Raw genomic sequence first — 72,089 nt, 5'->3', positions numbered from 1 at the left:
CTGTTAGACGGTAATCAATGCTCCTGGTTGTGTAAAAGGCAATGTACAATATGTGTGGTGTATTCTCAATGAATAAACACCATTTCTACTGCTCTTTGTATGTGTTTGCATCGATCTGGAGCTTATTCATTAGTGACCCTCTTATGCTGAGGTGGAACGGACAATTTACGAATAAATATCGGTGTCAATGTTCGCAGCTCAAATACAGAGAGAAGCTAAAACTGTTAACCAAAATTCACATGCTCTCACGCCACTGAGAACTCGCAGCAGGTGGAAACTTTGCAAGACAGGGCTAGGGCTTTCTTTCCGCTTCGCGCTTTCGACGATTTCTTCGCTTCATCAATCAGAATGAAAAATGGAACATCATATTGCTCCACTGCTTTCATTTTTGCTTTCTTTTCGGTGATCAATCTGTGTAATGGGCCCCTTACATTAATTGTCGTTTCGGCTGCGAGGAGTTAGGCGATCGTTACCCGGTTCTCAGGAAATGAATCCACGCTAAATGTGAGGAGAACGTTTGGAGCTGGTACCTCCTACAGCAGCCTCGCCCCTGCACATAATTGGCGAAAATTGCAGTTAAGATTTAAGCCCAAACGCAATTGCTTTAAGTGATACAGTTAAGAACAGACGAACCACAAAGGCAAACAGTGATGTACTAAGCCAGAAAGATACTTAGGGACAAGTATGAGTTGAAGAGCTATTTATTGATTCGCTTGTTAATACCAGGCTTCAGATGTTCTTTTAAATCAGACACCTTACACACTACACGCTGTGCGTACGTACAGGGGTAGGAAAAAACAGCTTTCGGTCATCCCAGAATGGATAAATATAGGTCCTGTATGGTTTTCAAGGGAATCTTACACTACTCTTCCAGAGAAATAGTGGCAAACTCAGATAACAATGATGGAGGTGGATAACGAACACGGACCCTTCTCTCCAAAGTAGACCATGAAGACTCAATAGCATTAATATTTGATGACTGTTGCGGCTTGGACACATGCCACAATTCATCCTCGGCTTGGACAGATGCCACAATTCATCCTTGTGCTCATATAACCAGTGCTGGACGTTGTGGGCTGTAGGAATAGGTGGCCTATCGTCTCGGAGCGCAGCGTCACCATTGGGGAACAATCACTGCACCACTGGATGGATCCGATCAGCCAATGGCGCCCGCACAGGGCTGCTGGAGTGCAAGAACTCAGTCCAGTTTGAGGATACACAGAATTAATATTTATTTATAAAAATGGATTAATCCACCACTGATAACAAAATAGACACACTCTGATTTCCAACAGCAGGAATAACTTCAAAATGCTCTGGCCTCATTGTTATTAAAAATTAAAGAACAGATACAGCCAAAGAGAGTCAAAACAACCAACCTTACAACAAAAGCAACAAAGCTAATTTAAATTTGGTTACAAAAAGCCGTTAAAAACTGACAGTAATCAAACTTGAATAGCATGAAAATTTGACTTCAACTATTTGGTTTTAAGTTATTTAACAAGTTAGCTAAAAACGTTTAAATCTTCATTCAGACTTACTGAAATCACCAAGGCTTACTGGCAACATTTTAGTTAATTAATTTTCAAATAATCAAAATGGATTACAGAGTTGTTGTGCTTGTCAGGCCACAAACAGCATAGGGTGTTTAGTTAACTCGGGCACTCGACCCGACGCAACGCCATAAGCAATGCAGCAAGGCTAACAACAGCTTGACCTAAAACACAGGAGAATGACATCAACACAAGGCTCACTTTTAGAAGTTACCACGGCGGGCATGCTTTACCGTATAAGAGGAGTAACTAACGTTTGGACAAAAGCTTTACAAACTGTCACTGAGAGAGTTCAAATGGTTCAAATGGCTCTAAGAACTATGGGACTTAACATCTGAGGTCATCAGTCCCCTAGACTTAGAACTACTTAAACGTAACTAACCTAAGGACATCACAAACATCCATGCCCGAGGCAGGATTCGAACCTGCGACCGTAGCAGCAGCGCGGTTCCGGACTGAAGCGCCTAGAACCGCTCAGTCACACCGGCCGGCTCACTGAGAGTGTCTATAAACAAATTACACTGATGACGCATCCACGAAAATGTACTGAGCAATATATCTTTCAGACTCTCCATTAAGTGAACAGAGAACCTCTTACTTTAGACATGATTTCAAAATTATAATTACTAAACATACACAAAATTACGAAGGGTTCTATATTCTCACGAGAGTGCTTTTCACCTGACTTGAAACCCACTAGTAATATTAATAGTCAAAAACAACTCTGAATCTTGATTTAAAATCAGAACTTTTTTTCCTTTGAGATATTTAACTCAGATACTTACACTATAAGTGCTTCTAAGGAATCGACTGAACTAACTTCATGGAGATCTCGTAGCCAAAGGAGTACGCGCCTTTAGTACATTATTAAAAGCCCTTAAGATGACTGAGAGATTTCTACCAAATGCTCTATGCCCCACAAATCATAACACAGTCAAAAATTTTAAGCCATAAAAGCACAAAGTTCAAATAACAATCATGGCACTGCCAGAGCACGAAGGTCAGATCTGCAGCAGCAAGGCAGTTGACAATTTAAAACAATCTGCAGTCGGCAGGAGCAGAGGCAGAAGTAGGTAGCAAGCACCGCACCATCTCCAGCACAGGCTATGGCGGACGCGGTCAGGCACAAACAGCCCACGAACAGCGACTGTGTCTGCTTCGTGACCGCTGCCAAACTCCAGTTCCGCTAAGAGGAAGACCCCGCGCAGCGCCGCACAGTACAGCCACACTGCCACTGCTCTTCCACTATGCCAACTCCTTTCAGTGATGCTCCGTACTAACTCACCCCCGTGGCCCGTCACGTCCTCTCTTCAAGCCGCGGCTAACCAAACTCAGCGCTCCTACCAATCCTCGGTGCTCGGAGACGTAAATCCAAGACGAGAGAAGAACACCGCAGGGTGTAACGGATAAGACGTAGCTGCCCAAATAATCACCGACTCCTGCCTTGTTTCTCTTTTAGGACGTCAACGCGGCTAGAAGTTGGAAAGACTGCTGTCAAAGGCAGCAAAGGAGTTGGAAGAGTAGTTGAACGGGATGGACAATGTCTTGAAAGTATGATATAAAACAAACATCAACAAAAGCAAACAGAGGATAATGGAATGCAGTCGAATTGCGCAATCCGATGCAGAGGGAACTGGATTAGCAAATGAAACACTTAAAGTAGTAGATGAGTTACGCTATTTGGGCAGCAAAATAACTGATGAAGGTAGAAGTAGAGAGGATATAAAATTCAAGCTAGCAATGGCAAGAAAAGATTTCCTGTATAAGAGAAATTTGTTAACATTGAGTATAGATTTAAGCGTCAGGAAGTCTTTTCTGAAAGTATTTGTATGGAGTGTTGCCATGTATGGTAGTGAAACATGGACGATAAACAGTTTAGACAAGAAGAGAATATAAGCGTAGGCTTCCGCGGCCGTTGTCTTCTTCAATAAAATTCTTCAGGGTATCAGACCGCATCGTCAGGCACCAAGGATATATGGTGTACCGAAGGTAAACAAAACCGACTTCCCCTTAAGGCCCATAGTAAACAGTATAAATTCGCCGACCTACTACCTAGCGAAAGAACTGGCACCTATGCTCCGACACTTAATGCATCAAATCGAGTCCTACGTTAAGGATTCCACCCACTTCGTGTCTCTCCTAAAGGAAATGCGTGTTACGGACCAAGATCTGATGGTTAGTTTCGACGTCAAATCCCTATTCACGAATGTCCCAGTGTCAGATACTGTGAACATCCTAGAAGAACGCGTGGCACCTGATATATGTGAGCTTGTGCGCCACTGTCTGACGACCACCTATTTCAAGTGGAGAGGTCAATTTTATGAACAAACTGACGGTGTAGCTATGGGCTCACCCCTATCGCCTATCGCAGCAGAAATTTTCATGGAGGCATTTGAGGAAACAGCCCTCCAGTCCGCACCATTACGTCCAAATTGTTGGCTTCGCTATGTCGATGATACTTTCGTCATCTGGCCCCACGGAGAAGAGGAGTTACAGAACTTCCACAAGCACCTTAACCAACAGCATAGGAAAATTCAGTTTACAATGGAAACAGAGAAGAATGGGGTGCTGCCTTTTCTCGACGTGGAAGTTTATCGAAAACCTGATGGTAAACTTGGCCACAAAGTGTACAGGAAACCAACCAATACGGACAGGTACCTTCACGCCTCCTCCCACCATCACCCCACGCAGAAGAAGTCCGCCCTGCACACGCTAACGAAGAGAGCGTACAGGATAAGCGACGAAGAACATCTGAAGACAGAACTTGAACGCCTCAGGTCCATCTTCGGAACTAATGGCTATGGGAAGCAGATGATAGACAGCACCATGTCGACAAGGGAGAAGACTAATAGGGAAGAGGAGAAGGAGGCACAGAGCATTGCTGTGTTACCATATGTACAAGGGGTCACCGAACGTATTGACAAAATTCTACGAAAAGCCGACATCAAACCAATTTTCCGAAGCAGAAACAAAATATCAGACATGCTCGGTTCTACCAAGGATGCAGTTGACAAACTACACACAGCTGGCGTGTATGAAATTGGTTGTGCGTGTGGATTAGTCTACATAGGTGAGACGGGACGTCCGATTAGCACAAGGCTCTCGGAACATGAAAGATATATCCGCCTGAAACAACACACTAAGTCAGCAGTGGCGGAACACCGAGACGAGTGCGGGAAACCAATATTTTTTCAAGAAGCCCGCGTTCTGGCGAAACAGCCTCTCACTTTCAAAAGAAAGATTAGAGAGGCGATAGAAATAGCCAAAAGACCCGCCAACATGAATAGAGAGGAAGGGTACAAGCTTCCGAGGTCTTGGCTGCCTGCAATAGCAGGGCTACGGAGCGGCGGCAGAGCCGTGGCGGCCCATGCAGACACGCGGAGAGCCGCAGTAGAGGTCGCGAGCACACAAAGCAATGGCACGCCGCAGCCGGCTTCTGGACAGCATGGAAACAGTGTGACGTCACAGCCATCACCTGTTCGCTATTCGTCCGTCTCCTCCAATGGGGTGGATTAATATGAAGACCAATAGAAAACAGCTATTTCAGCCAATGACAGATAATAAAAGAAACACCAATAAAGCATACCTTTCACCCCTCCTCCTCCTCCTTTTACAACCAATCAAGTAACGACACGGTTTTCTCGTGCAGCTATTTAAGGAACCAAGTGTGTTCATTTAGCAGTTAACGTAAGGCCCTGATGAAGGCTAGCTGCAACGCTGGCCGAAACGTTGGCGCATTTTAAATTATGACGATGCGGTCTGATACCCTGAAGAATTTTATTGAAGAAGAAGAGAATAGTAGCTTTTGAGATGTAGTGCTACTGAGAAATGCTGGTAATTATATTGGTAGATCACGGAACTAATGAGGAGGTACTGAACAGAATTTGGGAGAAGAGAAGTTTGTGGCACAATCTGAGTAGAAGGAGGAATCGGTTGGGAGGACACATTATGAGAAATCCAGTGATCATCAGTTTAGCACTAGAGTGAAGTATGTGTTTGTGGGGGGAGGGGGGAGGGAGGAGGGGTGGGGGGAAGGGTAAAAATCGTTGAGGGATACCAGGAGATGAATACAGTAAGCAGATTCAGAGAGATGTAAGTTACTGTAAGTTGCAGTAGTTACTCGGATATGAAGAAGCCTGCACAAATAAAATATCGTGAAGAGCTGCATCAGACCAGACTTTGGACTGAAGACCACAACAACAACAACGACAAGACTAACAGTACTGAGTATATAGGTTGGGGTGTGCCTAATGTGAGAAGCGCAGAGAGATTCAAACAGTAGGATGTCTTTTTTAACCAAAGCCAGTGGGAGCTCTTGATTCTATAAATATTTCTAACAGCTAGTGTCTTTACTAGTTAGTTATATACACTCCTGGAAATTGAAATAAGAACACCGTGAATTCATTGTCCCAGGAAGGGGAAACTTTATTGACACATTCCTGGGATCAGATACATCACATGATCACACTGACAGAACCACAGGCACATAGACACAGGCAACAGAGCATGCACAATGTCGGCACTAGTACAGTGTATATCCACCTTTCGCAGCAATGCAGGCTGCTATTCTCCCATGGAGACGATCGTAGAGATGCTGGATGTAGTCCTGTGGAACGGCTTGCCATGCCATTTCCACCTGGCGCCTCAGTTGGACCAGCGTTCGTGCTGGACGTGCAGACCGCGTGAGACGACGCTTCATCCAGTCCCAAACATGCTCAATGGGGGACAGATCCGGAGATCTTGCTGGCCAGAGTAGTTGACTTACACCTTCTAGAGCACGTTGGGTGGCACGGGATACATGCGGACGTGCATTGTCCTGTTGGAACAGCAAGTTCCCTTGCCGGTCTAGGAATGGTAGAACGATGGGTTCGATGACGGTTTGGATGTACCGTGCACTATTCAGTGTCCCCTCGACGATCACCAGTGGTGGGACGGCCAGTGTAGGAGATCGCTCCCCACACCATGATGGCGGGTGTTGGCCCTGTGTGCCTCGGTCGTATGCAGTCCTGATTGTGGCGCTCACCTGCACGGCGCCAAACACGCATACGACCATCATTGGCACCAAGGCAGAAGCGACTCTCATCGCTGAAGACGACACGTCTCCATTCGTCCCTCCATTCACGCCTGTCGCGACACCACTGGAGGCGGGCTGCACGATGTTGGGGCGTGAGCGGAAGACGGCCTAACGGTGTGCGGGACCGTAGCCCAGCTTCATGGAGACGGTTGCGAATGGTCCTCGCCGATACCGCAGGAGCAACAGTGTCCCTAATTTGCTGGGAAGTGGCGGTGCGGTCCCCTACGGCACTGCGTAGGATCCTACGGTCTTGGCGTGCATCCGTGCGTCGCTGCGGTCCGGTCCCAGGTCGACGGGCACGTGCACCTTCCGCCGACCACTGGCGACAACATCGATGTACTGTGGAGACCTCACGCCCCACGTGTTGAGCAATTCGGCGGTACGTCCACCCGGCCTCCCGCATGCCCACTATACGCCCTCGCTCAAAGTCCGTCAACTGCACATACGGTTCACGTCCACGCTGTCGCGGCATGCTACCAGTGTTAAAGACTGCGATGGAGCTCCGTATGCCACGGCAAACTGGCTGACACTGACGGCGGCGGTGCACAAATGCTGCGCAGCTAGCGCCATTCGACAGCCAACACCGCGGTTCCTGGTGTGTCCGCTGTGCCGTGCGTGTGATCATTGCTTGTACAGGCCTCTCGCAGTGTCCGGAGCAAGTATGGTGGATCTGACACACCGGAGTCAATGTGTTCTTTTTTCCATTTCCAGGAGTGTATAACAGGAGCAGTTTCCGTGCTCCAATGTCAAAGGTTTTCGTGGTGGTGTTCAGTCTACTTGTTAGTCATTCGATAACTGTAGGAAGATGATACTCGATGAATGTCGGCAGAGCTACCTACAAGCAGAGTTGGCTTGTGCTCATGGTCGTCCACGCCAGTGACATCATGTTTTGTCGGCGATTCAACTAGAGTGGCCAGGTGTGTCCATTGCATTATTGTAACAAATAAGTCAGCAGAAGGGACGACAGAGCCTCCGGGATTAGGGGAGGCCCACCCGCCCCGGATCGAATGCGCCCGGCGGTTTAACGACGAGGGTCTGTGTGCCGTCCAGCCTGGATGTTGTGTCTCTACGGGTTACCACATCTGCCCACGTGAATACTGAGCTGGTACCCATTTCGTGACTCACTTACACGAACATTTCGAAAACATTAACAAACTTTCACATGGGTCACCTACAGACAGGATGCTCAAATACCGCTCAGGGGGAGAGGGCGACAGGTAAGGTATCAGGCCAACTTCTACCACAAGCATTGCAAAATACTGATACACTTACCGACCTAGTGAAGATACAGGTTGAGACCAGGAAAAATAAGAAGGAATAAGATGTGTTAGACATGATTGAAATCCAGATATTATTGCCGCAACTGATCTCCACCCACGTCTTTCTACACTCCTGGAAATTGAAATAAGAACACCGTGAATTCATTGTCCCAGGAAGGGGAAACTTTATTGACACATTCCTGGGGTCAGATACATCACATGATCACACTGACAGAACCACAGGCACATAGACACAGGCAACAGAGCATGCACAATGTCGGCACTAGTACAGTGTATATCCACCTTTCGCAGCAATGCAGGCTGCTATTCTCCCATGGAGACGATCGTAGAGATGCTGGATGTAGTCCTGTGGAACGGCTTGCCATGCCATTTCCACCTGGCGCCTCAGTTGGACCAGCATTCGTGCTGGACGTGCAGACCGCGTGAGACGACGCTTCATCCAATCCCAAACATGCTCAATGGGGGACAGATCCGAAGATCTTGCTGGCCAGGGTAGTTGACTTACACCTTCTAGAGCACGTTGGGTGGCACGGGATACATGCGGACGTGCATTGTCCTGTTGGAACAGCAAGTTCCCTTGCCGGTCTAGGAATGGTAGAACGATGGGTTCGATGACGGTTTGGATGTACCGTGCACTATTCAGTGTCCCCTCGACGATCACCAGTGGTGTACGGCCAGTGTAGGAGATCGCTCCCCACACCATGATGCCGGGTGTTGGCCCTGTGTGCCTCGGTCGTATGCAGTCCTGATTGTGGCGCTCACCTGCACGGCGCCAAACACGCATACGACCATCACTGGGACCAAGGCAGAAGCGACTCTCATCGCTGAAGACGACACGTCTCCATTCGTCCCTCCATTCACGCCTGTCGCGACACCACTGGAGGCAGGCTGCACGATGTTGGAGCGTGAGCGGAAGACGGCCTAACGGTGTGCGGGACCGTAGCCCAGCTTCATGGAGACGGTTGCGAATGGTCCTCGCCGATACCCCAGGAGCAACAGTGTCCCTACTTTGCTGGAAAGTGGCGGTGCGGTCCCCTACGGCACTGCGTAGGATCCTACGGTCTTGGCGTGCATCCGTGCGTCGCTGCGGTCCGGTCCCAGGTCGACGGGCACGTGCACCTTCCGCCGACCACTGGCGACAACATCGATGTACTGTGGAGACCTCACGCCCCACGTGTTGAGCAATTCGGCGGTACGTCCACCCGGCCTCCGGCATGCCCACTATATGCCCTCGCTCAAAGTCCGTCAACTGCACATACGGTTCACGTCCACGCTGTCGCGGCATGCTACCGGTGTTAAAGACTGCGATGGAGCTCCGTATGCCACGGCAAACTGGCTGACACTGACGGCGGCGGTGCACAAATGCTGCGCAGCTAGCGCCATTCGACGGCCAACACCGCGGTTCCTGGTGTGTCCGCTGTGCCGTGCGTGTGATCATTGCTTGTACAGCCCTCTTGCAGTGTCCGGAGCAAGTATGGTGGGTCTGACACACCGGTGTCAATGTGTTCTTTTTTCCATTTCCAGGAGTGTATATCAAGAAATGCACGTGCTTCCGTGTGGGCAGAAATAACGAGACTCTTTATGATAACTGTTTTCTCTAAGTCACATCCATGTTTGTTAGACATTAAAAAAAAGATGATTTTGACATAAGAAATGCTTCCTGCATTTAATTTCTAAACCAAAATGTGGGCTTCACGATTCTCACAGTCAATGATGGCGACCTGACGCTCACTACTGGTGACAAGAAAACCTTCACATATTGCGTCAGCAAGACAACTAGAAGGTCAGCATCATAATTACATGGTGCCGTCTCATTGATGATAAATTTATCGGATATTTTATGTTTCTCTTCTGGGTTAAGACACGCCAGTGAGCTGTACGTTTTCTTTCTGCTCCTATACTGTAAGAAGACGATTGGACTGTCGACTTGGATTTCAGGTCTGAATATACAAACATGCATGGACAACACACACCAAGTCGTTATAAATAAAAAGCTATACAACGCATTTTTGATTACTTACGGCTCGCTATCATTATCCGTTGTCGAAATAATTTATATCTGTTATAGTTAATGAAGTGGCATCAAGTCAATAATCTAAAGACGATCGCTGCTGCTGTATTACAGATGTTGCATGGTAATCCTCAAATGTCAGCAGAATTAAATCGAACGGACTTGCTGAATTGCTCTTGGAGTTAAAGTTACGATAGTATCGCCAAATTTAGGTCGTCGTGCGAGAAGAAAAAGAGTTTTTTCCTAAATATAACTTTAAATTAATATATTGTTTAATATAATAAGTATAAAAATTTGAAATACATATGGGACTCAGTGAGTCTGATTATTTCTTTTAGGTCACGCGGGGTAGCCGTACGGTCTGGGGCGGCTCTCCCCATCGGGTTCGAGTCTTCCCTCGGGCATGGGTGTGTGTGTTGTCCTTAGCGTTAAGTTAGTTAGATTAAGTAGTGCGTAAGCCTAGGGACCGGTGACCTCAGCAGTTTGGTCCCATAGTCCTTACTAAAAATTTCCAAAAATTTTTTATCTCTTTTGGGGACCTATTAGAAACATGGTTTGTCAGCAGTGTGCTAAACCGCAAGACGATTTGAGAGAATCCGTGAAAACTTCCACTGGATCCAGATGCAGAGATTCGTCGGAAAACTTCACGATTGTGCTTATAACAAGGCGGAAAACATTTTGAACACCTTACAGTACACCGGAACAAGATGAGTCTTCCAATAATTTGTTACATATGTTAAAATTGAAAATAGATTTTATTGAAAGTTTTCCTTAATGCAACATTGTAAAAAGCACATTCATTATCCTTTCAACTTCCCTTTTCTTTTCTTGAGTATTGTTCGAAAATCAGTTTCAGGATGTTTAAATAAATAACAGAAATTGAGGAAAATACAAAGAACTTATCGACAAAAACGGTTTAGAGAGCTCTTTCCAAAGATGCTATTTTTCCCCATGTTCCCATTTGAAATTCTGTAGTTGGGATACGTTTCTTCATTTATCATTAACTTACACCCAAGGTAAGGTTCACCATTCTGTTCGGCTAAACTTCGTGTTACCATATGAAGTTCGGACGCACCGTTTGCTAGAGAAAGTACTGTTATGGTACGTCTGAAGCAAGATTAAACTGAGGACGGGCTACAGATGCGTATAATGTGGTGTAGGACATTATCTTAGGAGTACATTGATTAGATATGACGGTTACTTCCATGTTTATTCTTTCGGACGATTCTCTTAAATGTCATTCTACACTTCATTATTACAAAATTGTGATCGGAGTCTGCATCCGCACCTAGGTGTGCCTTGCGCATTATCTGGTGTCGGAATCTCTGTCTGACCATGATGTAATCCAGCCGGATGTTTCCCATGTTTCCCGGTCTTTCCAAAGTAATTGCTTTCATTGTAATATCTGAAAACAATAACTGCTGAATACGTTTTGCAATCTACATGAAAATCTGTAAAATGTACGATCTGTTTTAAAATGTAAGGCAACAGGTCTCTAAATGAGCAACAAATCAAATCAAATAAATCTTTCCAAAGTATACCTTCTCCTCCTGTGATTCCTGAACAGGGTATTCACTATTGCCATCAGAAATTTATTGCAGAACTCCATTAGTCTTTCTCCTCTCTCGTTCCTACTGCGAAGCATATATCCTTCCGTAAGTCTTTCTTCTATTTCTTCCCCTACAACCGCATTCAAATCTCCCATGACTAATAGATTATCATCACTATTTACATACTGAGTTACCCATTCAATATCCACATATACTGTCCCTACCTCTTTACCCGCCAGGTTAGCCAGGAGGGCTAATGCACTGCTTCCTGGACTTGGGTAGGCGCACTGGCCTTGAATCGAATCCGCCCGGCGGATTAAAGACTCGAGCCCGTGTTCCGGCTGGCCTGGATGTGGTTTTTAGGCGGTTTTCCACGTCCCTCTAGGTGAATACCGGGCTGATACCCACGTCCCGCCTCAGTTACACGACTCGCAGACATCTGAACACGTTCACACTATTCCATGGATTGCAATAGACGCAGACAGCTGGTGTACACTAATTCCGTCCCAGGGGGATACGGGGTGGCAGCATGAAGGGCTTCCAGCCACTCCTTAACTTTAACATTGCCAAATCCGTACCTAACCATGCCGACTCTGCGATACCGCGGGATAACGGCACAAGCAAAAGGAAGAAAGAAAGACTTTCTCTACCTCTTCTCTGCTGCTTGCGACGTTGGCGGCGTTAGTTTGCTGTCGAAACTGATGAGAACAAGTCTACCACTGACCTGTTCAGAGTAGCTCATTCTCAGCCCTACATTTCTATTCATAACGAATTCTATCCCCATTATTCCATTGTCTGCTGATGTTGATATTATCCTATATTCATCTGACCAGAAATCCTTATCTTCTTTCCATTTCATTTCACTGATCCCCACTGCATCTCGATTGAGCCTTTGCACTTCCCATTTCTGATTTCCTAGCTTTCTTAGTACGTCCAAACTTGTGATATTCCTTGCTCCGACTCTGGAACGTAATACCGTCGTTCGTTATTCCATCTTTTTCTCGTGACAACCTTCCCCTCCCGGAGATCTGAGTGGTGGCCGGTCGGGAATATTTTGCCATTGCAATCATGTCACATTTTTCAGTTACAAGCCACATGTGCTGTGGATACAGATTATGAGTCTTTAATGCAGTCTTTTCCATTGCCTTCTGCACCCTCATGCCTTTGCTGATTCTTCGCCTTTTAGGGGAAGTTCCCACTCGCAGGGCAATACAGTGCCCTGGAGTCTTGTCCGCCTCCCCATTCTCTTTGACGTGGCCGTTGGTAGAATGATGATGACTTCTTATGAAGAAAGCCTTCGGAAACCATTGTTGACGATTTGTATTCGAAATTCAAGCAGTGGCTGGGTTTGAGCCCGGGTCTCAGGACGTTTTGATTGTACTCAAAGACGGTACCCCTAGACCAGGGGTGACCTCTGCTCTATGTGAACAAAAGTGTAATTCATTCAGGATATCTTACTTATGGGTGGGCGCTCGATTACAATCGCCACGACCACTCTTAACTCACGTCCACACGATGGGAGCGATACTTCATCCTGACCTCCGTACATCCGTTTCCTCCGTTTCTGTTGGGGTCACCTCCCGGCCCCAGTGACATTCACGGTGTTCTGTGTTTTATAATCATCGTTTTTAACTATCATCATATTTTATATTCGTTTGATGTATACATGCACAGTACGTAAGAAAGCTCATGTTTCAACTTTAGTATATACAATATGTTCTATATTATAAACATCGATACGATTTGTTCGCTTGCACTCTGTATCCGTTGCCTCAGATGAAAGGCAAAATTCCCGAATACCAATCTAATAAGTAAATACTTACGTAGTTAACAACAAGATGTCATGTAACAATGTATCATGGATTGGTGCCGGAAGCGGTACAAGGTTAGAGCCATTTTCTTCCAACAGACTGGCCTGAAACCAATATGTCGTTGCGGCTCTTGGACATTTTACGGAGGACTGATATTAAATATGTTTTCGATCGTGCAGCGGGTCGTCTAAGGAATAACGATAATCCGTGCACACTACGGAAGACACGTGGAACAAATTGGTCGTTACCTTCATCGATCTCAATTTACTAACTCTAGTCGTTCACGCTGAAGCGCATTCAATGATATAGATAAAGTTATAGTTTTGGCACTTGGGAGTAGTTTGTCTCAGTTACATTCATGTTGTAGTCGTTATACAATGAAATCATCTGGTGGACGGACTCTGAGGAAACAATGCGAAAGATAGGTTTCTGAGAAAGTGTCTCTTTTTGCTGAGACTCAGTTGTCTACATGACAACGAGATTGTGATGTTGCATTGAAATGAAGTTAGAAATCGTTATAACATCATTGTTTAGCGTATGTTGTTTCTCGTTCCCTGTTGTGCCTAAGGTCACCCGGGTATCCTGAGCTGCCAGCGATGTGACCTGCAGAAACCGATGTTCCTGTGGGATACGTCTAGTTGAGGAAGGCATTATTTTGGTAAAAACTGCTAAGAGCATTTTTGATTTTGGCCGAACATTAAAACTTGTCAAATGATGCTACATATATTGTAACAAAGTCACGCAAGAAGAAGAATTTTGAAATTTCGAAGTTCCGTGAGGCCTACTGACCAGAATAACGCCGCCATAACAGGCAATAGTCTTACCTGTATATGTTTCCCATTTATAAATACAGCAAGTATAGGTACCGCGCAAATGTCTCATCGGTACGCATGCGACAGCCTACGTATTTAATACACTGAAGTGGCAAGGAAACTGGTATAGCCATGCGTATTCAAATACAGAGATATGTAAACAGGCAGAATACGGCGCTGCGGTCGGCAACGCCTATATAACACAGCAAGTGTGTAGCGCAGTTGTAAGATCGGTTACTGCTGCTACAACGGCAGGTCATCAAGATTTAAGTGAGTTTGAACGTGGTGTTGTAGTCGGCGCGCGAGCGATGGGACACAGCATCTCCGAGGTAGCGATGAAATGGGGATTTTCCTGTATGACCATTTCACGAGTGTACCATGAATATCAGGAAACTGGTAGTAAAACATCAAATCTCCGACATCGTTCAACGTAAGTGCAACCCTTCCGCGAACTGCTGCAGATTTCAGTGCTGGGCCATCAACAAGTGTCAGCGTGTGAACCATTCAACGAAACATCATCGATATGGGCTTTCGGAGCCGAAGGCCCACTCCTGTTCCCTTGATGAATACACGACACCAAGCCTTACACCTGGCCTCGGCCCGTCAATACCGACGTTGGACTGTTGATGACTGGAAACGTGTTGCCTAGTCGAACGAGTCTCGTTTCAGATTGTATCGAGCGGATGGACGTGTACGGGTACGGAGACTACCTCATGAATCCATGGGCCCTGCGTGTCAGCAGTTGACTTTTAAGGGCGGTGGAGACTCTGTAGTGGTGTGGGGCGTGTGCAGTTGGAGTGATATGGGACCCCTGATACGTTTAAATAAGGCTCTGACAGGTGACGCATACGTTAGCGTCCGGTCTGATCACCGGCAGCCATTTAAGTCCGTTGTACATTCCGACGGATTCCAGCAGGACAATGCGACACACCACACGTCCAGAATTCGTACAGAGTGACTCCAGGAACACTCTTCTGAGTTTAAACACTTCCGCTGGCCACCAAACTCCCCAGTCATGAGCATTATTGAGCATATCTGGGATGCCTTGCAACGCGCTGTTCAGAAGAGATCTCCACTCTGTCGTACTCTTACGGATTTATGGACAACCCTACAGGATTCATGGTGTCAGTTCCCTCCAGCACTACTTCAGACATTAGTCGAGTCTATGCAACGTCGTGTAGCGGCACTTCTGCGTGCTCGCGGAGCCCTATACGACATTAGGCAGGTGTACCAGTTTCTTTGGCTCTTCAGTGTACGTTCCAAAACACCGCGCATAGAAACGAGATTTTCCGATGCTCATCCCTCGGGTGCTATTAGTGGTAAAAGGTACGGTCAAGTGTTGCGGATTGTCCTTGGGCTAGCGACCATACGTAAGCCCAATAGAAGGATTGTCTTTGTATGACTAAGCTACATTACAGTGTCAAAGTGTGGATACTACACATTTCCTCCTGCTTAGGCAAATGGAGCAAATCGTACGGTTCCATTTGCATTTGATGTGGTCTACGGTGGGGTCGATGGGACTTACACGGAGGCATTCATGTGCGTTTCCTCGGAAAACAGCAAAGAAAGGTTTTTTTTAGTATAGTTTCGCTGTCACCAGCGAACTAAAACACAGCCATAGATTCCGAGACGGTTATGCGCAGCAAATGGGTGTAGTTCTTGCGATGTAGTCTCAAGATCCCGATCTCGAATAGCCTTGAAAATTTTCTTCACATCTTTATCCATTTCAGAGATACAGCGGTTCAAAGTTACCCTGCAAATACACGTAAAATACGCACTTAAAAGTCCGGTGTGTGACGAAAACGTACTCCATAAGTGATGTAGCACGGAGAAATATGCTGCAAACCTCTCCATTATCATCCAGGAACCCCAGGTTGTGGTACAGATACACATGCAAATTGTTTTGGCGCGTAAAATAGGTCTGAGGTGAAAATTAGTTTTGCACAATTTTAGTTTCGCATGAGTAATACATTTTACTGACCAATACAGTTTTTTCATACGAGTTCCACGCCCTGCTGCAGCAGGGAAAAGAAGGTAACCAGTGGAAGAATGCTTCCCTCTTAGCACGAAATATGAGAAAATGTTCCCGTTTATTTAAAAAAACTGACTGAAATATGGGAAACCAGCCGCCTCATTCTATCTTCCTCAACACCTTTAGATCGTTTGCCAAACATTTTGCATGCAAACTTATTCGCCCTTTTTTATACTGAGAGAGAAAAAGATAGTGGCAGTGCCAAAGAGATGGTAGGCAGTGATTGTTTTATAGAAAGAGCAATGGAGGCAATGGCAGTGTGTGAGAAAGAGCAACCGGCCTCTGTGGCCGAGCGGTTCTAGGCGCTTCAGTCCAGAACCGCGCTGCTGCTACGGTCACAGTTTCGAATCCTGCCCCGGGCATGGATGTGTGTGATGTCCTTAGGTTAGTTAGGTTTAAGTAGTTCTATGTCTAGGGGACTGATGACCTCAGATGTTAAGTCCCATAGTGCTTAGAGCCATTTGAACCATTTTTTTTTGAGAAAGAGCGGGACGCATTGGCAGCGGAACGAAGTTGACTGTGACGGAACAGTGACAGGAAAAGAGAAAGAGGAACTGTTTGAGAGCCAGTGATAATGAGAGACATAGTATATGACAACGACGACAAGGAAGGGAGAAATAGTGACACTGAGAAGCAGCGTTAGGAAGGGAGGAATGAGATATTAGCAGTAAGAGAGAGCAAGGAGGAGACAGTGTGAGAGGAGACTGTAGTTGGAGGACAGAGTGAAGGGGTCTGTGGTTGTGACACAGGAGGCAATGACGGAGAGACATAAAGAGATAATGACAAACAGTTGGGCTGAATGAGTGAGTGAGAAAGAGCAACCGGAAGTGGATGGGTATGAGCGACTTAAAGCTATGGACTAGTGTGTGTGAGTATTACAGCTAGGGGAGCTTACACCAGTTTAAGGCGAGTTGCATGTTAAAAAAAGGGGCGAATATGTTCGCATGTCAAAATTTCTGGGAAACAGCTTGACACTCCATATCCGACCGGCGGAAGAAAACAGCAAATGAGCTACGTCGAAACTTTGTCCAGGAGAGATTCACTCATTATTTCTTGCTTTACATGGACGTACAAGTGATTCGATTCAATTTTTCTGATATCAGGGGCCCGTAGCGTCAAATCGAACATGTTAAACTGCTTTACAATTACTAGAAAGTGAGTGGTCGAAAAGGACGACGAAGAGAACTGTCTACAGGCTGTCCTCGTTTATTCTATTTTGCAGTGTCATCATTTAATGTGCAATGGACATTGTATTTAGTAAGAACAGAGGGGCTTTTTCATTTGAATAAAGTGAAAATCGTTAGTGGAAGTTTTAAAGGAACTGTTTTCAGAATTTACCTGATGCTACATCGACGTAAAAAAAAGCAATACCAAAAAATAATTAATGTTGAGTTATGAAATTTCGGAAATGCACTTGTCTATCTAATGTATTTAAGTGATTAACATTGGGAGATCGAAGGTTAATGTACGCGTGAGATAGTCATTGCAAATGTTACTACTGAATAAGTTTTCAAATGCCAAGATCGCTAAAATCATTTATTCTTATATATGACCGGTTTGACAATTCTCCGTTGCCATCTTCGGATCTATGTTTACGTCATTACACAATCTTCTCTTTCAGTAGAGCAAGTGGTGCTATAAAAATGGTGTACTCTGAAAAGTCGACTTATAGTATAGCTACGATGCCAATGTGGACGCGCGTTGTATAATATTACTTACTGTACTGAAGGTGAAGATTGTGTAATGATGTCAACAGAAACGAAGATGCTAACAGGGAACTGCCGAAATCGATCATATATATGAATAAATGATTTAAGCGATATTGACATTTGAAAATTTATTTAGTATTCATAATACTACAGACCGCCCCCACGGTGACGATGTCAGAAGTGTATACATTGCAAATGTGAAATGCTGATACATTAATAACCAGTGTAATCGCCAGAATGTTGCGTACTAGAATGTAAACATGCATCAACCGTGTTTCACCGGAGCCGGATGGCAGTTTGTGGGATAAGGTCCCATACCTTTTGCACTTTGTCGGTCAATAGAGGGACGGTTAATGTTGTTTGTGGATGACACTAGACTTGCTGCTCAATTATGTCCCATGTGTTCTCGATTGGAGGCAGATCTGGTGATCGAGCAGGCCAAGGGAACATGTCGGTAATCTGTAGAGCATGTTGGTTTACAACAGTGGTATGAGGGCGAGTTACACAGTTGGAAAACACACCTTGGAATGTTGTTCATGAATGACAGGACAACAGGTCGAATCACCAGACTGACAAACAAATTTGCACTTAGGGTACTTCGGATAATCACGTGATTGTCACACTCCAGACTCCCAACTGAGGATGTCTTGGAAATATTCTCACACTTGATCAAATTGATTGGCTAATTAATTATATCGATATCCTTTGTCTAGGACATTTTCTCCCTGCTTCCTATTGGTGGATACAAGGACCGGAATATTTGGCGGGGTTCGATCCTGCAGCCACACAGTTTCCGAACTCTACTGGATTTGTTTTCGCATGCCTCCCATCGGTGGTTGCTGACAACGTTAGATCACTTGGCAGGAAGTCTACTGCGTTGGAGGTAGCCGAAAATTTGAAATTAAAGATCAGTTGCATATGATGGGCTTAAACAATCTGTGGCGTGTGTGCTCACGATACCACTATCAGAAACAATAAATTGGGGCAATCTGATGTTGCGATTGGGTTTTTAATGCAGATTAGATCTCTCTGCTGCATTCGGAAGGAGGAGGAAGGGCCTACTGCGTGATAGGATAGAGACAACAACAACAACAAATACCTGTGCAAGACAGAGTCCACTGCGATGTTGAGCCGTGCTGCGGATCGCATTGGTGCTGTTGTAGGTTTCCGTCCTCTGTTGGAGGCCAGACTGAATCGTTTAGTTGACATGGTTGCAGTTGTTTGTATTCTTCTTACGTTGACTGGCACCACTTGGTTTTGCAAGCATTGCCTGTCCGCTAGTGGCAGCAGCGACGTTATCGATATGTAGTAACTGTGGCCCTGTCTTTGAGGTGACGTCGTTGTTCTTCCGGATCGTGTGAGTGAGCAGTTCGGTTTGGGACTCCAGAGGAGCCAAGAGGGCAGTGCGGGAACACACCGGGACCGCTGGCGGCACACATGCACTGCCGGATGGAAGGGCTGTGGTTGCTAGGGTACACGACCTAGTCGTCAACTGGATCCAACAGGCTTTAAGTTGAGTGGATTTTAATCCTAGCAGTGAAATCTCCACCATTGTGATATCTCGCGATTCTCCAGTGACTTGGGTTCGTGTTGGTGCCTGCAGTGTCGCCAAGACGAAGAGCAGCGAGTGGAGTGCTTGGGGGGGGGGGGGGAAATTCTAATTAGCTTCCCTCGACTTCTTGTTACGAATTGCTGCATTCTATATGTTTATGTATTACTATTTGTTAAGTTCAACCAGCGGTATTTTTCCTGCCTGGTGGCCGCTAATCCCTCCATTGACCTGCCCTGGAGGTTAGTGTATGTAACGGCAGTGTACGTTACCTCACCTTGCCGCTGCTTTCCGGTAAGGCGTGTAGTTTTGACAGTTTCCTTGATCTGTAGGTCGGTTGGTGTTTCTTCTACTCTGGTAGTAGCGGTGCCTTTCTCCTTTCGGACGTAGTGCTGACCGCCGGTTACGGCTTTGGCGTGGTGTTCCATTGTTGCATTGGTTATAGGACGTTAGGTAGCTACAGCAGATTATCATTAGTCGTTCGTTAGACTGCTGCTACTCTGAGTTACCATCTTGTGAAGTGAATGCAACTCTTGGCTGCCTTTCTCATCGTTTGCGAAAGTGTTTTCGGTCTGAACTACTTAGGGGCCGATTCCTGGACCACAGCCTGTGACTGGCCCTTGTGTTTTATTGTGTTTTTATTTTATTATTGTATTACCAAGTTACCATCATACCTGTAGTGTCGGCAGACTTGCCAACACTACGTACACTAATAGAAAGAGGCGGCCAAGATGCACGCGCTAACTCACGCAGGGTGGCGTGAGGTCTGAAACAGGATACGTAATGAATGCTATAAAGAAAAGTACGTAGCTTCTGGAATACTTAACTTTAATCCATCATTTGTATACAGCGTTCTTGACGATACAAGTGAGACTCTCTCTAGATAAATGCAATGTAATGCTAATGGCGCCTTGCTAGGTCGTAGCCATGGACTTAGCTGAAGGCTATTCTAACTAGCTGCTCTTCAAATGAGCGAGTCTTCGTCCGTGTAGTCGCTAGCAAAGCCGTCCGTACAACTGGGGCGAGTGCTAGTCCGTCTCTCAAGACCTGCCGTGTGGTGGCGCTCGGTCTGCGATCACTGACAGTGGCGACACGCGGGTCCGACATGTACTAATGGACCGCGGCCGATTTAAAGCTACCACCTAGCAAGTGTGGTGGCTTGCGGTGACACCACAATACCATCATTTTTCTCACCTGTTTGGTGATCAGTTGCTTGTCCTTCTGAATTTACCTTGTTATTATATTTGCTGCTTTATTGTATGTCTCTAAATTTTTTAAATATAATTGCCATTCTTGGCGTTACAGCAAGTTTAAACGGTTGTGCTACCAAGTTTACTATCATTTTGTCTCACCTGTTTGGTGATCAGTTGCCTGTCTTTTAAATTAGCTTTTTCTCTTGCCTTGCTGTTGACAGTATGTTTGTTAAATTTTTTTAATAAGTGCCATTCTTGGCGTTAAAGGCCTTCAGCCGTGGCTGTCACTACTTGTCTTAAAATCTAATGGGGCAATTGTATTTTAGCAGTTAACCTTTAAGACCTTGGTGATTTGTTTTCAATATTTTAATAACTGTAGTTCGTAAGTTACAACAAGTTAAACAGTTCTTAATTTATTGCCATTAAGGCCTTCAGCCGTGAAACAATTCTTAAATTATTGCCATTATTTTAATTTTTTGTTGATTTTAAATATATTGTGTGTGATTAAAGAAAACCACGATCCAGTCCGTAATTAGTTGCCATGACTAGAGTCGGAGTTCGCGGAAACACTCGCACGTCCCGCGCGCTGTGTCCCGACGTCCATATGCAGCATGACAGTCCCCTCATATGCCAACGGTGCCAATGCCCAGAGCTTAGTGAAGACTACCACCACAGTTGTGGCCGCAGCCACAATCGTGGATGCTCGAGTATGCCAGAATGCACCATCCCCCGCCATCTAGGGCATCAGGGGATGATTGTACTGGTAGGAATTCAGACGCTATCAATGCTTCCAGCACAAACATCTATTATTTTGAACCTCCTCTCAAGCAACACACACGTCCTCTTCTAACCTCGCTCATCCAGTACACTGGTCACGTCGTTAGGCCCGCTACTGCAGACACGGGTAGACAGACCGGCACATTCTTTGTACCAAACCGCCCTTCACAGGCTGAGCGTTACTTCCGGTTGCCTACTCCTCGTGACCACCCTTGCAGCCAGCCACGATGCACTGTGAAACAAAGAGCTGTGGCTTGGATGTGTACGGTAGTTCTAGCCAGTTCCACCCTGACATCCCCCTCCCCTCTCAGTTTAAAAAATCCACTTTACCCAATTCGAGATAGCGATGTTATTGACCATACACCTCATATTTCTCACACAAAATTCAGATTTCTCGCTCTTATACGAGGGTCGGTCAAAAAGTAATGCCTCCCATTTTTTTTCTACTTAAAGAAATTAAGTTAAGTGAAAAATTTGAATTTGGCGCCATTCCTCAAACCTTCTTCTGCAATCCACTGCAGTAGTAACTTTCTGTGTCAACAGGTGGCAGCACAGCAGAAGTTTGTAAGATGGCCGACATCGATGTTCGTTTGAGACAGCGTTGTGTGATTGAATTCTTGAATGCAGAAGGTGAAACGCCCATACGCATTCATGAAAGACTGAAGAAGGTGTATGGTGTTGTGACAGTGGATGTCAGCACTGTTAGACGATGGGTTCGTCGTTGTAAGGAAGCTGAAGGGCAAACACCGTTGACTGACGAAAAGCGGAGCGGCAGGCCGGTGAGTGCAGTGACTCCACACAACATTCAGCAAGTTGATGACATCATTCGTGGTGACCGTCGGGTGACTGCAGATGAAGTGTGTCGCATTATTTCTCTTAGTAAAGGCAGTGTGATCACGATTATTAAACAATTGGGGTACTCAAAAGTTTGTGCAAGGTGGGTTCCAAGAATGTTAACCGATCAGAATAAAGAGGCAAGGAAAACAATAGCCTCCCAACACTTGCAGCGCTTCCGTTTGGAGGGAGATGAGTTTCTGAAAAAAATTGTGACCGGGGACGAAACATGGGTGCATTTTTTTGAACCCGAATCAAAGAGGCAGTCAATGGAGTGGCGTCACACAAGCTCGCCGAGGAAGAAAAAATTCAAAACTGTGCGATCGGCAGGGAAAGTTATGGCAACAGTTTTCTGGGATACAGAGGGTGTGATTCTGGTTGATTTTTTGGAGCAGGGATGCACAATAAATTCTGTTCAATACGTCACAACCCTCAACAAACTTAAAGCACGTCTTCAGCGAGTTCGCCCAACAAAATCAATGGCAGATGTTCTTCTTTTGCATGACAATGCAAGACCACACACCAGTCGTCACACCTCTGACGAGATTGTCAAAATTGGATGGGAAGTTTTGCCTCATCCCCCATACAGCCCTGACCTGGCACCATCAGACTTCCATCTGTTCAGGCCACTAAAAGAAGCTCATCGTGGGATTCATTTTGAAGATGAGGAGGCCGTCAAAACATCCGTGCGTCAATGGCTTAGGAAGCAGAGCTGTGATTTTTACCGTGCTGGGATACATGCCCTTGTTCAAAGATGGACCAAAACTGTAGAGATGGGCGGAGATTACATTGAAAAATGACAAAATGATCCTCAATGTTGTGGTTTTCAACCTATGTAATTGCATTTAAATTTCCTGACAATTAAACGTAGAAAAAAAAATAGGAGGCATTACTTTTTGACTGACCCTCGTACAAGTTATTTTCGAAGACAGAAGAAATCAGTGCATATACGCTTGTTCACATCGCTAAAGTATCGTTACTTGTTGTGAAAATCCTGCAACAGTTTGGTATAGGGTACATTTCCTCTAAGTATTTTGTGATTAGGTAGAAAATAGAAAAAAATTTCTTGTAATCAGTTTAATATCCGTTACATCATGTACTGCAGGACTAGAATATTTAACCCAGTTTTGGCCCATGACAGAATGCTAAGATCTACTTCCTCTCAGGATGAAAGTAATCAAATGCCTCGCCACATTCGAAGTCTCTGAAGGTAACAGCGCAGAGAAGTTGTAAATATCACGTTTATCCTGCGTATCACTTACTAAATTCCGTACTACATTTGATTTTATTACGATACTCATCTCTCCCTTTGTAAGTGGGAGATTGAAATTTCGTTAAAAGATACCGCCGCAACGAAGAAAACGCCTGATTACCGCTCGAGCTCAAGAAACACATCCATGGTACCCTAGCCGTCACTTCCACTCACCAGGCGGCACGTCATTGGTATCAAATTCATAGGCTATTTGATTAAATTGATCTTGAGAGACTGCTACGGTCGCAGGTTCGAATCCTGCCTCGGGCATGGATGTGTGTGATGTCCTTAGGTTAGTTAGGTTTAAGTAGTTCTGTCCCTTAACTTAGACAAATGTAATGTATTGCGAATACATAGAAAGATGGATCCTTTATTGTATGATTATATGATAGCGGAACAAACACTGGTAGCAGTTACTTCTGTAAAATATCTGGGAGTATGCATGTGGAACCATTTGAAGTGGAATGATCATATAAAATTAATTGTTGGTAAGGCGGGTACCAGGTTGAGATTCATTGGGAGAGTGCTTAGAAAATGTAGTCCATCAACAAAGGAGGTGGCTTACAAAACACTCGTTCGACCTATACTTGAGTATTGCTCATCAGTGTGGGATCCGTACCAGATCGGTTTGATGGAGGAGATAGAGAAGATCCAAAGAAGAGCGGCGCGTTTCGTCACAGGGTTGTTTGGTAACCGTGATAGCGTTACGGAGATGTTTATTAAACTCAAGTGGCAGACTCTGCAAGAGAGGCGCTCTGCATCGCGGTGCAGATTGCTCGCCAGGTTTCGAGAGGGTGCGTTTCTGGATGAGGTATCGAATATATTGCTTCCCCCTACTTATACCTCCCGAGGAGATCACGAATGTAAAATTAGAGAGATTAGAGCGCGCACGGAGGCTTTCAGACAGTCGTTCTTCCCGCGAACCATACGCGACTGGAACAGGAAAGGGAGGTAATGACAGTGGCACGTAAAGTGCCCTCCGCCACACACCGTTGGGTGGCTTGCGGAGTATAAATGTAGATGTAGATGTAGAAGTTCTAGGGGACTGATGACCACGGATGTTAAGTCCCATAGTGCTCAGAGCCCTTTGAACCATTTGATCTTGAGAGTCACTTTGACTGGTGAGTAATAGAGAAAAATGGTGAATTTGCGCTAGGTATTGGCAACTGTACTACGTTTACGAGCAACTTTAGAATACATGGCGGGAAGGGATGTCATGATCGGGTGGGCAGAAGTGACATAAAATCGACAAAATTGCAAAAAATGACATGTAAACTGTGGGGAAATACGCCAAAATATGGGGAATTGAGGGGAATAAGGGAGTACGCTTGGTGCAGGAAAATTCCTGTACATGGGAACGTGGATGTGACAACAAGAGAAATATGGGAAAAAGTTGGCATGAAAACATCAGGAAGCAGGGAAACAGTCAGTTTTCGTCGAGTGCGATAAGACTGTTGGAATAGAATGTTCAATGTCGATGCCCACCAAACGCAGAGAAATAAAATTATATACGTTGGATCAGAAGCCCAGGTGTGAGTCCAAAGTTATCAGCAACCGCCTTATAAATCTTTATGGTGTCCTCAGCTAAAGAGCATTGTATTACCTGCTGGGGTGACTGCAATATACAACTACGGAATGGATCGTGTGTCTGAACTCGTACAGGAGGTTTTAGGTGTTTTAAGCCCTAACAATCAGTATTTACAGTGTGCTTCTCTGTACCCACCACCAATCACAACCATGCAGTGTCAGCTAACAGACGCCTCACAAACAGTTGCCGTATGGTTTTTTTTAATAACATTTTACTGTATGTTTATTGAGGTAATAGTGATACATGCAAGTTGACTCTCCTTTGATGCTTTCCTGGAAAAGAGAGCCATCTACCTCAAAACTGACATGGATCCGCGTTAAAGGCTGGTAGAAGGTAGATTGAGTGATCAGTTGAGAGATATGAAATAATGGTCGACTGATGTATTCTTGAAAGAGGGAGGTGTTGAAGGGAGTCATTATCACGCATTTAATAATTTTTTCCCGTTTTTCTCTCGGGGTGTATCAGTTCTGTGGTATAACCTGGGATCGACTCGTACTCAATTGCGTGTTTTGTGTGTGACTTAGAGCACAATCTACCTGTGATCGTTAACAGGAAACTTTTCCATACCACAGTCATCAGAGGACTTCCAACTCATGTGTGATGAAAATTGTCCATCGATAGAAAACTTGTTTTGGATCTTCCTCTAGACGAACGAAGATGTATGTGAAGTAGCCCATTTCTCTGCCACATTTTAAACGTAAATCGAGTCTTCAGTTTCCTATAGGTACGAAGCGACTGTTACTAAACTTTTCATATTCGTCCTATCCAAAATACATCATGTGGGTCACCGGGGAGAGGGCAGGTCGTAGGATCTTTCAGTAGGTTGGTGTATAACATGCACAAATATTCTCGTATAAAATCAGACAGCACATGGGTATCTCAGCAATATGACCATACACATATGGAAAACTGCGGAAAAATACAAAAAATGACATAAAATTGGTAAAATTCGAGGAAAACCTGGCATAATCACGATAATTTGATGTGAGATACGTAAAAATTTGGAGAGTTACGGTGAAATAAGTAAAATCAGGAAAACCTAACAAAATTACGGAAATTGACTGAGAATACATAAAATTAGAGAAATAATACCATGAAATGAGTACTGAGAAAAATCTATAGAACTGAATGTTATGGAGGAGGAGAGAAGACTTACGCTACATATTCACATCTTAATAGTGGAGAGAGGAGGCTTGTAGAGATGTGGCGTCAAGGCGAAACGGCAATATTATCCCGCATATGTGCAATACAACTTAATATCAGACCTTGACTTCTGTATGCAAGTGGAAGGTTGCTAGGGGTGGTGGTAAATTGCGATAGGACGATGTCTACTGATCATAGTGTTTACCTGTAACCTCCCCCTTACTTATCGACCTTAATGACAGTGAAAAATTGAACCACGTGTACCTAATGGAAATTTGGGAAAAGCAATCGTCACCGAAGTTAATCTGTTGGCAAAGAGGGAGGAAGGTTACATCTAAATAAAAGGGAAAATGAAAATGAAATTGGTTTAAATTAATTTTGAAAAAAGGGTAAAGTTAAAAAAGAAAGTAAATCTGCGGTCGTTACATTATCAATTAACTGGCGTTAATTAGATATTTGAGATTTGGGGAAAATTACGGTCGCCAGTCCTATGGACAACTACTATAATAACTGAAAAAGAAACGTTAATGCACATATAATTAGCACTAAAAGTGTGCAACTGAAGGTTGACACGTGTTGTGTGAAAACTGAATGTTTGTCAGAAGTAATAAATTTCGCTACACTCTGACTTACTTTTGCAAAAGAATTAATAAAACCGGAAAATTGAAAGTTAATCTAGTGACTGAAATTAATAGTGAACTTTGTTTCTGAAGCACTTCGAAATAAAATAAAATAAGGTTAGTCTTGGGCTACGTCAACAATCATCTCAAAAGTAACTTGGATCTACGCAATTTAGAAATAAGAGATTTAACTCTGAACTTGAATTAAATGATTTTGAACAATTAATAGTAGTAAAATTTAGTACGTACCAAGCTGAGATGCAGTTACAGGTAAGCTAAAATATGGTAACAAAACTCGCACTCTTAATTTGTGCTTGTGTAATCCAAATATAGTTCTGTTTCGTTATTGTAGCCAGCTATGAATACTTTAACTGAAGTTTGAAATTAAAGCAGTGAAATGGAATGATATTACCTCAATGCTGCCGTTTGAATTTCAACGACACACGGGTTCATTTCGGAAAAGGAAGGGACCCTGCTTGGTAATGCAATTGCAACAAAGATTCATGCTAAGTTGCTGTATTTTAGTGATGCAAATGGGACAGTTTGAAAAGCTGAGGTCTGCCATACAGTTCTAAAACTTTACGTGCTTTTAAGCAAAATTTCTAACAGTATCAAGAAATGGAATACTATTTACAAAAGTAATCAGGGTACATGGTGATAAGAAGAGGTAGATCAAAATACGCAAATTAATAAATAATTACATAGAATACACATTTTTATATAACCTTTTCATAATTAGTATTGTCGCCATGAGAGTCCACGTAACGCTAAACAAGGAAATTATACACAGCAGATCCAAGAAACACAAATATTGACAGCAGAAGTCTTTCACATCAGCTGTCCGGGAAGAAAAACACCTCCGCCTTCCGTACTCGCAAGTACAAAGAATGCCGACAGCGGCTCCGCCTCGCCAGTATTGTTGCGGCCGCCTGGGCGGCACGCTTGATCTCACTCGCTTGTGTAACGGCATTTCCAGAACGTCCGTTTCACTGAATTCTTTCGGAAAAACTCACTCCCGAGTAATCTCAAGGTCCAGTAACACTATCACAGTGGACAACTCAACACTGTCCATCATCACACACATGTACTAGCCTGAAACTGAAAAAAGCGTCTACGTACACCGGCAATGACTGGTAAAAAACATATTTATGAAATCTTACAGCAAGTTACAAAATCATATATACATTCCTTAATCTACTGTGACTCAGCTTGAATTTTTTAATAATCAGTTACTCTTAAATCATTTAATCAAAATTAGTTAGTTATTAATTACAACTTCTTTAATGACCTCTTGGTTAGGTAAAAGCATGGCAACATAGCAAATGCTTAAATCTTACACTCTACATTTACATACTGTACAAATTACCCATTCTGTGGTATTAATCAATCCTTGGTTGGTACAGTTTCAAGTCTACAATGTTCCGTATACCTAATAGTTTTCCCGAGTTTGGATACTCTAAGCAATAAACATTTTTGTGAGGTATACCAATGACTTTATATGGTTCATTACAAACAAACTTAAATTTAGAGATTTCATTGTCTATCTCGCTCGATTTCTCATGAGCTTTTGCAAGTGCTAAGTCTCCGATTGCAAACTTAGCAAAACGCGCTTTAGCGTCATGACGACGTATGAGAGCATCGGCTTTTAGCTTCATTGTTTCTCGCAAACGATCTTTTTTTCACACCAATACTAATGTCAATCCGTGGAAGGAATTTGATTATCTCTTCCACTAAACTTTTACTTCTGTCATCTAACAGGTCACAATGGTCATGCCAAGTGGCATTGGCCAACAATAGGTCGTCAACATACACAGTTATTCTTGAACTCAAAGCCGGGCCTAGCACTTTATGTAGGGCCCTGATGAATACGGACACAGATATATTAAGTCGAAACGGCAGTACTCTATACTGATAACACCTGCCCGCAAACAAGAAGGCGGTGTATGGCCTAGATTCTTCTTCAAGTTCTATTTGCCAGTAACCAGCCGTGATATCGAGGCTAGTCATGAACTTAACGTCATGAAAACGTTGCAAAATCTCCTCCATACTCTCTGGTCTATCTGTTTCACGTTGAACGACCCTGTTCAACGTGTGTGCGTCAATCACAATACGCACACTACCATCCCGTTTTGCTATAATGACCAAACCGTTATTGTATGGACTCGTACTTCTTTCAATCACTCCCCAGTCTATCATCTTTTGTATCTCCCGTTGCACTGCTTCCTTTTTGGACAGCGGTATAGCATACGGCCTCACTAAGAATGGTTCGTGCGGAATTACATGCAATTTGCATTTATATCCTTCCACATGTCCCTGTTTGTCTGAAAACGCACTCTTATTCCTCATTATTACTTCATACAGGCCTCGTCTTTCTTCGTGTGTTACGTTTCACCCACTGTCTACAATACTTTCCAATTTACTTTCCAATTCACTTTCCACACTATTGTCAATGCCGAGATTCCTCACGTTACAGTAGTTCAAATTCATGCCTACGACAATAGCATCCGGCCACTTAACAATGTGTATAGGCTAGTATTGCCTAGGCACACCATCTCCTGCCTTGTCAAAACTAACTACTATTGTTTTATCTTGTGACGTACATGTCAAAGTTTTGCTTTCGCAATTAATCACTGCACGGTACTTTAATAGCCAATCTAACCCGATAATTACTTCCGTAGTTAAGTCTGCCACGACGACAAACTTGATCAAATCGTGTCCCACACACCTCGAGGTTAGCAAAGATCTGCTTTCTGACCGGTTTACTGGCCTTCCCAGTAGCACCGATAATTTTCACTCCTGTTACTGGCATAACTACGTTACTAGGTCTGTCTTTCAGTAACTCAAATATTTTCCCAGATACAGCACTCAATTGTGCACCGGTGTCAATCAACACGTTTAGTTGTAGGTCGTGCATACTACTATCTGTCTACACTTATCCTCGACTGTTTCTTTATTTTCCCACAATAAATCCTCATCTATCTTCAGGTTATTCCAGAAAAACCATCCGGCTTTGATCCTACATCCGGCTTATCTAGCGGCTTTTTCAGCCTCTGTTCACATACAGTTTTAATTTAAACACGTTTGTCCCGAGGCTTCGCCTCCAATACCGAAACCTTTTCCTGTAACTCGCCAACTAGTGAGTGTTGCTTTGCTATCACTTCACTAATTGTCACCTTCGTTGATTCCTCTTTGGCCAGATTGATCTCATCTGCCAGTATACCTGGAGGAATGTGCTCAGTAGTATCTGCAATTACTTCCTCTGGATCTGCACAACCCACACTGCTACCGTCCGACCGTATAACGTCAGCTCTAACCTCATACACGCTGTAATCTACGTGCTTTTCTACCAATCGTGTCCGGCTATCACTAAAATTCTCGTAATCTTTCTCCTTAATAATTTCGCAATGTTTAAAGTGGAGTTTTGCTTCGGATGGGTCGGCTACTTCTACCACTATAGCTGTCGGTAAAGTCTGCCGGTTAGGGCCAGAACTTTCTATCACTTCACAAACACTATCTTCCTGCGGGACGAGACGCGGCAAATCCTGCCCGCGCTCCCCATAAACACTTCTCCCATATAGGCCCCTATAATCTTTTAGTTCGTCGTATAAGCGACCGAACTGCCTTAACCAGATCTCATCCGTCTCTGCATCCCCTCGCTCGATGACGGACGGGTTAGCCGACATCTGATCTTCTCTCAACACTTGCGAATCATTCTTAAACTCAATCTCCGGTTCCGCTGTGGGTGTTCAAAAATGGTTCAAATGGCTCTGAGCACTATGGGACTCAACTTCTGAGGTCATCAGTCCCCTAAAACTTAGAACTACTTAAACCTAACTAAGCTAAGGACATCACACACATCCATGCCCGAGACAGGATTCGAACCTGTGACCGTAGCGGTCGCGCGGTTCCAGACTGTAGTGCCTAGAACCGCTCGGCCACCCCGGCCGGCTGTGGGTGTTACAGCTGCCACTTTATAATCGATTTCCGGAACACTACTTAAATTGTTCTCACTGACAGTACATGTATTTTCTACTGCCGGGTCTACAGCTCCTTTCTCCTAACACTGGCACACTCTCCCGCCGTTGATTATTCCATACGGAATTCTCATAACAATGACACCTGGGTTTTCTCCTGTTATTGGGCCGCCAAAATTTCTCCACGCCCGGACGGCCCTCACCAGCGCGGCTAATGGTTTCCATGTCTCGTCCCAGCAGATCTGCTCCCCGGATGCTGCTGAGGCGGCTTATCGCACCCTCTGGCATTATTACTATTCTGTGAAGCCCGTACCATGTTAGTATGATACTGGTTTCCGTCATTCCTGTTATTATTTGCATTGTACCGATTGTCATTACGGCCCGAATCATTATTGTTGTTGCTGCCATGGTTGCGGTATGCATTAATTCCCATGGTTATCGTTGTTGTGGTACCAGTTGTTGTTACCACGGCCTCTACCACTGTCGCGATTATTGCGCCAATTGTCCTCGTCCTCAACTCTTTCCCGGAAATCATTGATTGTCTTGTAATTGCTTCCTACGTACCGTTTTGTATCATATGGAAGCTTCTTGTAGATTTCTCAGACTATTTCGGATTCCGTGCGGCGATCACGCAAATATTCCAACTTGCGGGTCCAGCCCTCGCAAAACTCCTTCATCGAGCCACGCGAATTCGCATCGAAAGGTCTCGATACGACATATTCGCGCCAGACACTTGATTGTTTTTGCTCTGAGCAGTATTCAGCCAGAAACAAATTTTTAAACTCGTCAAAAGTCAGGTTCGTGATGTTGAGGTTTAAGCCCCAACGCTTGGCATCACCAGCCAACACGTCAATAACCGCATTACCTTTTCTCTCATTAGTCCATGATCTGGGTAAAGCTCTTTCACAATTTTTAATGAAATCCGTCGCGTGTATACGGCCTTTTTTCAAGGGGTCGAACCGCTCCTCTTTCGTCAACAATTCCGAACTATGTGCACAGATTGGCACATAGCTCTGTTTTTCATCAAGTTTCTTTTCTAATTCCGACACTCTCGTAATAACTTGGCAAGTGGTTGTCGCAAGGGTTTCCACTTCCCTCTTTTTCTATTAGCAGGTATTAGCCTGCTTCCTCACCTTAGTATCTACCTCGGATACTAAAGCCTTTAAAGTTTCCACCTTCTGTTGATCCTCTTTTTTCACAAATTGAATTTGTTCCGTCACCTTATTCTCGATGATCCGAGCAACAGCATCTCCCACACTTTTCTCGATTTTGCTAATTTCGGAGTGTAAACGAGTATTTATGCTCGCAGTTTCCGCCTGAACTATCATTTCCTGTTTAAGATTACCGATTTCGGTATTAATCACAACAATATCTTCTTTGATTTTATCAACTTTTGTGTTAACAACTCCAACATTGTTGTTAACAACATTAATAGCTTTGTTCTGATTGTCTAGCTTCCTGACAGTTTTTTCAGATTGGCTTGTTGCTTGGCAGACTGAGCCTCAATTTTGCTCGACTAAGCCTTGATTTTGTTAATTCGAAACATTCAATAAATCCGATAAATTCCAGGAAACTACCGGTTTTACTTCCGTAGCGGGTTCCTCCTTACTTGTCCCCCCGTATTCGGTATCAAGGGGTTCAGATTTGATGTTCACTTCCGATTTCGAAACATTTTCTAAAGTTTGGGATTCCATTTCTGCTCTTTGTTGCGTTTCGGCGGTCGCGTCTTCCATGCTAGCCGCCTGCCCCTGAACAATGGGTTCCGCGGTGCGCGTTTCCCACTGTTCGACCGATTGTTCCGTACCCAAGTCTACCAAATTTTGGTAATTCTTACCTTCACTCATTTTACTAATTTTCAGTATTTATGCCAAATCTCAAATCTAAATAGGATTCCTCCAACTACTTATTCTCGCTGACGTAACGACGTGTTCGTAACCAGTACTTTGTTACGAGATTTGCACAATGCAAAATTCGTGACCAGAACAATCTAAAACCGAAGACTGTCTTGTCACCAGGTCGCCACGTGTAGCTTCCCCCTCACTTATCGACTTTAATGACTGAAAAATTAAACCTCGTGTACCTCATGGAAATTTGGGAAAAGATCTGTCGGTGAAGAGGGAGGAAGGTTACATCTAAATGAAAGGGAAAATGAAAATGAAATTGGTTTAAATTAATTTTGAAAAATGGTAAAGTTAGTAAAGAAAGTAAATGTGCGGTCGTTATGTTAATAATTAACTGGCGTTAATTAGATATTTGAGATTTGGGGAAGATTACAGTCGCCAGTCCTATGGACAACTACTATAATAACTGAAAAAGAAACGTTAATGCACATATAATTAGCACTAAAAGTGTGGCAACTGATGGTTGACACGTGTTGTGTGAAAACTGAATGTTTGTCAGAAGTAATAAATTTCGCTACACTCTGACATAATTTAGCAAAAGAATTAATAAAACTGGAAAATTGAAAGTTAATCTAGTGACTGAAATTAATAGTGAACTTTGTTTCTGATGCACTTCGAAATAAAATAAAATAAGGTTAGTCTTGGGCTACCTCAACAATCATCTCAAAAACAACTTGGATCTACGCAATTTAGAAATAAGAGATTTAACTCTGAACTTGAATTAAATGATTTTGAACAATTAACAGTAGTAAAATTTAGTACGTACCAAGCTGAGATGCAGTCACAGGTAGGCTAAAATATGGTAACAAAACTCGCACTCTTAATTTGTGCTTGTGTAATCCAAATATAGTTCTGTTTCGTTATTGTAGCCAGCTATGAATACTTTAACTGAAGTTTGAAATTAAAGCAGTGAAATGGAATGATATTACTTTAATGCTGCCGTTTGAATTTCAACGACACACGGGTTCATTTCGGAAAAGGAAGGGACCCTGCTTGGTAATGCAATTGCAACAAAGATTCATGCTAAGTTGTTGTATTTTAGTGATGCAAATAGAACAGTTTGAAAAGCTGAGGTCTGCCATACAGTTCTAAAGCTTTACGTGCTTTCAGTCTTCCTTGTTGGTTGATTGAGGGTTTGAAGTCGTCGATCGAGGAGGTGGCGACAATCACTTATTGCCGGCCGTCGCTGTTGCAGAAGCTGGATGTTGGCGCGCCTTCTTCTCGACACGGTCACCAGGCGAAACGGGCTCTTGATGTGTGCCAGCTAATGTTACCCGTCCGCGACACCGTGCGCAAGTCGAGCGCAATTACATGCTGCTAAACCCCGAAAGCGCGTCAACTTGCGGCAGCGTAACTCAACACACCTGCTCTACCGCCCTACTTCAGCCAGACTCTGCTCTGCCCGCGCTCCACGCGGCAGAAATAACACTACCCAAGATCCTAAACACTATGGTTCTCCACCCGACCTATCGATGTAATCGTTCGATAGCATAGCTTTCCTTAGGCAAGACCCAGCGTAAAAATACAAATAATATTTACAAAAGAAACCAATTATACATCGACATAAATACACACACACACACACACACACAGATATATATATATATATATATATATATATATATATATATATATATATAGTTAAACAATTACAATATATAAAGACACACAAATGTCATTTCTTCAGGTAACATAATAAGGAAGAAAATTAAAGTAAAGTAGATGGAAATAGGAGGATATGCATTTCCGACGTTACATACCTTCCCGTAAGATATCTTCATGTGCATTTTCGGCTACCGACGATCATTCTGTAGGACTGTTTTGGACATATCATAATTTCCGAATCGTAATCGGGCTTGAACTTCGCAAACAGTAGGCGCTAGCCAACCAGAACGCCCCAAAGTGCATAACTTCGGCAGAGAAACTCTCCTGCCAAGAGCATTGCAGGAAATCACGGTCAGTCTCTATCCTATCATGCAGTAGGCCCTTCCTCTTCCTTCCGAATGTAGCAGAGAAAACCAATGTAGGGGTTATATAGTGCATTAAAAACCCAATCACAACATCAGATTCCTCAATTATTGTTTCCGATAGTAGTATTGCAAGCACACACACCAGTCCAACTCCTCCGCAGATTGTGTATGGACATAGCATGCAACTAAGTTTAATTTAAAAATTTTCAGCAACCTCCAACGTAAGGGACTTCAAACCTGTGTCAGTATCGATCGAGAAGAGGCATGCGTAGCAAATCCAGTAGGTTTTGGAAACTCGGCAGATGCAGGTCGAATTTCGCTAAATATTCCAATCATAGTATCCACCAATAGGAAGCAGTGAGAAACTGTCCTACACAAAGGGTATGGATTTAATTTATTAGCCAATCAATCTGATCGAGTGAGGGAATATTTAAAAGACATTCACAGTTGGAGGTTTGCCAGGTAAACACTGCTTTGTTTGGGGTTTGGTCGGAGTGCACGCGTGGCCGGGGCACGCAACAGGCGATGGCCACTTGAGAAAGAGGTAACATGTGTTTCGACATGAATTTCTCATATGTCAATATCAAACGGTTAACGCTCTCTGCTGCTTTTGTTCAGGCATTAGCGCAACATCCTGCTTGTCAGTCGCGTGGTCCAAATGAGTGTAGTGCGGTCTCTTGGACATTGTCACATGGTGTGGCCTGGCGGAACAGTTGACCAGGTATGAAATACCCTGCAGATCGTGTGAAAAATTTTTTATCACTGTAATTACATGTGGTGATTATGTTCCTCGTGCTTTTGGGATTAAAAAATTCGCAATTGTTTAAATATATTGCATAGTGCCTCGACTTCCTCAAAATGTTACATAAACAATATTCGATACACTGCAATCGATTTCCCTCCAATTTCTTTAAATAAAAAAATAAATAAACTCTATCCCAAACACTGCCTTGTATCCTATAAATTGTTTAAATGAACATTATGGTAGCCACTGCCTTGTGTAGCAGAAATTGTTTAAACAATATTCCAGACACTGCAATCTATTTCCCGCCAAATGGCCAATCAACTGAGTCACTTTCCCGCAAATTTCCGTTTGGGAGAGGGCAAGGGGACTGGGTTGTTTCGTAGAGGAGAAGGTTAATTAATTGAACGATTTAATTAATTAGTCAATAAAATTGATATCAAAAGTGTGCTTGCACTGGCGATGGAAGTTCCCAGAGGGTTAAGGGAGGAGGAGAGGAAGGGGGACAGGGAGGGGGACAGCGAGTGGTGGGCGTGTTTGTCAGGGGTCATAATCCACTTAGCAGAACAACAGGTTAAGAACCTGTCAATTAAGAGAGAACAATAGGTTTGCCCCTGAATGTATGCTTTCCCCTGCCAAACGTGCGATGGTCTTCCCCCTTGGCAGTGCCACGTGGCCGTCAGCAGCCAGGTCTTCTTGCGACTGTACATTCTCATGACCAGCGCTGCCAGCAATCACGCTCATTGGCTACATTCCAGTCAAGTCTTTCTGCAGCATCGCAGAAGGAACATCCAGCTTCTCATAGCTCTATTACATGACCTCGTTCAAACTCAGGGAGGTACTGATAATGACGTCTTTGTCAAACGTAAAGCATCCTTGACTAACATCGACTCGACACGTCCAATCGCAAAGTTTAACGCCCACGACCGGTACAGCGTGTATTTAAAGCAAACCTGATTTGCAACTTCATAGTCGCACCGCCAGCGCAAATCTTATGCGCCTGGCGTGAAATTTGAACGGACGTCATCTTCCAGATGTAGAAACACACCTACTGACGTTCTATTATGTCTATGTGTATGCATTGATGAGGGGTTGAACTGGAAAAAAAAACACACTGAAGATCTGCTGAAACGTTTGAGTTCCGCTACTTATGCTATTAGGGTCATTGCGAATTTTGGCGATATACACCTCAGTAAATTAGCTTACCACACCTATTTTCATTCTCTGCTTTGGTATGGCATCATATTTTGGGATAACTCGTCATTGAGTAAAACAGTGTTCATTGCACAAAAGCGTGTAATCAGAATAATTGCTGGAGCTCATCCAAGATCATCCTGCAGACACTTATTTAAAGAGCTAGAGATCTTCACTGTAGCCTCACAATATATATATTCACTTATGAAATTTGTTATTAACAATCCGAACGAATTCAAAAGTATTAGCAGTGTTCACGGCTACAACACTAGGAGAAAGGATGATCTAACTTTGGCTCAGAAGGGAGTAAATTATGCTGCCACGAGAGTCTTTGGTCACTTACCAAATAGCATCAAAAGTCTGACAGATAGCCATACAGCATTTAAAAGGAAATTAAAAGAATTTCTTAATGACAACTCCTTCTACTCATTAGATGAATTTTTGGATATAGTTAGTGGGTAATTTCCCCAACCCCTACCAAAAAAAAAAAAAAAAAAAAAATAAATAAATAAAAAATTAAGTATCATGTAATATTTTGTGTAATGTAATATCCTGTATAGACACCTTTTATTAACCTGACACGTTCCACATCGTTACGAAGTGTCGTATTCATGATCTATGGAACAAGTACTATTCTAATCTAATCTACAACTCCTTCTTGGGGTTGCGACCTCTTCGCTGTGGGTCTATTTAGGGAAAAAGAGGTAATTTAAATGAAGATGAGTGTTGTGCATTCTGTACCCTGTTCGTCGCGAATGCGAGTCCTGTGTGTTAACCCCCGCACCAGCCCGCTGCAGAGATTATTGGGTGTCAGGTGTCACGACGTGCTCCTCGAGTGGCGGCGGCGGTGTTGCGCTCACCGTGCGGTGTCTCGATCCATCACGGCCAGGAAACAGTCGGTGGCGCAGCGCGCTTCCTGCGGCAGGCACGCGAACTAGCCGCTGCTCGTCTGCTGCGGCAGGGGGGTACTGTTGGCTGAGTAGCTACTGCGGCTATCTGAATTCGGAAGAGAGCAGTCGCGGTGAAACAGCATTCATTCCATCATTCTATCTCTTCCGGAGACCCCACTGCGAAGAATCTTTAGTGGTGGAGATTGATAAGAAACTTACTGGGGGTAAATAGTAATTCTTTACAACGTGTAATGATCCCACCCTTAAATGTTCGCTGCTGTAGCAATTATTTCCGAGCTTAAGGATAGGTTTCTGTACGTCGCAGTAGTAACTGGTACTTATCTTGTCAAGATGGCTTCAGTTTCTGGATTTCTTCTTCTGCTGCTAAGCAGGTTTTGGGTGCTGTCTAGTAATTGTATCTTAAACATTAACAGTTTCAGTTTACCACAGAAGTTTATTTTTATTTTTCATATGAACAGACATATTTTCACAAATACTGCATGAACTCCGTCAAAAGCAACTGATAGAATATGTATACTGTTTATACACTCCAAAGAATTTCATAGAAAATTGTCCGATCGTGGAAGCAAAATGAACCAAACTCCAAAAACTCCAACCCCACTCTGATGAACCCTGAAGTTATCTAACTCGATTGGCACCAAAAATCTAAAATACGTTACGAACCTAGGTTCCATTACCTTCTAGAACAGGTAGTAAGTGAAATACGCTAAAATAACGTTTCTTATTGAAACTGTTTGTCAGTTTTTATTTGCACGATCTTTCCTGAAAATAATTATTTCCGTGAAGATTTATACGCTTAATGATTAATAACAAAGTTTGCAAATTTTAAAAATAGAAGCTTCCTGTTATTTTATAATATCGATTTCATTATCGACGGTAAAATTATTGAAATTGTGAATGGACACAGATATTTTCTTTACAGTAAAAAATTACAAATTATTTCTGTTGTGTCTAGACAAGACAGCCTAGACACAATGAGAGGAAGCCGAAAGGTACGCGCTAAGCTAAAGCAGGATGGCGTGAGGTCTGAAACAGGATACGTAATGAATGCTATAAAGAAAAGTACGTAGCTTCTGGAATACTTAACTTTAATCCATCCTTTTGGTACATCTGGAGATTGTGGCGATACAAGTGAGACTCTTTAGATACATGCAATGTTACTAATGGCGCCTTGCTAGGTCGTAGCCATTGACTTAGCTGAAGGCTATTCTAACTATCTGCTCGGCAAAGGAGCGAGGCTTCGTCAGTGTAGTCGCTAGCTACGTCGTCCGTACAACTGGGGCGAGTGCTAGTCCATATCTCGAGACCTGCCTTGTGGTGGCGCTCGGTCTGCGATCCCTGACAGTGGCGACACGCGGGTCCGACATGTACTAATGGACCGCGGCCGATTTAAAGCTACCACCTAGCAAGTGTGGTGTCTGGCGGTGACACCACAATTTCATCTGACAAAGACTTCTTTTCAGACCAAATACTTTTAAAACTATGACTGGGAATTTTTATAGAAAAATATATAGTTACGGAAATATTGTATTTTTTAATTAGGAAACTTTGTAAGTGTTCATAGATAAGAAATAAATAATTTACGTAATAAAGTCTGGCTAAAATTTAGATGGTATCAAACATTTCATAATTTGAGTAGAAGATGATTCATTATAGACGTAAGGTGTAAGGGAAGTAGAGGCGAAGCATTTGATATAGCACACTTGTGATCAGTAAAGCAGGGAAACAACCTCAGACTGATGTACCAAACCCAAGTGCTCTGAGCGAAGTTCTGAATATCCTCTCGCCATCTTAGTCTACCGTCTTAGTCTTAACCGTCTCGAGCTCATTTCTTCTTCTCGCTAAAAACACTCTTGAATATTAAACATCTTGCAATGGCATTTGAAAATTGTAAAATTGACATTTTTGTAAATTTTTACCTCAAAATTGAATTAATTGTAACGGAGCAAAGTTAACGATTGGACAGTTTCTCTGGCATCTGTGTCACTATCAGCTAACCCTGTTCTTAGTGAGCGATTACAATTATAGGTTGCGTATCTAACAGCTTCCAGATTTTTATTATTTTATATAAATACTGAGAGAATTTAAAAATTTTAAATAGTCGTAATCTACTCACTAAGAGGTATAACCTTACAGTAAACGTTGAACGCAGCAAGACAGTTTTACTGATAATGTAGTGAAGGATCTTGTGTGTAATATTGAAACAGTATCAAATAATGTAGTTCATGAAATAAGTTCGTGGCTTGTGGAAAATAATTTGATGCTAAATCACAGTAAGACTCAGTTTTTACAGTTTCTAACTCACAATTCAACAAGAACCAATATTTTGATCAGACAGAATGGGCATATTATAAGCGAGACGGAACAGTTCAAGTTCCTATGCGTTCGGATAGATAGTAAGCTGTTGTGGAAAGCCTATGTCCAGGATCTTGTTCCGAAACTAAATGGTGCTTTATTTACCATTAGAACAGTATCTGAAATAAGTGACACTTCAACACGAAAAGTAGTCTACTTCGCATATTTTCATACGCTTATGTCGTATGGTATTATTTTTTGGAGTAATTCTTCTGATTCAAAAAGGGTATTTTTGGCTCAAAAACGGGCTGTTCGAGCTATATGCGGTGTAAGTTCGAGAACCTCTTGTCGACCCCTATCCAATAGTCTGGGAATTCTGACATTGCCCTCACAGTATATATTTTCTTTAATGTCGTTTGTTGTTAGCAATATTAGCCTATTCCCAAGAGTTAGCAGCTTTCACTCAGTTAATACTAGGCAGAAATCCGATCTGCATGTGGAATGCACTTCCTTGACTCTTGTGCAGAAAGAAGTGCAGTATTCTGCTGCATCCATTTTCAATAAGCTCCCACAAGAACTCAAAAATCTGAGCAGTAGCCCAAACTCTTTTAAGTCTAAACTGAAGAGTTTCCTCATGGCTGACTCCTTCTATTCTGTCGAGGAGCTCCTGGAAGAGCTAAAAAATTAAGCAAATTCCAGTGTTACATTGTTGATTTTCTTTATTTAAACTTACTTGTCACCTGAATATGTTTTTTATACTTCATTTTATCTGTTTCTAATATCGTGTTATAATTTCATGTATTGACTCGTTCCATGACCATGGAGACTTCTCCTTAATTTGGTCCCACGGAACAATAAATAAATAAATAAGTAGCAGAGACTGTTCGTACGTACAGAGACAGCATAAACTCACAGCGCGCAAATTACTCAAACTACATCGTCCGTAATTGAGAATGAGAGCGCTTAGCGGCTTCCAACAAACTTTACTGATAATGTCAAACTTAAACGGAACTTTTTCTTGGTGACACCTCTGAAACATGATGAACAGGAAAAATTATAACTTGCTATATTTTTGTTGTTTATGTAGTGAAACTTCAGCATCGTGCATGACATTTTAATTTATTACTTCTTTGCTGTTAATTCTATTTGCAGCATATGTTGAAGAAGATATCCACATATACCACTGATAGTACTGTCAAAATTATGTTATTGTACGACATATTATTCAGGAGATACGACGTCATAAACACTGAGATGGATGAAAAAACAAGCTTTTGCTTAAAACGGAGGGAATATTACCCGGATTAAGTTTATTGACTGTTTGAGTGTTTGATAACGAGAACAACTTCCAACAAACTTGAAACATAATTTCAAATTTTTCTAAACTTTCTTTCACTTTCATGTTTAACGGTAAATGTGTAATACATTAATTCATCAGTGAAGTAATCAGATGTTTGAAGCTCTTTTATGCATGGGAGTTCGATTCTTTAAAGAATGGGGGCGGAATTTGCTGGCTCTTTCTACGAGAATGCTATGTTTGTTAGAGTTAAGTCTAGAAAGAACAGCAACAGTAATTAATTTATAAAATTCGTCTTTTCTTTCATTACGCTCAAGGGTAAGCTTAACAGACTGTTGGTACCAACATGAAAAATTTCAATACTCTTACCGACTAAGCCAGTGGCGTAAGAGGGCGGAATGATATTCAAAATATCGCGCGGCGCACACACGCTGTGGGTTTCAGAGGCCAGTTTTATAGGGTTTCCCTCTTGATGGACCATAACTGTCCTGTATCAAACTCTAAGTCTCTATTTCGTTTACACCACTATGCTACGTTGTAGGTAGTTACACTTTACACCCTATGCGTGGAGAATCAGTTGTCACAAAAAAGGGGGTGTAGTGTATCGAAATTTTGCTGTCACTAATCTCATTTCACTCCGTACACGTGCTATAACTGGACATAACATGATTAAAGGGTGAGGCTTGCAATGGTATTAGGGTCTTAAAAGGCTGTTGTTGTATTATACTTCCGCATACGGATTCAGTAACCTGCGGAAACTACAACTCAGTGCCATTTCGCGCAACAGATACACCCAATAATCTGCATCAACATTTGAAACGTCATCAGCAAAAACTGCTAAAAAGTGCAAGGCTGGTCTCACTTCACTGACAATACATTTTAAATAAATTTGTAGAAGGACTATTTACATCTTACGCTACTATTATTTTCCCTAAAAGGGCTCGTCCACGAATTGTTCCTGAGTAGGGTCAAGATAATTGCTGCACATGACCTCACCAATGTTGTGCAGTACTGACTGATAAAACCGTTAAAGAATGATCTTTATTGTACTGTGTACACATTTGACATAACGGCCAGTTCTGCCCTGAGACTATTTTTAAATGTCTGCATTTGCAATACCAAATAGTGCAAAAGGGTAAGACGCATAGTAAACACTGTTATGCTTTGCATATTACAAATCCTGTTTGTTGGTCAAATAATGTTTTGCATATTAAAAGTCTAGCGCGCTTTTATTCTGTTTTACTTCATGAACGCCTAAATACGTTGGTATCCTTGTTAGTATTTTAACCTCATGAGCCAAGGTTTAGAACCTAATGATGAGAGTATTCTCTCGCCGCATGTTGTTGACTAATATGTAGGACATAAGACTGTTGAATGCAACCAATTATTGCTGTTTACTGTGAAAATTTTGCTAAACAATGTACTTTGAAATTGAGAACCAATACTTGACAGTGAAAAGACGGTGTGAGGTGCTGAAACAGCAATGAATGCCGATGCTCTTTTTTTTTTTACTGCTTTTGTTTCTTAGTAAAATACTATCGCATCACAGTTTAAGGAAATCTCTCGAGAAACAATACGCAGCTTAACGTTTTGATACAAAAAGGAGGTAGCTTAAGTTTTTTAAGTTTTCACTAAACCAAGAACAAATCTACACTCCTGGAAATTGAAATAAGAACACCGTGAATTCATTGTCCCAGGAAGGGGAAACTTTATTGACACATTCCTGGGGGCAGATACATCACATGATCACACTGACAGAACCACAGGCACATAGACACAGGCAACAGAGCATGCACAATGTCGGCACTAGTATAGTGTATATCCACCTTTCGCAGCAATGCAGGCTGCTATTCTCCCATGGAGACGATCGTAGAGATGCTGGATGTAGTCCTGTGGAACGGCTTGCCATGCCATTTCCACCTGGCGCCTCAGTTGGACCAGCGTTCGTGCTGGACGTGCAGACCGCGTGAGACGACGCTTCATCCAGTCCCAAACATGCTCAATGGGGGACAGATCCGGAGATCTTGCTGGCCAGGGTAGTTGACTTACACCTTCTAGAGCACGTTGGGTGGCACGGGATACATGCGGACGTGCATTTTCCTGTTGGAACAGCAAGTTCCCTTGCCGGTCTAGGAATGGTAGAACGATGGGTTCGATGACGGTTTGAATGTACCGTGCACTATTCAGTGTCCCCTCGACGATCACCAGTGGTGTACGGCCAGTGTAGGAGATCGCTCCCCACACCATAATGCCGGGTGTTGGCCCTGTGTGCCTCGGTCGTATGCAGTCCTGATTGTGGCGCTCACCTGCACGGCGCCAAACACGCATACGACCATCATTGGCACCAAGGCAGAAGCGACTCTCATCGCTGAAGACGACAAGCCTCCATTCGTCCCTCCATTCACGCCTGTCGCGACACCACTGGAGGCGGGCTGCACGATGTTGGGGCGTGAGCGGAAGACGGCCTAACGGTGTGCGGGACCGTAGCCCAGCTTCATGGAGACGGTTGCGAATGGTCCTCGCCGATACCCCAGGAGCAACAGTGTCCCTAATTTGCTGGGAAGTGGCGGTGCGGTCCCCTACGGCACTGCGTAGGATCCTACGGTCTTGGTGTGCATCCGTGCGTCGCTGCGGTCCGGTCCCAGGTCGACGGGCACGTGCACCTTCCGCCGACCACTGGCGACAACATCGATGTACTGTGGAGACCTCACGCCCCACGTGTTGAGCAATTCGGCGGTACGTCCACCCGGCCTTCCGCATGCCCACTATACGCCCTCGCTCAAAGTCTGTCAACTGCACATACGGTTCACGTCCACGCTGTCGCGGCATGCTACCAGTGTTAAAGACTGCGATGGAGCTCCGTATGCCACGGCAAACTGGCTGACACTGACGGCGGCGGTGCACCAATGCTGCGCAGCTAGCGCCATTCGACGGCCAACACCGCGGTTCCTGGTGTGTCCGCTGTGCCGTGCGTGTGATCATTGCTTGTACAGCCCTCTCGCAGTGTCCGGAGCAAGTATGGTGGGTCTGACACACCGGTGTCAATGTGTTCTTTTTTCCATTTCCAGGAGTGTATTTTAGAAATCATAATTCTCATTTGCGTAAATTTTTTTCTGATGAAGCTTCTTAATGGGTCAAATAGCCTATATTAGAATAATATTCGCAGATGTACCATCAAAAATGTGCAACTAGATAAATATTTTCTTCGGCTTTTTTTGTGTTCGTTCCATGAAATCTATATAGGGTGTTACAAAAAGGTACGGCCAAACTTTCAGGAAAGATATTATGTGGACAGGAAAGATATTATGTGGACATGTGTCCGGAAACGCTTAATTTCCATGTTAGAGCTCATTTTAGTTTCGTTAGTGTGTACTGTACTTCCTCGATTCACTGCCTTGATTTCATACGGGATACTCTACCTGTGCTGCTAGAACATATGCCTTTACAAGTACGACACAACATGTGGTTCATGCGCGATGGAGCTTCTGCACATTTCAGTCGAAGTGTTCGTACGCTTCTCAACAACAGATTCGATGGATTTGTAGAGGCGGACCAATTCCATGGCCTCCACGCTCTCCTGACGTCAACCCTCTTGACTTTCATTTATGGAGGCATTTGAAAGCTCTTGTCTACGCAACCCTGGTGCCAAATGTAGAGACTCTTCGTGCTCGTATTGTGGACGACTGTGATGCAATACGCCATTCTCCAGGGCTGCATCAGCGCATCAGGGATTCCATGCGACGGTGGGTGGATGTATGTATCCTCGCTAACGGAGGACAGTTTGAACATTTCCTGTAAAAAAGTGTTTGAAGTTACGCTGGTACGTTCTGTTGCTGTGTGTTTCCATTCCATGATTAATGTAATTTGAAGAGAAGTAATAAAATGAGCTCGAACATGGAAAGTAAGCGTTTCTGGACACATGTCCACATAACATATTTTCTTTCTTTGTGTGTGAGGAATGTTTCCTGAAAGTTTGGCGGTACCTTTTGTAACACCCTGCATATTTGGAACCTGAAATCGAAGGGAGAAGGAGTATGGTTATTAAAAGTAATTTTATGTTGAAGAGGAACTCTCTTGGGCACACTGAACATTTTTGTTTTGCACACAGTAGAACACTGTCAGTACATTAGACATTTCCTGCAGCGATGTGGAATATTTTTATCAGTTCCTTGAGTAACTTCAGACACAAGTACCTTTTCACTCGCCTTCTCTATAATGCAGGTGTAGTTACCTCATCTCCTTCTTTTTCGCTTTTCGACATTTCCTATGACATAGCCTCAGGGCATCAGTATGCGAACAAGTTCTGGCTACCTATGATTTACACCAGCTCTTACATTCAACAAGTAAGACAGGTATTGTCTTAAAGCGTGATTTTATTTAGAGAGACACGGATGTCTGAGAATAAACAGGGCACTTTTACATCTTCACTCAACATTGAAGCACACAATGGCGGTCTTAAAAGTTGCAACAGCACGAATATAGAGCGAAGCGAACTTCAAATTGACATGAAGTATACTATACGATTAGGTACGAAAACTTCAGCGCTACCGCAAGATTAGGTACGAGTAACGCCATCTACATTCGATATATAGGGAAATATCAAGGGGATGACCATCTCTGAGCACATGAGAAACGTGTGATATTCGTGTTTTTTTCTTTTGAGGTAAAATAAAATGTAACGCTAAATCTGATGATATAGTACATTCCGTACACTTTTCTTTTAAGAAATCTATTTTCTGTCCACATCGGACGCCCCTGTAAGCGATGCACCACGTGGAGGGACCGCTTGCTGCCGTACGTTCGGTCATCTTCGGGAATTACCAAAGCCCTCTTACTGGAACTAGGAAAAATTAATTTTATACAAGCGATTTTCAATTCATTCCTATCTACTCACACACAGGATGACTGAAAAATTTAAGTTCCAACAAAATGGTGACATGTTGAAAAAATTTCATTTTTTTCACCCAAAAAATCGAGGAAACTGTGTGCTGAAAATAAACTTTTGAAGATACCCTAAAACGACTTCCTAAGCTGAAAGAGAATTCAATTTAGAATACCGGCATAAAATTGTAATCAAAATCGTACGTACCGTTCTCGAGTTATGTTTCTAGTCAATTTAAAAAACACGGTTTCGAGAAGAAACAAATTTGATGTTTTGGTTTACTACTTATGCGCTTAAGTTAAACGCATCTCTAGTCAGCGCTCTCTGGATCAGACAGTAATCCTTCCAGATCCAAAAGGTCGTCGATCTTCTTCGTCGCGGCGGTAATCCTGTGGGCCGTTGTGGCACCTTCTGTCATTCTCTGTTCTGCTCGCTCGATACGCTTTCCGTCTACTTTTGCGCGGAAGTTATAACACGCTCGTCCGATCTCAAGTTCTAGTGCGTTCATAATTTCCATAATGCCTGTTGGCCGTTGTCCGTTGTTGAAATTACATGTTGCAACATTGGCCGTGACTTCGACTATTTTTTCCGCGCTTTGAATGGTTTTCTAGACAATTTTTCACAAATCGCCTTCTAACACGACAAAGGCGTTTTTGGCGAACTTGGGATGAACACTACAATGAAATGGACATCCCGCAAATATTTTAAGCAAAAAAAATCGATTTTCTGAAATTTCAAAGAGATTATATATATATATACGTGTGTGTGTATGTATGTATACTAGCCAAACCACCACATAAGAAAAATATACATAGTCATGTACAATAATATGCAATAAAACAAACATATGATGCTCTTCCTACGTCACTTGATACTACAGTGTCACATAATAAAAACTGACCATTTAGTAAGAACTACATCATGTGTAACATTGTAACATCATGTGACATTCCAATAGCATCATGTCTCCATGACTATGTATAATTTTCTTATCTGGTGGTTTTCACCAAATGTTAGCAAAACAAATATACATTTGTATCTGCTTTTATTGTATTTCTTTTTTTCGTAATTTACGCATTTGTATCTGCTTTTATTGTATTTCTTTTACTGTAGTTTTAGTGCATATGTGTTGGCTGTGACTTTACTATAGCGTACACATATTTTGGAACTTGTTTTTTGATCTTGATCTTTGGCCTTGTTCTTTGACTCTGGCTCGTAGCTTCTTTGATCAGCACATGCGTGTTAACCTACTGGATGTTGTTGTACCTGAGTAATAATGCTGTGTCTTTACTGCTAACACGAGGCTTCATTTTTCAATGGTTTATGTTTGGTTAAGCCTGTTTTATAGCTTGAAGTATCTTCCTGTGATGTTTGCAAGTGTAGCTATGACATTTTTTCTGGTTAAACAGCATCCATGACGTGCGGAGTCGTCAGAATATTTTTCGTAAGTACACTTTATTTTTCCGACTAATAATTCTCATGAAAACTTAATTCTTACTGAATTTCTCAGCTTTCACTTTGTTTCCATTTTTGTACCAGCACGGTGAAGATGATTAATTGTCGAAACCAGTTGTGAATACATTGTAAGACAGCACAATGTTTACCATGCATTTCTCCAAGTATATCAATGGTGTTCACAGTCACCGGAAAAAAAAGTCTCAGCGCCCTAAAGGATAAACATATCCTTCAATCGGCTCTGCAGTCATTCTGTATCGTTGGAAAGGGGAATTGCATTTATTTCCTCGGTAGCTGCATCACTTACCATAATTTCACACATAACTTTCACGGCTGGTAGAAATAAACTTTTCGCAATGTGTGGAGTTTCCCAGATTTAGCAATCAGCAATGACACAAGATATGATGCTAAAGTAGCTTCCGCGTTTGTATTACTATCCACTGCAATCTTTGACACTACACATTTACTGCATTTTACCTCCCTGAGTTTGTTTATAAAAAAATCTGTCGATTTACCAATGTGTTCTTTATGTTTCTTTTTCTACAAAGACTTCTAAGATTAAAAGGTTTCATGTTTTCGTTGCTCAGCACTTCATAGCACTGAGGCTGTTGGCTGTCATCACTGCCTATACATGCCAATCCATAACGGAGGTAGTCATCACAATATCTGCGTAGTTTTCTCTTCTTTCCTTCACCTTCAATTGTAACAGCTTGAGAACACGAAAAGTCTCTTTTCAGAAGCATTGTCCGACTTAACATCACCAATAATGTCATTTCACTGCAGATGATTGTGACAATCTATCCATTGCGAACTTAACAAGTATCACCACGCAAAAGAACATTAAGCAGCTCAGGAAACCAATGGCTGATGACAAATCAGTGTGTACACATTTGCTGTTCGTTCCTCTCCACTCACGTGACATGTGTCATGTCATGAACACGTGGCACCTATGACTGTCTCTAATACCTATTTTCTCCTCTTTCCCTGGTCTATTGTTTGATGGAATGTTTGAGGGGGAAAACATGACTAACGCCATTCGTTGAAGCTGGAGGTGTGTGTGATATCATCATACTTAAATCCCAATCGAGTTAAACTGGCAAAGAAAATGCGCACGATAAAACTTATTATTGTAGCTAGTTCCGAAACCACCAGAGGTTGCAACTGTACAATGACGTTAAAAGATTGAAAAGCTGAGGGGCAGTTAAACCATATTTTTCTTATCTACTCACATGATCTTGCTACTCAAGAGAAAAGAAGAACATCCGAATGTAGTTTCTCTTTGTTGGTTACAGGTCCCAAGTTTTATAATTTTTTTTTATTATTAATTGATCACTTATGGAAAATTAAAGTTGCAGAAAAAATTTTTTCAACAGTAATAAGACCGCAGTGGACTCGTATTATTGTTTCAGAGTTGTTCTTATCTTTGATGGGACGAAAGCGGCTAAAAACCGATGTTGTGTGTGTTTATGTCATTTTGATATTTTTAATTTTTTCACGAACCGTTTGAACCAAAGGGGAGGCTTGATATTTGTAAGCATAGGAATAACTAATATTTACATTATTTTTATAAATCCGGAATTGATGGTAGTGGTGGGAGCTTCCGTCACTTGAAATAAATTCCGAGGCAGTGTGCGGTTAACGTACAACTGCTTTTGAAAAAGTACCCTATCAAAGAAGGTATTTCACTTGAAGCAGTCCTATCTAGCAGTTGACCAGCTTCAGGGCAGAGATTTAGTAAAGTAGAAAAACATTTAAATTTACAAACGGTTGCGTAATCTCAAATTGCTTTCCTTTTAATGCCGTCCCTGGTGGCCGAGCGGTTCTAGGCGCTTCAGTCAGGAACCGCGCGATTGATACGGTCGCAGGTTCGAATCCTGCCTCGGGTATGGGCGTGTGATGTCCTTAGGTTAGTTAGGTTTAAGTAGTTGTAAGTTCTAGGGGACTGGTGACCTCAGTTGTTAAGTCCCATAGTGTTCAGAGATATTTGATTTTTTCCTTTTAGTAACTGAAAAAATGCTCCTTGCTCAATAGCTGTGTATTTCATCCTGACCCCTGGCTAGGTCCCGTGGACCCCACTTTGGAAAACACTGCTATAGAGGGGTTTGAAGAGATTTGTGCAGAAGTGCGTTATTCGAAGTACTGCTTGAAGCAGCGGGAGCACAGAGTGAGACACGCACGTCTTTATGCCACATGGCGGTGCTTTCGTGTCTACAAGTGACCGCTTTCCCACGTGACACGCACTCTCCGCCCACTGATGATCTGACTGCTCACGCAATGGTTGTTTACCGATATGTGCTGCGTGCTACGTAAATATCAGCCAGTGGCTGCGGGTACCGGCACATTTCTATTGACGTCGTATTACGGTGGATACAGTTCAATTGACGAAGCAGAAAATATTGTCAGCTCCTCCTAACGTTATGGAACTATAGTTCTAGAAACGATGTAAGCGACTCATAACACTTTACATTTCGAGATTAAGTAATCATTTAACTTAGTAAGTGCAGATAAATTTGGAAACAGTTCATCTACCAAACCCGAGAAGTGGCGTCAGAGACATGAAACGCAAGCAACGAAATGACGTTTGTTAATACCCATGACAAACGCTACTGTGGACATTACAGATCAATGCTTGTTTAATAATATTAGCTCTAAGAAAAAGTGGTCCAGTTGTTTATTCATTTTGGCTTCCCCTGCTTGAAAACCCGAACCACTGGCATCGGTTATTTCATAACGGTATCCATAAATATGTATTTGGGTACTAAAATTGCTCGAAAAACAAGGGAAGGCTAGAATTTAATCCTGTCCAACGTCGATGACGATAGAGACTGAACGCAAACGCAGACTGATCAAGGATGAGGAAGGAAAACGGCCGTTGCCTATTGAATTAGGTGATTTTAAATCTGGGTGGTCAGACCAGAATTTGAATGCCGTTAATCCAGAATAAGAGTCTTGTCTCTTAGTTTCTGCTACGTCTTACTCGGTTTACTTTCAACAATTCGGAAATGTTCTATTTAAACACCGATTCACTTAATCAAAGAAAACTGCATGTCGTGAGTTTCGTGAACGAAAGTCTGGATTACGCAAGGGAGGGGCAGAAATTGACCACGGCCTTTAGGAGGAATGATCTGCACTCATCCAAACAAACATTACTTTTACTCGCAGAAGATGACAGTCATGTCTCACGGAGATTTGAACTCCATTCGTGCAGAATACGAGCCTAGCTAACAGGATAATACGACAGTTATTTAACTGTAGTAATTTGAACTACTGTTCCATTCCACACAGCAAAAGGAGAAACCTGGTCATAAAGTATATTGCTTAAGAGTCAAATGTCGACAGATCGAACGCTTTTAAAGTATGAAATGTTGCAGTTATTACAGCTGTTACCGAGAGTTAGTGTATGAAGATGATCCTTGACAAAATGAGCTATAATCTATTCATCGCAGCTTCGTCGGAAGAGTTTTGCGTTGATCGACAAGTGTTAGAAGCAAACTTGGTCCTCGCTTCAACGTAAGATCTTTTTTTTTCCACAACACAATGAAGCTAAATCTTAATGGAGTCGAGGACGTTTTCTTTTACATTGTTCCTGCTTAGTAAACATTTCAGTACTAGTGATTTTATTGTCTCCTTATCACACTGAAATAGTATGTTTATGATTAATATCTGCCGTAAACTATTTAACTGGATCCAAATTCTTTCGTTTTGAGCTTCGGTAGCATCACATAACTTCGATCTAAAACGTACAGTAGCTGCTGCAACATGTATCCGTTCCGCAATCCATAAAATTCCGTAAAGTAAACACATTAAACAATGCATTAGTCACAATCAGAAGACGTCATGCTAATACCTCTAGCCTCAATTTGGCTAGTAGGAGTATCCAAAAGTTTCACCAGGTATGATGTATCCAGCTGAGCACACTCGATGAATAAATCCCGTGGAGCTAACTGCGGGGATGTTGATTGCTACGAATCACCTGCTGCTCCAGATAGGGGAAGACATTTGGAGTGGGATTGAGATCGGATGATTCCGCTTGAAAGTCGAGCTACCGTAGTGTGCCTGAGTGTTCTTTAAAGCAGGAAAGCTTGCACGCAGGCTAGTGATCATGGCTGACGTCATCTTGGAATATGGAAGTGTCCATAGCATACTCATCATGATGTTGTAGAAGAAAGGAAAAACTTGGCCTTCAAGAATGTTGGAATAGACATCTTGCTTCATTTTCTCGGCAACATGAATGAGTGGACATAATTCGTAGTACGCAAAAAATCCAAAAACCATCACCTCTGATGGAGCTAACCCCTTCATATATTTAATTTAAACTGCTCAGTGGGCAACCTGTCCACTCAACGGCTTGCATAATTTGAAAAGAGAAAAGACCGGAACGCGCTGAATCACACATCACTCCTTCAGTCGGGTACTGTCAAGTTTGTGTGTTGTTTGGCCCGCTGACGAAGTGAAGGTCTGTGAGCCTCTGCGAGAAAAGCCGTTTTTTTTTTTTTTTGTTTCATTCACATGTCTTTTGCGTTCCTCTGCAATATTCTCAGAAACTGAGATGGACCTGCATTCACTGATAGTAGTAAGTCCCATCGATATTGAAAAAAACTGTCATTGATCAGATGTAACTCTTGTGTCTGGTCCCTTTCCATTAGGATCTTTTTGCGATCACTGTTTTTAAGTGGCTGTGACTGGTACACAGTTCCTTGCAGAAACTTTGGACAGATGACGTTGATAGCCAAATAAATAGGGCAGCTTCATTCACGGTGTTGTCATGAATCCATCCAAACACGATGCATCATTTTTGCCCCCGTGTCACGTCACGTCTCCACGTCGGCCCATGTTGCTGTGTTGATTCCATACAACCGACTGGCACGAAAACAACACTTCACTACCATAACTCACGATAGCAGGGAAGGGTCACGTGACCACTTGGTACCAGTTCTGTACCATTTAGGTCGCTCCAAAGCGACTAATATACTCTTTTAAGGGGCTGAAAAAATATTCTTCTGAGCACAGTTGTCAGAACAGTGTGGACACGACATGTAATTTACACTTTTAAAACGAGAGATTTAAATCGCAGACCAGTACAAATGTGCCAAAGTCACACAAGCAGGTATCGTGAAACTCTAGTTTGGAAGGATGGCCGGCCGCGGTGGTCTAGCGGTTCTAGGCGCGCAGTCCGGAACCACGCGGCTGCTACAGTCGCAGGTTCGAATCCTGCCTCGGGTATGGATGTGTGTGATGTCCTTAGGTTAGTTAGGTTAGTTAGGTGTAAGTAGTTCTAAGTTCTAGGGGACTGATGACCACAGATGTTAAGTCCCATAGAGCTCAGAGCCATTTGAACCATTCGGAAGGAATGGTGTGAATTTGCTCAGGTTCAGCTCCTCAGCTGGTAGCAAGTAACTCTTAGAAACAATAGAAACAATTGGTGAGCCCAGTCGGCCGGTGTGGCCGAGCGTTTCTAGGCGCTTCAGTCCGGAACCGCGCGACCGCTACGGTCGCAGGTTCGAATCCTGCCTCGGGCATGGATGTGTGTGATGTCCTTAGGTTAGTTAGGTTTAAGTAGTTCTGAGTTCTAGGGGACTGATGACCTCAGATGTTAAGTCCCTTAGTGCTCAGAGCCATTTGAACCATTTGGTGAGCCCATAGGCAAGTGACCGTACTGTAACAAATGTTAGCTCTGGAATAAATCTGTGGAAATTACTGTTTCATTACAGATTGTTATTGTTAGCATTTAATGTCTAACACCACTTGCCAAAACACTGAGTACCTTGCTCAACGCCCTTCAAGAACTCAAGCGATGATATGCTTTATTGGTCACCGTTTAAATACATAGTTATCATGTTTGCATGTTTTGTGTATGCGTGCGTGCGAGCGCGCGCTTGTGTGTAAGAGGAGAGAGAGAGAGAGAGAGAGAGAGAGAGAGAGAGAGAGAGAGAGAGAGATAGCATTAAGTTTTGCAATTGAGGGGTTCTGCACTTAGTTCAGCACGCTCTAAGAAAAAAAAAAAGTGGACACACCACGAAGGAAGTGTCCGAATGAGACGGAAATCGATAGATGTGATATGGATCTACAGAAAAACAAATGAAACAAATGATTATAGTTTCAGAAAAACTGGATGTTTTATTCAAGAACAGAGCTTCATAATTTTTGCGTGTTTTGTATGACTATTTGGCTTGGGGCTATGCTACCATTCTCGTAACGCTCTCACCAAAAAAGTTGTCATTCTGTTTATATTATACTTGTTTATCGCAGGATCACTTTCCGTTTATTTGACATTTAATTTCTTGAACAGATATTATTCAACATACATTCTCTTGTGTCATCTACATCAATTACAGAAATTAGGACACAACTCTTTTTATGGATTCTTCATTTGCCTTTTATTTAATATGTGATTCTATATTAATTCGCAATTCTAATCAGTGCATAGGTTATTTGACTGCAGGATCAAAGCTTCAGACAGATTATCATACACAGTGAGATAGCTGCCAGGCCTGAATGCAGACATGCCCGGCTAGACCCTGCGATATCATCCAGCTATTCTTTGTAAACAGAGCGGTGCATAGCCCATTTACTTAAGGTACGAGCAACATCAGGTAAGGTCGCAATTGGTTTTCTCGTATGGGACGCTGGTTAGAGAACCTAATACTCAACAGAATATCCGTCAGGTAACTTAGCATTGAGAAAATGGGTCTTGGACTTCTTTGAGGAATCATTTTAGTATTAAACTTCCTGGCAGATTAAAACTGTGTGCCGATCGAGACTCGAACTCGGGACCTTTGCCTTTCGCGGGAAAGTGCTCTACAAACTGAGCTACCCAAGCACGACTCACGCCCCGTCCTCACAGCTTTACTTCCGCCAGTACCTGGTCTCCTACCTTCCAAACTTTACAGAGGCTCCGGTAGTGCACTTTCCCGCGAAAGGCAAAGGTCCCGAGCTCGAGTCTCGGTCCCGCACACAGTTTTAATCTGCCGGGAAGTTTCATATCAGCGCACACTCCACTGCAGAGTGAAAATCTCATTCTGCATTTTAGTATTAATTTGAAATAAGATAGGGAAACAACAAATAACCAAAATTTTATTACCAGATTTCTATTTAAATCAAACACCTCCGGAATACACGACTGCTCGATTTTCTGTGATTAATCCAAATCGCATGGCTACAATGCGATATAGGTCCACAGAAGTAGGGTTTCGAATCTCTTAAGAAGAACGAAAAAGAATGTAGAGATATATTCTTTAAAATCATCTCTCATAATAAACGATTCTAATAATCCTAGTGAACTGTGCGATGTAAGGCACATAAAGGTAAGCCTGTCCTACAAATTGCGGTGTCGGCCGTAGCCTATCAGTAGAGCAGAGCCCAGTGTCTCTTTTTGTTTCATTGCGAAAGCATTTCACAGTGCCTAATCGGTTTCGATCGGCCCGTGACAACCATCAGACTAAAGGCACATGTTGCACGTGGTAGCGCGACATTACCGCTGCGTTGACAATCACCGCTTCTCCGCCACACTGACTTAATGGATTTATATTGCCTGCTGTTGGCTTCACCTCAGTTGATTACGTTCCGGTAAGCCCATTAAGTCGACCTGAAGTTATTCTGCAGGAAAGGGAAAGTTTTCCATGTGAAAGGTTGTTTGAATGTTTGTAGTTTGTCGGTTATAAGCTTCAACGAAAGTTGGAAACCTATTGAAAATGCGCCTTGCAGCGTGATACACCCTCTATTGAACAACAGTTAACGGCATGCTCGCTACATGAATATCCTTCTTCTGTTTTAACTACATTGATACTGATGTTCACGTTGTCATTCTCAGCAAGTGTATTCATTTTGCGTGAAGTCTGTGTAGAAAACCACAGCTTGCTAAAGAAACACCTGCGGAAGGTGTGAGCTTCACTGACCTGTGTTTACTTTGCCTCAGCGGCTGCTCTTCTTGTGTCTGGCGTTCAAATGGTTCAAATGACTCTGACTACTATGGGACTTAACATCTAAGGTCATCAGTCCCCTAGAACTTAGAACTACTTCAACCTAACTAACCTAAGGACATTACACACATCCATGCCCGAGGCAGGATTCGAACCTGCGACCGTAGCGGTAACATATTTCAGTTCACTTTCATATTAAAAAATAGTACCCGCGTTGTTATACGTATTAGAAGTTCAAAAATCGCAATTTTCATGGCACCTTTCAATTTATAATCATCGCAGGGTGACTCATAAAAGTTTCGGTGCCACTACTTACATAAGAGTGTATGGATAATTATTTAAATACCTTTTTGTATTAGATTTATAATAAGGAATCTAGCTAAATTAGTGCACATAAACTCAAAGTAGGCCAACAAAATCTGGTTTATCTCTGGACTGTACCACCGGAAAATTGGTGAAATTGTAGGTACTATATTGTGAAAACCATAAACAGGGTGAATCACCTGAACCCGCCTCTGGGTTTTATGCAACTCTCAGCGCCTTAAAAATACTATGCGCAAGATTTTCACATTCTCTCGTTCGCTATTTCCAATCTATTAGTCCTAAAAAAGAATTACCAGGTCCATTTTGTAAGAAGTTTGATGTACTTCTTGAACCGGATACTTTTGCACTAGAGACTGTGGTTTTCAACTTATTCAAGAACAACGTACAAAAGAGACCTTCAAGTGCGGTTTTCTTGAATACTTCTAAAACCGTGGCCTCTAGTGAAGTACAAAATTCAAGTAGATTAAATTTCCTACAAGAAGATCGAGTTCATTTTTCTGTATGACTAATAGCTCGCGCGTAGTGAGCAAGAGAATGTGCAACTCTTGCACGTGATATTTGAAGACACTGTTCTTTGCATTAAACTCACCGACTGGGGCAGATGGATCACCATTTATACTCCCATAGAAATTCACAATTCCCGACCAAAACGGCTAAAACACCTAATTTTTCTAGATCGATTGATTAACAGACATGTTGTCCTCTTACAAGGGAATATTTTGGTAATCATAAACATTAGAGCTACAAAACTGTGTAAATAAATTTTGGAAATAAGAATTGGTTAAAGCGTAACATTAAGAAAGATGAAAATTTTTGATTGTGAATAACTTTTGAATTAGGAGGTTTTGGGAAAAGTAAAATGTATACTGAGAAGAGGAATCTAGAGGATTTCATATTAGGTAGGGGTACAAAACGGTTGAAATGGCTCGGAGCACTATGGGACTTAACATCTGAGGTCATTAGTCTCCTAGAACTTAGAACTACTTAAACCTAACTAACCTAAGGACATCACACACATCCATGCCTGAGGTAGGATTCGAACCTATGACCGTAGCGGTCGCGCGGTTCCAGAGTGTAGCTCCTAAAACCTCTCGGCCACTACGGCCGGCAGGTATGGGTACAGTGCTACATTCAGTACATTCCGATTTACTTATTAGCTCACTCCAAATTCTGTCTCCACATCTTTATACCTATCCTCAAATTGAGAATATTTGCTCACAAAAATTAGTTTTAGGTTATCAACGTTAGTAATAGCGAAGTTACGTTGTGAACAATCAGATTGTAAAATCCCCTTCTTAAGGAAGGAAATAAATAATGTGTGACATTTCTTATTCATAGAACTACATCACTTAAAGGAAATAACGTAAGTATCATAAGAACAAGTGGCTGGTTGCAACATGCTCTGTTTATCATTTAGTACAACCCTGATTTCTCTATTTAGCGCTAAATACATTCTCTGTGCCTGATCTAAGTTGCTCTATGTGTTATCACACGCCGACAGAAAAATATTACAAGTTAACTACAAAACGAATTTGAAGATCTGGAAGAAGATTTTTGTCGAGAGGGTGCTCTCCAGTAAATGCATCACAACTTGAGCACGTTTGTATGCGTGCGTACATGTGTGTGTGTGTGTGTGTGTGTGTGTGTGTGTGTGTGTGTGTGTGTGTGTGTGTGCGTGTGTGAGAGAGAGAGAGAGAGAGAGAGAGAGAGAGAGAGAGCGCCTACGCGCTACACGTGGTTGGTTACTGGAGTCCGCTCACACGGCCACCGCAGGTAGGGCGGGCTCGCGCAGCTGGGGTTGAATTTCATCCAGCAGAGTATATGGCGGCGGCTGGCCGCCTGTCGATACAGGGTGCGCCACCGCTACTGATGTATCGCTCTGGCTCGACATGCACGCGAGCTCTTGCAGGGCCGACCCTCAAACCTAGTTTCCAAAGTTCGCCACGTGGGAACCGCGAAATATTCCGTGCAACTCTTGCGTCCTACTCTCGTGAAACATTTCCAGTAATCATTCATTCGAGTGAATACGTGCTCTATGTTTGTTTCGCATAATGACACACAATGCGAAAATAGTTTGCATTTGTGGCGACCCATATGCAAATCTGACACTGCGCCTTCTGTAAATTTTCGTATATTCTTAGTATGTGTACGGCTGCAAGTAAAATAAAATACTCAGTGTCAGTGAACTCAGCTCTTCAAGGGTCTTACAGCAGATGTCACAAGAAACAATTTCCTTACCATTGCTGCAAAAGTGCACATACAGCTAACCTTTGAGTTAATGACTTTTTACTATCTTTACCCTGGTAACACATATACGACGGGCCTTCAATAAGTGATGCAACATTTTTTTTCTCCGCCAGTTTCTGCTGAAAAATGCGGAATTTGCTGTGGGACATCGTGGAATATTCCTGTTTCAGCGCCTGTTGTTTTATGAAGTTTCGATGGGTGGCAGCTCTATGCTTAGCCTTCAAAATGGCGTCTGTAACAGAGGTGCATATCAAACAGAGAGCCTCATTTGATGGAAACCCAGAGCATCAGAGATATTCATTGGTGCTTGCAGAGCATCTATCGAGACCTAGCAGTGAACAAAAGCACGGGGAGTCGTTGGCCGAAGCATTTGTCATCGCAACAAGATTGCGCAAACCTGTCCGATTTCGCGCTTGCCACCAGCCACATACAGCAGTGACCCTTTGCGGACACTCTCATTTGAGGTGACCGACGGATCACAATCAAACACACGCAGCACAACTAGACGTCTCTGTTGGTAAAGCTGACACACTCGTCCACCAATTGGGCTACTCACTGGGTGCCTCGCCACCTAGCAGAAGACCATAAAGAGCAATGGACCATCTGCGCATCTGTGCGGAGTTACTTGCGCTTTACGAGGCTGATCTTGATAGTTTCTTGTGGAACATCGCTACAGACGATGAAACATGTGTTCATTACTTCGAACCGGAAACAAAACGGCAGTTCATGGAGTGGATAAAGTTTAAATCTGCATCCTCAGGCGCTAAAGTCATGTTGACGGCCTTCTAGGACTCTGAAGGGGTTATTCTGTTTGATGTCATGGAGCAACGATCAATTCTGAAGTGTATCGTGCTACACTCAGGAAGTTCGACTTCAGAGTTTTCGTTGCCACAAAACTACAAACGAACTTCTCCTTTTCCACCAAGCGAGGTAGTGCAGTGGTTAGCTGGACGCGCACTCTGGAGGACGACAGTTCAAACCTGCGTCTGGCCATCCTGATATAGGTTTTCCATGTTTTCCCTAAATAGCTTCAGGCAAATGCCGGGATTGTTCCTTTGAAAGGGAACGGCCGACTTTCTTCCCTAACCCGATGGGACCGATGACCTCGCTGTTTGGCCCCTTCCCCTCCTTTCCCCCAAATCAATCAACGAACCATCTCCTTCTTCATGACAATGAAAGGCCTCACACATATCTGCGCAACCGAGAGGAGCTCGCAGAATTTTATAGGACTGTTCTTCCTTATCCATCCTGCAGCCCAAATCTTGCATCTTCTGACTTCCATGTGTTTACCCGGGAAGCAGTACTCCGTGGGAAGAAGAACATGAGTGATGGGGAAGGTTTTTGATGCAGCAAGACGGTGGCTCCAACGTCGACCAGTAGACTTGTAAGACTTGTAACGTGTGGGCACACAGGCCCTCTCAGTAAGCTGGTGTCAGGACGTCGCACTGAACGTAGTTTATGTTGAAAAAAAAAAAAAAAAAGGATTTTGTAGCTAAAAGAGAAGAGGAATGTGATGTGCTGGAGTCCTGAATAAAACAAACCTGCTTTAGGAAAAAAGTATTGCATTGCTTATTGGACGCTCCTTGTACATGTAATGGAACGTGCTGCAACTTATACACCTTTATATTCCCGCATAAAGCGAAAGAAATGGCCCGAACGAATCGAAACACCGAGGAAGCGTATCACAGTAAGGACACCATAGCCCTTACATGTTTTACCGAAAATGTTAGTGTGACGCTAAGATTATGCACTGGAGACCTGGCAAAAAAGGCGAAAACGCAAAAGCTAATTCTGGTATGTCTCGCCGAATTAAAATGGTGCGACGTGTACATGTGAGTTCGACTAGTGCCAAGGGTCTTTGTAAATGGATACGCTATCAATTTTGTTTCGTTCAGTTCACATTGCACGCCACTGGCAGACAGAGACATATTAGAATTTTCTAAACAGAAACGCTAGGAGTGTTAAAAGACGTATTTGAATCTAACCAAATACTATCCACGAATATCCGCAGAAATTTATCCAAAAGGGAACAAGATTCTAAAATAGCATTTTTTTATATAACTGGTTCAGTGAGCTACGAAACATGTTCTACCCCAAGAACTAATGTTTATGGAATGTATACAAAACTTATTTCATCACTAATGATTGGTAATTATGCACTTAGCATTTTTAAGGTAGATTATTTTAGTAGATAAATGGTAAGCATATTTCGATAGCATATTCAAAGGAAATCTTTTTTGTGTTATTAGTATGAATGTGAATGCCACCTTTTATATTCGACAATCTCAAAATATATTCTCGTATTATTAAATTCAGGTCATCCGAGATCTTACGAAATATAAGCAGTAAATATTGATAAAAACTTAATTCATATTCTATTAGCATTAGCCAGGTACTGAAAATTAAAACTCTGAAATTAAAGAAAACCTGAATAGTTGAGAAAATTATATTGAAATTGAGTAAAAATAATCAACAAAGTCCGACACAAATGCTCCTCGAACTGGAGAAACAAGGAATCAACTTCAAAAGACGTTTATTAAAATCTGATAACACATTGTTTGCTTACAGAACTTACCATATTAATGGATTTATTGCATTAGTTTCTTGACATCTGTTTTTTAATATGCACTGGCATAACTATAATTGGGCATTGTATTTTGTGAACTACATTTTTTATAATGACTGGGTGCAGTTTAACCCCAGTTCATGGGGTGGACGTCTTTTTGACCTTGAAATTTCACAGTTTTTTCTTTCGTCCGAGATAATAAAAATATATATTCTATTTTCGACTGATGTACTTAGAACTTGCTTTAATAATAGATGTACATAACTACAGTATAGCGTGGTTTTCTTCAGGGGCTGCTACAATAGCTTTGTCGTGTAAATCTGGATGTAGAATCAGCAACCTATCTTCTTTGCCGGCAGACAAACTACAGTTGTCATTCCGTTGCATAACAAACAGAAGCGGCGACCCTACGGGAAATTTGGACGGATGGCGTGCACGTATGCTACTGCCATTTTCATGCTGCGCGGCGAACTGGTTCAAATGGCTCTGAACACTATGGGACTCAACTGCTGAGGTCATTAGTCCCCTAGAACTAGTTAAACCTAACTAACCTAAGGACATCACAAACATCCATGCCCGACGCAGGATTCGAACCTGCGACCGTAGCGGTCTTGCGGTTCCAGACTGCAGCGCCTTTAACCGCACGGCCACTACGGCCGGCGGCGAACTGGTATCGGAATCGACACGCCAGGATGTTGGATCAGTCCCTCTCTGCAACTTGATAAGGGGTGTATGAGGTGGCGACAGAAGTCTCGATTTCTTCAAGAAACCGCTGCCGCATGGAACAGATGGTGCAATTTCCCCCGAACAGCGTGACAACTATAAATACTAGTGACAATATTACCCGTCTCTCGGTAATGCCAAATCTGCTGTTTAGAAGAATCGTAAACCATCACAGTTAGAAACTCGTGAGAATTCTATTATGAATAAAAAATCTATACTCCGAAATAGAGGAGGCGGCAAGGGACCCTGTTGCTCCCTTCCCTCCTCCCTACGAACGGCTGTGGTACCCGTACTACCCATTAACTCTTCCAACTACTCTAAGGCTTTCCAACATCTCAGTAGCAAGAAAACCGCTCCTCACAATTCACTGCTGTTCCGTAATCATCCTCTAGCCGGCCGCGGTGGTCTAGCGGTTCTGGCGCTGCAGTCCGGAACCGCGGGACTGCTACGGTCGCAGGTTCGAATCCTGCCTCGGGCATGGGTGTGTGTGATGTCCTTAGGTTAGTTAGGTTTAAGTAGTTCTAAGTTCTAGGGGACTTATGACCTAAGCTGTTGAGTCCCATAGTGCTCAGAGCCATTTGAACCAACCATTTAATCATCCTCTGCTTGATAACCCCGGTTAAGTCACTTTGAATCTTACATCGCCACACTTTTCCCATTGCTGATGAGCCCCAATATGCTGGCTCCCTATTCCCAGCAGCCCACAACAGCCAATGTACTCACTGAAAGCTCTGCCTTACCTTTTGCCCCCAGCTTCCGGTAGCAATAAAATGTGCTACAGACATAACTTTTTTAACCCGCCAACACAGCATAAGAGACTGAACACATGCTTCGTAAAAATTGTCCCTCGTCGCTACTGCATAATCAATGAACATTTCAAAAGAGTGATCTCTCTCCTTCCCAGAAACACTTCCTATCACCTCCAATGCCGTCTTTCATACACACTACAATCCTGAGTTTTGGAAAGTTACCTGAATTACACTCCTACCGATCCATTAGACTACCTTCAGAAAAATCTTGCAATCCATCCTCTATCAACACATTCACAAATACAAATATCTGCAAGTACCCTATCCATCACAGCCAGGATGTCTTCCATCCAAATTCATCCCCCAACGGCAAACGATTATAACTCGACCAAGCCCAGGCCCGTCAACTTAACAATACAAAATGCACATTTTATGGCGCATTTGATCTCGAGAATCTCGCCCTGAGTGTGTTTTGTCGTGTGGTAACGTGTTGGCAAAGGTGCTGCGGCAGATTTCTTGTTGCATGTTCTTGAGTCCGTTCAAAGTCACCGTGTTTATTTGCAGGTTCGTTCGCCAATCTCCCCAGCGTCTCTCCAACTCCACGTCGACGTAGTGTACTACGGAGTTGTAACACGTAATGATCAAAATAACTCCCTTCGTCATTATAACAGCAAGAACAAAATCGGAGTCATTCACGTTACAATCAACAGTAGACATAATAGAAGTCGGGGATAATGCAATGATAATGTTCGCTTTTCTTAGGCAAGGAGTAACGTCTTTGGTTCCTACACACAGCATAGTATTTACAGTTATTTACGTAACAAAATGTGACATTACAATATCCTATTAGCCTTTCAGTCTGTTCTCCTAACTTTGTATTCTATATGCCACGCATACTTAACGTCATCGCTTCCCTCGTAGGTGCCAACCCTGGCAAGCGGCCACGCCGGTACCTGCACACCCAACAAGTACTATAAATGTACACCTTCCCTACCGTCTTCCAAAGCAGCTTTAGCCGTCTCCCACCCTCTGATACGCCTTTAAAAGACAACAAGCATCTTACCACAAGTTTTAAATATTTTTTGTATATGCTGTTCCGCAGTGTCAATAAATTGTATTAAACGAAATTTTATGCGTATTACACCAGAGTTACAGTTTTTTCTATTTTTCCGGTACTGGATTCGAGCAAGGTTTATTTTCAAGCCGTAGATATATAAGATCCAGAGCGAGAGCACCAGCAGCAGCGAGTACTGTTTGTATAAAGCGTTTTTGTACTTATTTGCTGCGCTTAGCTTTTAAATAGTTTTTCTGGGAAAACCTAGCGTAGTTTTCGCGTCTCGTATTTCAGTGAGTGTTTCTTGATTATCAGAGTAGCTCATCAGAAGATTATCTTGGGAATTTGTCACCGTATAGAGTAGGGTAAACATAGTCATGTGTAGGGACTGTGGTTGTTGTGAGCGGACGCAAGGAGAATTGGCCACTCTTCGGGGGCAGGTGGAGGCTTTGTCTGTTAGGCTCATCGAGCTCGAGGCGCAGGCGTCCGCTCGTAGTGGCGTTGGGGCAACTGTGGTGAGACCTATGCCTACTTCGGTGGCCTTGGAATCACATGGAACCCCTGATGTCGCTGCGTCTTCCGGCAGTGAGCATCTTACCGGTCAGCCATCACTCCAGGGTGAATGGCGGACAGTGGTGGGCTCGCGCGTGCCTGGCCGAAAGGCGAAGGTGGGATCTGGCCGCGTGGCAGCTGCCTTACCCCTTTCCAACAGGTACGGGGTGCTTCCTAGTGGTGATGACATCGTTTCCGAGCCACCACAGGATGCCTCGCCTGTTGGGCCAGTGGCCGATTCTCCGGCAAGGTCCCGACAGTCACAGAGGGCGGGCCTATTAGTTATAGGGAGCTCCAACGTTAGGCGGGTTATGGAGCCCCTCAGGAAAATAGCGGGTAGGTCGGGGAAGAATGCCAGTGTGCACTCGGTGTGCTTGCCGGGGGGTCTCGTCCGTAATGTGGAGGAGGCCCTTCCGGCAGCTATTGAACGCACTGGGTGTGACCGGCTGCAGATAGTAGCACATGTCGGAACGAATGACGCCTGCCGCTTGGGTTCTGAGGCCATCCTTGGTTCCTTCCGGCGGCTGGCTGATTTGGTGAAGACAACCAGCATCGCACGCGGAGTGCAAGCTGAGCTTAATATCTGCAGCATAGTGCCCAGAGTCGATCGCGGTCCTCTGGTTTGGAGCCGTGTGGAGGGTCTAAACCAGAGGCTCAGACGACTCTGCGACTATAATGGTTGCAAATTCATCGACCTCCGTTATTGGGTGGAGAACTGTAGGGCCCCCCTAGACAGGTCAGGCGTGCACTACACACCGGAAGCAGCTACTAGGGTAGCAGAGTACGTGTGGCGTGCACACGGGGGTTTTTTAGGTTAGAGGGACTCCCCCTTGGGCGAAACGATAAAATACCTGACGGCTTACCAGAGAGGACATTATCATCGTTGATAAAGAACTTCCGTCCTCAGAGACCAAAAACAGGAAAAGTTAACGTAATATTGGTAAACTGCAGGAGTATCCAGGGCAAGGTTCCTGAATTAGTATCTCTTATTGAAGGAAATAGTGCGCATATAGTATTAGGAACGGAAAGTTGGTTAAAACCGGAAGTGAACAGTAACGAAATCCTAGACACAGAATGGAATATATACCGCAAGGATAGGATAAACGCCAATGGTGGAGGAGTATTTATAGCAGTAAAGAATTCAATAATATCCAGTGAAGTTATTAGCGAATGCGAATGTGAAATAATCTGGGTTAAGTTAAGTATCAAAGGTGGGTCAGATATGATAGTCGGATGCTTCTATAGACCACCTGCATCAGCAACCGTAGTAGTTGAGCGCCTCAGAGAGAACCTGCAGAACGTCGTGAAGAAGTTTCGTGATCATACTATTGTAATAGGGGGAGACTTCAATCTACCAGGTATAGAATGGGATAGTCACACAATCAGAACTGGAGCCAGGGACAGAGACTCTTGTGACATTATCCTGACTGCCTTGTCCGAGAATTACTTCGAGCAGATAGTTAGAGAACCAACTCGTGAAGCTAACGTTTTAGACCTCATAGCAACAAATAGACCGGAACTTTTCGACTCCGTGAATGTAGAAGAGGGTATCAGTGATCATAAGTCAGTGGTTGCATCAATGACTACAAGTGTAATAAGAAATGCCAAGAAAGGAAGGAAAATATATTTGCTTAACAAGAGTGATAGGGCACAAATCGCAGAATATCTGAGTGACCACCATCAAACGTTCATTTCTGAGGAAGAGGATGTGGAACAAAAATGGAAAAAATTCAGAAACATCGTCCAGTACGCCTTAGATAAGTTCGTACCGACTAAGGTCCAAAGCGAGGGGAAAGATCCACCGTGGTATAACAATCATGTACGAAAGGTACTACGGAAACAAAGAAAGCTTCATCATAGGTTTAAGAGTAGTCGAATCATAGCTGATAAGGAAAAGCTGAACGAAGCGAAAAAGAGCGTAAAGAGAGCAATGAGAGAAGCATTCAACGAATTCGAACATAAAACATTGGCAAACAATCTAAACAAGAACCCTAAAAAGTTTTGGTCATATGTAAAATCGGTAAGCGGATCTAAATCCCCTATTCAGTCACTCGTTGACCACGATGGCACCGAAACAGAGGACGACCGAAGAAAGGCAGAAATACTGAATTCAGTGTTCCGAAACTGTTTCACTGCGGAAAATCGTAACACGGTCCCTGACTTCAGCCGTCGCACGGACGCCAAAATGGAAAATATTGAAATAAACGATATCGGAATTGAAAAACAACTGCTATCACTTAGTAGCGGAAAAGCATCCGGACCAGACGAGATACCCTTAAGATTCTACAGTGATTATGCTAAAGAACTTGCCCCCTTTCTATCAGCAATTTATCGTAGATCGCTGGAAGAACGTAAAGTACCTAGCGACTGGAAGAAAGCGCAGGTCGTTCCCATTTTCAAGAAGGGTCATAAATCAGATGCGAATAATTATAGGCCTATTTCGCTTACGTCAATCTGTTGTAGAATAATGGAACATGTTTTGTGTTCTCGTATTATGACGTTCTTAGATAATACAAATCTCCTTCATCATAACCAACATGGATTCCGCAAACAGAGATCATGTGAAACTCAGCTCGCCCTATTTGCCCAAGAAATTCACAGTGCCGTAGACACTGGCGAGCAGATTGATGCCGTATTCCTGGACTTCAGGAAGGCATTTGATACGGTTCCGCACTTACGTTTAGTGAAAAAAATACGAGCTTACGGAATATCGGACCAGGTTTGTGATTGGATTCAGGATTTCCTAGAAGAAAGAACACAACATGTCATTCTTAACGGTTCAAAATCTGCAGATGTAGAGGTAATTTCGGGAGTACCGCAGGGAAGCGTGATAGGACCTTTATTGTTTACAATATACATAAATGACTTAGTTGACAACATCGGTAGCTCCGTGAGGCTATTTGCAGATGACACGGTTGTCTACAAGAAAGTAGCAACATCAGAAGACTCGTACGTACTCCAGGAGGACCTGCAGAGGATTAATGCATGGTGCGACAGCTGGCAGCTTTCTCTAAACGTAGATAAATGTAATATAATGCGCATACATAGGGGCAGAAATCCATTCCAGTACGATTATGCCATAGGTGGTAAATCATTGGAAGCGGTAACGACCGTAAAATACTTAGGAGTTACTATCCGGAGCGATCTGAAGTGGAATGATCACATAAAACAAATAGTGGGAAAAGCAGGCGCCAGGTTGAGATTCATAGGAAGAATTCTAAGAAAATGTGACTCATCGACGAAAGAAGTAGCTTACAAAACGCTTGTTCGTCCGATTCTTGAGTATTGCTCATCAGTATGGGACCCTTACCAGGTTGGATTAATAGAAGAGATAGACATGATCCAGCGAAAAGCAGCGCGATTCGTCATGGGGACATTTAGTCAGAGCGAGAGCGTTACGGAGATGCTGAACAAGCTCCAGTGGCGGACACTTCAAGAAAGGCGTTACGCAATACGAAGAGGTTTATTATCGAAATTACGAGAGAGCACATTCCGGGAAGAGATGGGCAACATATTACTACCGCCCACATATATCTCGCGTAATGATCACAACGAAAAGATCCGAGAAATTAGAGCAAATACGGAGACTTACAAGCAGTCGTTCTTCCCACGCACAATTCGTGAATGGAACAGGGAAGGGGGGATCAGATAGTGGTATAATAAGTACCCTCCGCCACACACCGTAAGGTGGCTCGCGGAGTATAGATGTAGATGTAGATCACGCCATATACAACGCCGGAAAAAAATCTCAGCACCAAGAAGGGGCTGTGCGACATAAACGAAAGCAGGTAGGCGTGTTTCTACATCCAAGGCAGTCGCATTAGAGTGTTACTAGTAGCCCCATTATGAGGATGCAAAGCGGGTTTGGTTTAAATACACTCCGTAACAGTCGTGAAGGATAATTACCTGTCAGGTTGCGCGTGGTGAGTTGAAGTTAGTCAAGAATGCCTTTGAGGCGACAAAGACGTTGTTATCGATAGCTCACTGACTTTGAACGAGGTCGTGTAGTAGGGCTACGAGTAGCTGGATGTTCCTTCTGCGATACTGAAGAAAGACTTGTTATAAATGTAGCCTGTGTGCACGATTGCTGGCACTTGTGGTCACGAGAATGTACGATCGCAAGAAGACCGGTCTGTGGACGGCCACGTGGCACTACTGAGAGGAAAGACTGTCGTGTTCGGCATGTGGCTCTTCCGCATCGTACTGTGCCTGCTGCAGCAGTTGGCATGCCACCACAGTGACACAACGAGTGTTACTAATCGGCTACTTCAAGGATACCTCCGAGCCAGACCCCCTGTGGCGTGCATTCCACTGACCCCAAACTGCCGCAATCTGCGACTTCAGTGGTATCAAGCGGGAGCTCATTGGAGGGCAAGGTGGAGATTTGTAGTGTTTTCTGATGGAAAGCTGGTTCTGCCTCTGTGCCAGTGACGGTCATGTATTGGTTAGAAAGAGGCTAATTGAGTGCCTGCAACCAACCTGTCTGCGTGCTAGACACACTGGGCCTACATCTGGAATTATGGTCTGGGGTGCGCATTCTGAATCTACCTCTTTGATTATTTTTTACTAAACACTGGCATACAGAATTTTCCCTGACAAAGACAACTCAAACTTAACGTATTCATTTATTTTCCACAATATAAAAGCCCAACGCAATCTGACTGATATACATTGACAACATGACTTCCAATAATTAACAAATGGTTCAAATGGCCCTGAGAACTATGCGACTTAACTTCTGAGGTCATCAGTCGCCTAGAACTTAGAACTAATTAAACCTAACTAAGTTAAGGACATCACACACATCCATGCCCGAGGCAGGATTCGAACCTGTGACCGTAGCGGTCACTCGGTTCCAGACTGCAGCGCCTAGAACCGCACGGCCACTCCAGCCGGCAATAACTAACAGAAATGAATGGCCCTGAATTGCAAGAAATCCTAATAATACTAACAAATCCAAAAAATATGAAATTAAAGAAATATGAAACTACCTCCAACTTTGTTAATTGCCTAAACTCATTTCAGTCACTAATCCCAGCAGTGTAAACCCCATTCTTTTTCATAAGTCACTTACCTCACAGAGAATCTTCACAACACGAACTACAGCAATTACAGCAAATAGCAACTACAGCCAGCTAAATAAAAAGATTCTAACTACTATAGACTATCTACTAGGAGGCATATGGTTAGCGAAAGAAAAATTTTGTTGATTAGGAAACAATGTATTTAGAAAATTTCACCTTATTTATGTGACATGTAGTTCCAAAAATTTTATAGTCTCAATAATTACACTGACCCAACATTATCAACCAAACATACATCATCATACATTTCCTTGCGTATTTGCTTGTAAACACATCATTTCATCTCACTTTACTATGTATGTCCTACCAACACACAGTCTCCACAAAGAAAATCATGTATATACACTTCCCTATCTACTCGCTAACTGCTAGTCCGTCCAACTACAGAATCTTTTGTCGAGGGCAGAGCGCTGCCAGCGATATTGGCACAGTCTATAGCGCTAACATACAGACAGGCTACTTACGTTTCGTATGAGAGCAGGATCACTCTCGTGGCACTGCCCTGACTGCAAAGTTGGGTGTCAATCTAGTGATTCGATTTGTTGTGTTGCCATTCATGAAAAGCATTCCAGGGAATGTTTTCCAACAGAATAACGCTCGCCCACATACCACTGTTGTAATCTAATATGCTGTAGAGAGTGTCGACATGTTGCCTTTCTTGTTCGATCATCAGATCGGTCTTCAATCGACCACATACGGGACATTATGGACGACTACTCCAGCGTCATCCACAAACAGCATTAACCGTCCCTTTACCGAACGACCAAGTGCAACAGGCATAGATCTCCATTCCACATACTGACAACCGGCACCTGTAAAACATAGTGCAGGCTCGTTTGCTACTTTCATTCAACATTCTGGCTGTTACACCGGGCCTTGCCGCGGTTCGCGTGGCTCCCTCGTCGAGGTTCGAGTCCTCCCTCGGGCGTGCGCGCGCGCGCCCGTGTGTGTGTGTGTGTGTGTGTGTGTGTGTGTGTGTGTGTGTGTGTGTGTGTGTGTGTGTGTGTGTGTGTGTGTGTGTTGTTCTTAGCGTAAGTTAGTTTAAGTTACATAAAGTAGTGTGTAAGCCTAGGGACCGATGATCTCAGCAGTTTGGTCCCACAGTAACTTACCACAAATTTCCAAAAATTTGTTATACGGTTGTTAATGTACCAGCATTCCACATTGCAATGATTTACCTCGCGCTTACATTATCCAGCTGTCTTGCAATGGTAATAACTGAAATATGTTACATAGACAAATGTTTGCCTGAAATTTCATCACTGTACATGAATTATCTTTTGTAGTTAGGATATTTCCCGCCAGTGTATTTATCGAAATAACAGTTTATTAATAGTGTGGGTACTGTTTACTTACTTATACGGGGTTTTTGACGTTATTTATGTGCTATGGCATTCTTCTGCTTCGTCATATCTATAATGTAACTGCATAATTGTCATACTGTGGATATAATTTTCTATTAGGCCTATTTGTCAGAGATATAATTCGCGACACTTTGCGTTATCTTAATGAAACTCGATTTTTATTGAATGTAATATTTATGGCTGTCTATTGTTCTACATTCTCTTTATACTAAGAAATATTTTGTGAAAGTTTTCAATATGTATTTTGTTCCGAAGTTCGTTTTTTTAGCTAAGAACAATACGTCGATGATAAAAACACTACCTCACAAAACATTTAAGCACCCAGAAGGCGAGGAGGGAACGAAGTGGAACTTCACTGGTTAAGAGGTTAGTGCCTATGTGATGTTATGCCATTGATTACAATATTGAGTGAAATTTACAAAGAGCTTGGCAGGATGAGCCCACTTGTCAGCATGACGTTGCCTCCCCTCTGCCTTGAATGCTTGCACTGATTCAGTTGGGAAGGATGCCATAAGGCCATTGTATTAACACCTAAGGCAAACTGGTCCACAAATATAGTAGCTGGTGCTTGATTTGCTCGATACTGACACTGAGGCAGAGTTGACGGTTAAGTTGGTCCCACACATGTTCTATCGGTGCAAAGCTGAGGATCTTGCTAGCCACGAGAGTACTTTAGCGTCGTGCAGCAGTTCATAGACATACGTGCCATGTTTGGTCGAGTACTGTCCTGCTGAAAAATGGCGCTATGGTATTGTCGCATGTGAGATGAAGCAGGAGGGCGCAGGATATTCGTGAAGTACCTTTACTCCGTCAATCACTACCAGCTGCGACCGGAACTCATACCTGATGGTTCCCCACGCCATGACGCCAGAAGTAACGCCGCTGTGCCTCTCCAAAGCTTCGGACGAATGGATTCTCTCCCCAGGTTGCAGCCATACTCGCGGGCGATGGTTATCGAGGTAGTGCAGAATCGCACGTCATCACTAAACACACTGCGACGCCATAAATCAGCAATCCGTGCTTCCCAGTCACGACATCACTCTAGAGACAGCCGTTTGTGTTGCGATGTCCGTCGCAGCTGACACTTGGGACCGTAATTTCTTCGTCCGGTTGCTGCTAGTCTCCGACCAATGGAATGAGATGAAGCAGAATGTTGCAGGGAGCCCTTGTCTTGTAGAGGGCTACGATGTGCTTGGTGCACGATACGACGATCGTCCCTTGCAGTGGTCAGTTATGGTCGACTGGTTACGCCTGCAGCACGTGCTCATGCAGTCCAACATTGGACCATTGTCACCTTCGAACGCCCCCACAAATCTGGATTTGATCAGCTGGCCAATGGAGACCCTCACTGAGCCCCCTCTAGTGTTCTGTGAGGTACCGTTAACGCTGTCTCACAATGAATACGCTTGATTTCCTTCGCAGAGATCACTCAATATCCACGCTGATCATGTCCATTGTATATCCTACCACGGATGGTAAAACCACTAAACAAGCACAAGAATAATGCAGTCTGATGGCCTAGCGCTAAACACGAACAACACTAATGCACTCTGGTCTCCTTTCTACCTGTCACAAAAAATTGAAAACCTAATCATTTACATAAGAGTACAAAGTCTAATTGACACCCCACAATGTTTTCTGTATGCTTCAATTTGGTGGTAGGTAGAATAATGAAGTACACGCCGGCAGGAGTGGCCGTGCGGTTCTAGGCTCTACAGTCTGGAGCCGAGCGACCGCAATGGTCGCAGGTTCGAATCCTGCCTCGGGCATGGATGTGTGTGATGTCCTTCGGTTAGTTAGGTTTAATTAGTTCTACGTTCTAGGCGACTGATGACCTCAGAAGTCAAGTCGCATAGTGCTCAGAGCCATTTGAACCAATGAAGTACACCTCTGGTAGAATACACATACAATTCATTTCATGCAATTGGTTTGACATCATCAATCGCAGCTGTACGTTTTAATAATAAACATTACACGTAAATATTTTATCATTACATATCGTCAATCTGTTGTTGTATGTGTTTAAAATGGTTTGGGCTGAACTGCGGGAAATGACGTTTCCCTGCCCAACTACACTTAAGTTACACACAGACAGTGA

This window comes from Schistocerca serialis, chromosome 2 (genome assembly GCF_023864345.2).
Source record: "Schistocerca serialis cubense isolate TAMUIC-IGC-003099 chromosome 2, iqSchSeri2.2, whole genome shotgun sequence".
Taxonomy (NCBI): Eukaryota; Metazoa; Arthropoda; class Insecta; order Orthoptera; family Acrididae; genus Schistocerca; species Schistocerca serialis.
Note: the sequence above shows the minus strand (reverse complement) of the source record.